The sequence below is a fragment of the Crinia signifera genome, chromosome 9 (genome assembly GCF_055691185.1).
Source record: "Crinia signifera chromosome 9, ASM5569118v1, whole genome shotgun sequence".
In the NCBI taxonomy this organism is placed as follows: Eukaryota; Metazoa; Chordata; class Amphibia; order Anura; family Myobatrachidae; genus Crinia; species Crinia signifera.
In genome coordinates, this window is record NC_139225.1 from 119,920,656 (window position 1) to 119,992,744 (window position 72,089).

General features: G+C 44.1%; 2 protein-coding genes across 2 annotated transcripts in view; both read left to right on the top strand.

Annotated features, from left to right (window-relative positions):
* Positions 1 to 12,450: 12,450 nt before the first annotated feature.
* On the top strand, positions 12,451 to 40,366 carry LOC146035901 (interleukin-13 receptor subunit alpha-2-like). Its single transcript, XM_083159604.1, has 10 exons — positions 12,451 to 12,598; positions 21,198 to 21,346; positions 23,247 to 23,398; positions 24,915 to 25,071; positions 26,872 to 26,989; positions 31,814 to 31,998; positions 33,446 to 33,591; positions 35,681 to 35,816; positions 37,062 to 37,173; positions 38,727 to 40,366. The coding sequence occupies exons 1-10, from the start codon at positions 12,576 to 12,578 to the stop codon at positions 38,803 to 38,805; spliced, it is 1,257 nt and encodes a 418-aa protein (XP_083015730.1). The 5' UTR covers positions 12,451 to 12,575; the 3' UTR covers positions 38,806 to 40,366.
* Positions 40,367 to 65,682: 25,316 nt separating this feature from the next.
* Positions 65,683 to 72,089, top strand: part of LOC146035902 (interleukin-13 receptor subunit alpha-2-like) — a 13,495-nt gene continuing 7,088 nt past the window's right edge. The window contains 3 exon segments of the mRNA XM_083159605.1: positions 65,683 to 65,962; positions 67,821 to 67,977; positions 69,794 to 69,911. Coding sequence (XP_083015731.1) covers positions 65,768 to 65,962; positions 67,821 to 67,977; positions 69,794 to 69,911 — 470 coding nt within the window. The 5' untranslated portion in view covers positions 65,683 to 65,767.

The window sequence follows — 72,089 nt, forward strand, 5'->3', positions numbered from 1 at the left end:
ATGAACATAAGAAGGGTCCTGTCGGTGGTATGCGACTCCCAGTGCGCCATGTCAAACGTATCAACAGCCATATTATCTTTAGACGCAGAAAAGGCCTTTGACATGGTGCACTGGGATCACCTATTTCACACATTGCGGAGTTTCGGGTTCCCAGACCTCTTCATAAAGTGGCTGGAGATATTGTACAAGGGGTCCTCGTCCAGGATTCTGTGCAATGGATCCATCTCAGATCCGTTCTTTATCCTCAGAGGAACCAGACGGGGTTGCCCCATGTCCCCACTCCTATTTGCACTGGCACTTGAACCCCTGGCGGGGTCGCTTCGCGAATCTCCGCTATACCAGGGTATAAACATAAGGGGAGTGGACATGAGGGTGGCCCTGTTCGCAGACGACATGTTGCTATTTTTATCGCACCCAGCCCACTCATTGCCGGCGGCAATGAAAATCATAAAAAACTTCGGGACCTTTTCTGGCTACAAGGTTAACGTTAGTAAGTCTGAACTCCTCCTTCTCAGAGGCCCAAAACCTATCTTTGAAACAGACCCAGACCTTAGCACAATCAAGCTGCAGCCCTCACACATTAAATATCTAGGGGTTCAAATACCTAACACCCCGCAACAGCTTTATAAATTAAATTTCACACCAGCTATCATTAAAGCAAAACAGGCCATGGAAAAATGGCATGATTTGCCACTATCAATGCTAGGTAGGATTGAGGTAATAAAAACTGTTATAATACCCAGATTACTTTACCTCCTGCAATTATTACCATTAAGCATTACAAAACAGGATGTTAAACAGCTAAGGAAGTTATATACTAAATTTATATGGAAATCCGGCAAACCACGTATCGCCTTGGCCAAAATACAACTCCCAAAAAATATGGGGGGACTGGGACTAACAGATTTAACTCGATATTCTACGGCACTATTGTCAAGATACGCCATGGATTGGTTGCTGGAATCCAATAGATTTACGATATATCCATTAGATTGTGCTACCTTATATCCATACTCACCTGGAGCCCTGTTGCACACCCCCAAAGCTCTTATCCCAAAAACTATACTTCAAAACCTAATGTTTAAAGACACATACACAGCTTGGGGGGCTTTATGCAAACAAGCACAGATCTCACCTCAAGGAACCAAATGGATACCCATATGGGGAAACCCCAAATTTACCCCGGGCATGGAAAATTCAAACTTTAAGCACCTATATTCAAGAGGCCTGAAACTCGCCTCCCAAACCTTTGACCCGGGGGGTCAGATGTTTTCGGTGAATCAGCTGAAAGCACAGTATAACCTAAATGATCTCTGTATATTCCCGTTGATACAACTGCTACACTTCACCTCATCCATTAAGGAAAACCTGATACCAACCCCTCAGATGCAGAAATTATACACACTAGTAGATAGCTTTGAAAAACCAAATTTTAAAATAAAAAAAATATACAATGAATTAATAACACATGTATCCAGTAAATTGACAGAACAAACAAAAACGAAATGGCTTGGAGACTTGCCTTTATTGACACCAGATGACACGCTATTCAAATATTACGATACAACATTGAAGATAGTAAGGTCATCTGTACTGCAGGAGACCCACATCAGAATATTACAGAGGGCATATCTCTCTCCGACACAAAGGAAACATTTTATATCAGACGAAACAGGATCTTGTAAAAAATGCGCCATGTCCTCAGCCTCCTTTTTCCATAATGTGTGGTCATGTGGACACATAAAAAGATTTTGGAACAAGGTGACTAACTACATCGCCACCACGTTGGGCATTACGGTTACGCTGCATCCGTTCCCTTTACTTTTTGCCAATTTTGATGCGTGGAACTTACCCATGCAGACTACACACCTTATCCCTTTCCTGACCATGGTGGTCACTGCAGCGAAAAAACTTATTATGAAACATTGGATTGTCAAGACATCACCTACCTTGAACGCTCTCATACAATATCTACAACGCCTAATGAGATATGAAATATATGACGCCCAGCTGCAGTCGATCTCATCCACAAAACTCAGTGAAAGATGGGGCCCACTTATGGAAGCCGCAAATAACGCCTGAGCTAATGTCCCTGAAACATGGGAAAACTCTAGAGTTGGGCGGAGGCTTGGAGGACATGTAGGGACACGGCATCGGTTGCATAAGCTAAAGTCAAATTACTAAGAGATTCAACTATTAAGGTGAAACGTGACTTAGAAAGCAAACAATAAATAAATAAATAAATAATGGTTACTCCCACTCCCCCCCCTTCCCCTCAGCCTTCCCCCCCCCCTCCACCCCCCCCCCTTTTTTCTTCTTCTTCTTTCTACCTATCTTTTTCTTTCTCATTCTTTCGTTATTTCGTATATATTTATTATTCAAAAATGTAAAAGTAGAATGTTAGTATATTGATTAGTAGTGTACTTTCTAAATGCACAGCAAATAGTGGCGAGGAAAACCATCTTAAAGCCTTAATGCAACAAATGACCCATACAGGGGCAGAAGCCCACTACCTGACACTGGCTCTCCGGTCCAACTCTCAAGGACAGAGGGTGGCAACACCTCAATCTCATCTCACTAATCGTGACATCCATTCCCTGGGAGTTATGATGATGTGAGAGCAAATAAGCTGATATGTCTTTCCGCAAAATGAAGGAGAGAAGTTGGACAACGAATCGATTGAGTTTTATCGTCCTCCTACGCTTTTGCTGGCATACAAAATACAAAATAGTGTTTATTAAATATTGTTTATTATGTATTGTCTCGGCATATACCACATAACGGTATATCCAAATGTACACTGTTAAATGTGTGATTTTCAAATGTTATTGGAAAGAATATGTTGTAAAAATCCAATAAATATATATTACAAAAAAAAATATGCAAGTGATTGATATATATATAATACGAATAACCTTTACTAAAACAACAAATAATCAGTATACAATAATATATAAATATAATAACATATAGGGCCTTATTTTGGTTCATTCTTTCTGACAAAATCCTTCTTAGATGGACAAAACCATGTGCACTGCAGGGGGGGGCAGATGTAACATGTGCAGAGAGAATTAGATTTGGGTGAGTAATTTTGTTTCTGTGCAGGGAAAATACTGACTGCTTTATTTTTACACTGCAATATAGATCTCACTTTGAAGTAAAACCCCACCCAAATCTAATTCTCTCTGCACAAGTAACACCTGCCCCACCTGCAGTGCACATGGTTTTGCCCATCTAAGAAGGATTTTGTCAGAAAGAATGAACCAAAATAAGGCCCATAATGACAATATTAAAAATAGTTATACAAAACTGAATCTTTCACTCTCTCAGGTTTGGTATTGGGAATTTTTAGATAGGCCTATGTGGAAGAAATGTCACAGGTAAGTGCACTTTACCAAAAGTAGGTTAGTCCACCGCTAGCAGGTGAGTTCCAATCCCCGAATGAGCTCAGCCCTCACTAGTTATACAGAGAATTTTAACAGCCGCTGGAGGAGGGTAAGTAAAGTGGCCCGATGTACTGAATTTAAGCGTCCTCTCACACAGGTGGCCAAAGAGGGAGTAAGCCACCGGAGGAGTCCACAATATTGGAGGCAAGTTGTTACTTGTAATAATGTTCCCCACAGTGCTACATAGGAAGTATGAAAACGGGTCTCCTGCACGTGGCTGGCGTGTGGTTCCAAAAATGTGGTGTGGTCTTGACAAAGGGGTGTGGCTTCACATCAATACTGCAAATGCAAGCCCCACCATTTGTTGTCACTATGGGGGCATGCCCAGCAATCTGTATATATTTTATTTATTTTAGTTATTTACAGTTTCTTATATAGCGCAGCATATTTCGTTGCGCTTTACAATTGGAAACAACAGTGATTAAACAAACTGGGTAGATACAAACCGACACGGAGGTAGGAGGGCCCTGCTCGCAAGTTTACAATCTATAGGGATAATAGGAGGGATACATAAGGAAACTAGTGAGGATTGAGCTCATTCGGGGGACTTCGGAAACAACTCCCCTGTAAAAAGTTTGCACCGGTGACAGCTGAAATTTTGGGATGTCCTCTGTCCCTCTCTCCTCAGCCAGGGCAGTCGAGAGGGGGGGGGATGGTTTGGAGCAGTGGGAGTAGAGGGCAGCACAGTCTCTCTCCCCAGCTTAGCACACGCTGCTCAATGCAATGTGCTGAGTGGAGGAGAGAAGCAGATACAGCACCAAACTGTCTTCTCTCTCCCAGAACTGGTGTCCCACCAGCACCCCTGTAAAAGGAAAAAAAAACTGTAATTGCTCTATTTCATGGCAAAGGAGGTGTGAGTGCTACATCATGCTTCCTGCACTGCTTGGCTTCACCATGTCCGACTCTTCCCCTGCATCATTGACCTACCTGCCTAAAAGCCAGCAACTACTGTATAAAGTACTGTAAAGCATAACTTTCACACTAGCATAATAATATTTTGTCATGAGAGCATTTGGGATAAAAAAAATATATATATTTTTTTCACATTGCAGTCCATTAGCATGTTTCTGTGAGGTGGGGTTAAAAGTTGTCTCTGGTGGCCACCTCCTGAAACCAGCCCAAACCACACACACCCCCCACCACACACATACTTGAACTTCCATTTCCATTTTGCCCCTGCCTCCTTCCGGTCTTCCTAGGTACCAGTGGAAGGGACTGAAGCATCATACCAAGTGATAAGAGTAGGCCAAGTCTAGAGGGAGTCACAGGGAAGAAATGACTGGTTGCCCTGGCTGGCTCAAGCTTTTTGTTTGCTAGCTGCATAGTGAGGAGAGCGAAGGAGAGGTCAGGGGAGGAAAGATTTGAGTATCATCAATATAGAGATAATATTGTACAAAAAAAGAGCTAATGAGATCACCTAAAGAGGTTGTAAAGAGAGAGAAAGGAAGAGGACCAAAAACAGAACCTTGGGAGACATGTACAGTTAGTGGGGGAGAGAGTGGAGTCCTGAGAGGAGACAAAGAAGGAATAGACAGAGAGGTAGGAAGACAGCCAGGAGAGTGCAGTATCACACAGAGCAAGGGAGTGAAGGATTTGCCAAAGTAGATGGTGGTCCACAGTGTCAAAAGCAGCAGAGATGTTAAAGAGTGTAGTTGCCTTTGGATTTAGCAGCCAGGAGTTCACTGCAAACTTTAGTGAGGGCAGATTCAGTGAAGTGGAGAGGGTGGAAGCGATCATAAATCTTGAATGTGCGGTTCTTTTAGGTTGTTGCAACCCTAAGTCCATCAAAATCAATGTTTTTTTCCCTGGTACAACACTCATGACATCATGATATTATGACTCTCTATGAGTAACTGCGAACAGGCAGCAGATGGTAAGTGAGGCTGGAGAGACATAGGGTGGGTACAGCTAGATAAACACAGGGGAGGGGGTGAGGGTGAAGAAATACAGATGACAAAACATCTTGAGAGACACAAGGGATAAGCTTGTACCTACTCGGAAGGGATAGGGGCCCCAATAACATGAGTGTGTCACAGCCCCCAAGATTTGTGTTACTAGCCCTGATTAATGGTTTAATAAATCCAAATGTACAGGAAATTTCAATGGATTTAAAATACATGTAAGTTAGATATTTGACGAACAACATGTGGTAACAACTGTATACAGTTAAACAAAAATCTAAGGCCAGACATCATTTTAAAGGATGTGTAATACAATAATGTAACTATTATTTTTATTATTATAATTTTATTTATAATCCGCCACAAGTGTTTTGCAGCGCCGTACAAATTAACAGTACAGGGAGACAAAACTTAAATTACTTATTGAATAAATAACAAAAATAGAGTACAGGTAAAGAGCGCCACAGTTCAATACACATTACAGCTTAAATGTAAGTAGTTAGGACTCAATTAACATACTACTAGAGGCTTGTGGCCAATGATGGAGATGAGTATGTGGACGAAGATGGTTACTGAGTGTTTGCTCAGCACCTGTCCCCCCTTCTGCCCAGTATCTGCCCCCCTATCCCTGCCCAGTATCTGCCTTCCTCTCCCTGCTCAGCACCTGTCCCTCCTCCTGCCCAGTATCTGCACCCGCTCCCTGCCCACATATGCCCCCCTCCTGCCCAGCATCTGTCTCCCCCTCCCTGCCCAGCATCTGTCCCCCCAATCCCTGCCCAGTATCTGCCTTCCTCTCCTTGCTCAGAACCTGTCCCTCCTCCTGCCCAGTATCTGCTCCCCCTCTTCCTGCCCAGTATCTGCTCCCCCTCTCCCTGCCCAGTATCTGCCCCAATCTCCCTGCCCAGCATCTGTCCCCCCTCCCTGCCCAGTATCTGCCCCCCTCTCCCTGCTAAGCATCTGTCCCCCTCTCCCTGCCCAGCATCTGTCCCCCTCTCCCTGCCCAGTATCTGCCCCCTCTCCCTACCCAGAATCTGCCCCCTCTGCCTGACCAGCATCTGTCACTCATCTCCCTTCCCAGTATCTGCTCTCCTATCCCTGCCCAACATCTGTCCCCATCTCCCTTTCCAAAATCTCTCTTCCCTCTCCCTGCTAATCATCTGTCCTCCTTCTCCCTCTTCCCCCTCTCCCCAGTATCTGCCCCCTCTCTCTGCACATAATCTCTCCCCCTCTCCCTGTCCAGCATCTGTCCCCCCTATTTCTGTCCATCATTTTCCCCCTCTTCCTGCCCATTACCTTCCCCCTATCCATCTCTGCCCAGCCTCTGTCCCCATCTCCCCAGCATCTGCCCAGCAACTGCCCCGCCTCTCTCTACCCAGCCTCTACCCCCCTCTCCCCAGTATCTGCTCCTCCCTTTCCACATCTGCCCCCCCTCTTTATGCCAGCATATGGCTATCCCACCCTTTATTTGCCAAGCATGTTTGAAAATGGTGGAATATGGATGGAGTGTAGATATAAAAGATGGGGTACAAGGGATAAAAAGATAGGAGACATCTGCCCAGGATCTGTCTGTCTCCTATCTTTTTATCCCTTGTACCCCATCTTTTATATCTACACTCCATCCATATTCCACCATTTTCAAACAACACCCACTTCTCCCTTGTTCCCCTTCACAACTCACTGTTTCTCTCACATACCCCTTCTCATGTCACTACTACTGTGGGCATTATGTGTAAGTTACATTACTGTTGTTTATTTTGTGTAAAGGGCATTACTATGGGCGTTATGTCTAAGGGCATCATGTTTTTAAGTAACACTACTGGGAGTTATGTATAAGGAGCAATACTACTGTGGGCGTTTTAAGTGGCCGCGTTGTTGGCATTATGTTTAAGGGGCACTACTTATGTGGGCATTGTGTATAAGGGACACTTCTATGTGGTGTATTGTGAATCAGAGGCACCAGATGCTCTAACATCCGCACCCCAGCTCCGCCCCCTATAGCCGCACTTCGCATTCATAATTATCGCATATGTACTAGCATATACGATAATTATGGCAAAGGACAGCTCTTGCGTTAAGAGCTGTCCTTTGCGATAGAGTCAGCGGGTCCCATAGGGACCCGGCGGCTCTCCCCTCCCTCCCTGCTGCTGCGCTGGGCTCTCCTCCTCCCTGCACCCGGAAGAGGATCAGTGCAGGGAGGAGGAGGTCACAGGTCTGGGCAGCACAGCTCGCATTTTTAGCTTAGAGAATCTCCCCCCATGTGTGATGTAAATAAAATTGTGCTACTTTATGGTGTAATTACATTGGTGGTACTATAGTGCGTCTATGCCCCTTCCTTATGATACTGGGTACCACACCCTTTATTTGTGTGCACTGTCCCTTTAATGAATATTGGTTTATATAGTTTGCAGGAGGGTGCCTGACACCCTAGTACTGGCCCTGGCAATGGCTATCTGTTCGCAATCCTATGCAAATTCTCACAGCAGGGATCACCTATGATTCACTTGATTGCCTCTGGTTAATCTTTTACAAGCAAATGTTTTGTTTTGCAGCAGTATATTTCCTATTTGGTAATTTATATACATGCAATTTTCAATTGCTGTGCAGCATTCTATGGAAGTTAATCATAATAATTTTAAGCAAAATGAAGCAACCTATTGTGTCTATTGAGTATAATGGCTTGAGTGATTAAGCAATCTCTAATGTTTTGCTATTTTGGAAAAAACTTTGACAGATGTACAGTAAGAGTGATCATGAAGATTTAAGGTGAATAGTTGTGCAAAAGTAGCACAGTATTTTCTTTGTGACTCAACGAAAATTAATCTACCACTTTTATTATGACATATTTGAAATTCCCAGATTTCTTACAAAAATAAGGGTGATACCCTTAATGCTGGGGTAGCCAACCCTAGTCCTCGAGAGCTACCAACAGTGCATGTTTTGCAGGTCTCCTCACAGAATCACAAGTGAGCTAATTAGCTCCATCTGTGGATCTTTTAAAATGTATCAGTGATTTATGAGTGCAGCTGTGCAGCAGCTAGGTTGTCTGGAAATGTGAACTGTTGGTAGCTCTCGAGGGCTAGGGTTGGCTACCACTAATAGAACTCAGTTAACATGGTTATGCTGCAGGCTACCACCAGGTGGAGCTGCAGAGCATTGAAAAGTAACAAGCTAATAAAAAAATGGGGACTTGCTTGGTGCACATGTGCATTACAGCAGTGGAGATGCTAAGGAGTAAAGCGTTGAGGTAGCACAGGTCTGTAAGCTGAGATTGGGCAAGTGATGATGCAATTCATGGCATACCCCCTCCCGCGATTCGCGGCCCCCGCTCCCCTCCCGCGATTCATGGACCCCCACAACCCCACCTCCCGCAATTCACTGACCCCCACAACCCCCCTCCCACAATTTGCGGACCCCCTTCCCACGATTTAAGGCCCCCCCGTGCTCCCTCCTGCGATTTGCGGACCCCCGCCCCCTCCCGCTAATCGCAGATCCCCGCACCCCCCTCCCGCAATTTGCACACCCCCCTAACCCCTTTCCGGCAATTCCCCCCCCCCCCCCAGCAGACCCCACGACCCCGCTCCTGCATTTCACATACCCCCCTGAGAATGGGGGATCCTGTACCGCCACAAGCAGGTGCCGCCCCTAGGTGGGAAATCCGGCCCTGGCTGCTGCGCTGCAGGTTTCCCCACTGCCAGAAGTTTCCCCACGGTCCTCTGCACCAGCGCCACAACTTTTATCAAAGTCTTGTCCACATACCACTATTATACAGCCTCCTGCTCTCATGCACCCTCACTCCCTCCCAGTGGGAGGAGATGCTCACCCACTGCCGGGAGCTGCATACTGTCCCCCACCCTCCTCCAGTTATAGGGATGCCCATCGAGCATCAATGATTTCAAATCATTGATGGTTTATGGCCGCTGTTGAAGACTTTTGCCATCGATGTTGACTACATCAATGGCAAAGGAGAACCAATCAAGTTTCAAAAATGTTTAATGTGCCGGGACACGGAGCATAGCTCCACCCCCCCACACTGGAAGTCCCGCCACCGAGTTCTGATTGACCCACGGCCTATTCAGTCAGATATAATGGATGATAATCGATAGCTACAATCAATGGTTATCCAAGTAATATGTTACTACTATTGATGGCAGGGTGCAAAATCGCCATCAATGCCAACCATCGATGGCGTCTGCACCAAAACCCATCCCTACTCTGCGACAGCCAAAAACCTTTACTACCCCTCATGCCCACACACCTCTATCACTGCCCTGCCTCCTGTTCTCCTGCCCTGTAACTTCAGCCAGTGGGGACCCGCTCACCCTGTGTTGCCCACATTCCCCTATCATGATTTACCACCCAGCCTCCTGCTCTCATGCACCCTATCTCCCACCCAGTAGGAGGAGACACTGACTCAGGGGCACCGTCCTGTACTCCTGTGCTGCCACGCTGGACCCTCACCCACTGGCAGAAGCTGCACAGTGTCCCCCACCCTCCTCTTTAGTCCCCCACCCTCCTCTTTAGTCCCCCGTATGCCCACACACCCCTATCACTACCCAGCCTCCTGTTTTCCTGTGTCGTGACCTCCACCAGTGGGGAGCCGCTGACTCAAAAACACCCTACTATACTATTGCACACACACACCTAAACAACATGCACACACAGCCCCCCCCACACCCACAAATGTTACTGTTCCCTCCACAGTATCAATGTACATCTTACTCTGTAACCGCTTTTTAATTAAACAAAACAATACACCCCCCTTCCAAATCATATGCTCTCTATGTAACACATTTCACCTATAACTCAATTTACAATCTTTCATACAATTCTAACCATATTTCTCACAATACAAACGTTCACAAATTAAGGGGGCGCAGCCCCTTCCGACGGTGTGAAGAAAGCCTGTAGGGCGCAATGAATCACCTAGTATATCATACTTGCCTACCCTCCCAGAATGGCCGGGAAGGTAGGCAAGTCTCCCATTCCCCCAAAGCAGCCCCTTACACATGGCACTAAGTCCGTGATTTTGCGGGTCTGCAGCAAAGGAGCGGGGCTAAAATTACATGAATTCTCATAATTTTAGCCCCACCCCCAATCCGTGGACCTGCGAATTGCCACGTTTTAGTGGCATGGGGGCGGGATTTGCTGATATCAGCCAAGTCCTGCTCCTCCTGGCAGCGGCATCTGGTTTCCTACCAGGGCTTCTCCCGAAGAGGAGAGAAAAAAGTAAGCAAGTATGGAATATATCTCCGCCACTGTTATAATTGCCCGCTGCTGCAACTGTCTTTTATTTACCATGTACTTTTCCTAATTTGCATTTGTAAATCACTATTTTCCTATTTTGTTCTTTTGATCATCTATGTATTGTCATAAATAATTGATAATAATAATACTAATAATAGAGGGAGGGATGGAGCCTCAGCAGTCTATTGGTATGGCCAATGGGAAAAGTTACAGGCTTGTTGTGGACATGAGATCAGCATTAATACGTAATATCGCTGATCATCTGGCCGTTCTTTCTTCTACCACCATACTTATTTAAAGTGTTGTAAAATAAATAATGGTTGACCAATTTTAATAACATTTCCTTGTCATTATTTCTAGTTAAATTAGACCAGGCATGTCCAAAGTCCGGCCTGGGGGCCAATTGCGGCCCGTGATGTCACTTCAAGCGGCCTGCAGCCTCCAGCCAGAAGCGGGCGGCTGGAGGCTGACGTGGGACGCACAGCACAGGACTCTAGAGGTGGGACCTCAGCGAGTGCGCTTTTACCTTTCTGGCTTGCTGTCTGCATTGGTGAGGAGGTGTCGGCTGCCACTGTGAGACGTGTTTGCCATCTTTCAGATGAGTATGTGTCCAACTCCTACTGCTGCAATTATTTATCACCCTCCACCGCGATCACAGTGACAGCAGTGTGCGGGGAGGGGGGAGCAGAAAAGGGGAAGCTTGCTCCCGTAAAATGCGGAGCAGAGAAGGGCGGCGGCGGGAGCCCAAGCATCTGTCTCCTGCAGGGGAATATGCAGTGAAGGGAGGCAGTATGTGGTACATTCAGAGAAGGGTGGGCAGAGTGCGGGGCATACAGTGAATGGGTTACATACAGCGAAGGAGGGGCAGTTTATGGGAATATACAGTGAAAGGGGCAGAATGGGGGACATACAGTGAAATTGAGCAGGCTGGTTGGACATACAGTGATCGGGGGCGGGCTGAGGGACATACAGTGAATGGGGGCACGCTGGGGGACATACAGTGAAGGAGGGACACGCTGGGGGACATACAGTGAATGGGGGCACGCTGGGGGACATACAGTGAATGGGGGCATGCTGGGGGGACATACAATGAATGGGGGCAGGCTGGGGGAAATACAGAGAAAGGGGGTCAGGCGGTGGAATATGCAGTGAATGAGGGGCATGCTGGGGGACATACAGTGAATGGGGGCAGAGTGGGGGGCATACAGTGAATGGGGGCAGAGTGGGGGCATACAGTGAATGGGGGAAGAGTGGGGGGCATACAGTGAATGGGGGCAGAGTGGGGGAAAAACAGAGAAGGGGGGTCAGGCGTGGAAAATACAGTGAAGGGGCACGCTGGGGGACATACAGTGAGTGGGGGCACGCTGGGGGACATACAGTGAGTGGGGGCACGCTGGAGGACATACAGTGAATGGAGGCAGAGTGGGGGACCATTCTGTTGTGATTAAATGTTCAAAGAATGTCAGGCTGAATGGTCGGCCCCCACACATTTTCAAGTCACCATATATGGCCCTCTTTGCAAAAAGTTTGGACACCCCTGAGTTAGACCTTAAACCAGGGCTGGGCAACACCGGCCCTCCAGATGTTAATGAACTACACATCCCAGGATGCTTTGCATTAGTTTTGCTATGTGGCCATGCTGAAACTGATGCAAGGCATGCTGGGATGTGTAGTTCATCAACATCTGGAGGGCCGGTGTTGCCCAGCCCTGCCTTAAAAACATTAGCAAAAAAAAAAGTTAGTGTGTGGGGATGTAAGAGGTCAAACAACAACAACATTCAATCATAGCTTAAAATAATATACAATACACTAGATTAGAGTATTCTCATGGTTCCTGATTATGACTCATGATGTTAACTCATTTGGAATATTTACATTTTTGTGTGTCAATCATTGGCTGCTCTCCTCTGACCACGCCTCTCCTATACTCAATATTTAATCTGGTCCTGTGCTGCAGTTGGACAGCAATAAGGACATTGAGTGGATGCCGATTCAGACTGCCTCTGGGTAAGTGCAGAACTGCAAACTACTTCATAGAAAACAAAACAATCTTATGCTATCTCACTGTCTTTTAGAATGGTAACATAAATAGGCAATATGACTGTATTTCATTGAGGTACTACTTATTTAGATAAGATGTGCAATACTATACGTTTCTCTTCTAGCAATTTTCAGAGTTTTCCAAATTACAATAAGAGTTTTGATATTAGCACATTTCATGATAAATACAGATCGAGGTAACCTCTACATCTTCAGAGCTTTCTGGTTTATCAAATATTGAAGGATTACATGTGTATATTTACTATTATTGCTTGGAAAGCAGCAACAATTAAACAATTAGCTTGTCAGTTACTTTGCAATAACCAGAAAACTTTATCCCCTCAATATGTTCTAGAATGTATATTACAGTACATTTAGAAAATTAAAAAGTTAACATCTTACTCTAATTATCCACTTGGACTGGTTCCAGAAAATGCCATTCAGTGCTGTACTGAATAATATCTGTCTTAACAATTAACATTTTTAATACTGTTAATCTCCTTTATTTGATTAATGTCTTATAGCACTGGTTACAAGCCCTGTGCCCTAGATCATCACTTTTTTTTTTTTCTTTTACAGTGGCCCTTAGTTATGGGGGACATTTAATAAGTGGAAGGCGTCTGTTGGAGCCTGCTCTAGACTGTAAGCTCCTTGGAGCAGGGTTCTTGCATCTCAGTTACACCTCACTTACCCACCCACCATCTATAATCGCATCTCTTCTCACCTGTGTTTATTCATCTCTACCAATGACAGCCTGCCCCTGGTAACATGCAGACAACTCCTCTGCTTCCCTACATCTCAGCTGTATTGTGTACTAAGAATTCTGTTGCTAATTGAAACCTGTGCTCTGTTTTAGTTCTTCAGTTACTGTTATGTTTAATTCTGCATACCCTGTACTGTTCTAATGTGTGGGATACAGGGCCATGCACACAAAGGGTGAACCAAGAGACACATACTGGGCGAGATGTACTAAGTCTTGAAACGTGATAAATGGAGAGTGATAAACCACCAACCAATCAGCTCCTACCTGTCAATTTTTAAACAAAGCTTGCGACATGGTAGTTATGAGCTGATTGGTTGTTGGTTTATCTCTCTCCATTTGATCACTTTTCAAGCTTAGTACAGCTGGCCCATGGTGAGACTGATATACAAACACATTTAAATGTAGAAACAGCCAGGGTCAAATCAAGGTCTGTGGGGGACCTGGACAACAAACCCCATATCAATAAGTGACACACTGTGCAAGCTACAGACCCCAAAGACACACTGTGCCGGGATTATGCGCACCGTAATGCCCGTTACATATTATGCCACACACACTGTAATGCCCATTATGCATTATGCCACACACACCGTAATCCCATTGCACATTATGCCACACACTGCAATGCCTATTATACATTATGCCACACATGGTAATGCCCATTACAAATATTTGACCACGCACCATAATGCCCATTACATACGATACAGCACAGCACAATACCCATTACATATGATACCACATAATGAATTGCCCATTACATATGATACTACACACCATAATGCCTATTACATATTATGCCACATTAGTGCTGCTTACCTGCATGCTCAATGCCAGGGGTTATATGCTCATTGCCACGGGTTACCTGCTCGTTGCCACTGGGTTACATGCTCATTACCAGGGAGTTACATGCTTCTTGTGAGAGGTTACGTGCTCGTTGCGGGGTGATTATATGCAGGCGTGAATGCAGGCGGCGTGTGGCCGGGCATGAGTGTGGGCGCACGGCCGGGCATGAGTGCAGGCAGGGCATGTGATGGAGGAGATAATGGAAGGTATAGTTGCAATGTACTGTAGTTTCCTGCAGCACCCGCTGAGATCATCCTGGTTTGGGCATGCAGGCAGCCAGCAGTGGTCAGGACTGTATTATTTGCCAGCCGGCCACTGGCATGCCCGTCCAATTTGATCACAGATGTGGCATTGGGCTGATAAGCAGCGGGTATCATGTGCCTAAGCAGCACTACTGAGGGCATTATGTGTAAGTGGCACTTCTTGAGGCATTATGTGTAAGTGGCACTTCTGGGGACATTATGTGTATAAGCAGCAGTACTGGGTGAATTATGTGTAATTGGCACTAAAATATCTTATATAAATATATGTTATGTATATTATGTTTAAAATAAAGAGAGTGTGACGTCAATGGTCCTGCTATGAGGGGGAGAACCATAGTCAACGGCTTTCAATTATGTTGTTCAAACTTGTAAGGGAGGAGAAATGCCCCCTTGGGAGCAGGAGCCCAGCCACACATGACTCCATTATTTCAATTAGGTGAGTCCAGCCGCGTGTAATATCCCCCTTGGCAACAAGCATGTATTCCCACATGGCATAGAGCAAGAACCCCCTAGCAATGAGCACGTAGGTAAGCGGCACTTATGTGTCAAATATGTAATTTGCATAACATTTTGTTATATAGTATGTAATGGGCATTATGGTGTGTGGCCTTATGTGTAATTGGCATTACGCCATGTTGATTTATGTGTAATGGGTATTATGGAGTGTGGTCTCAAGTGTAATACCACGCCCCCATTTTGTTATGCCACGCCTCTGTCCCATGAGGCCACGCCCCTTTTTTGCACCGTCCCCCCTGCTTGTACATTTGGATTTGGGACCACCCATTACCGTAATTCTAGATTTGCCTATGGGGTTGCCTATGTGCTGTAATATTATCTGAGTGGGGGGACCTATGTAATGTACTGTATGGGGTGCCTATGTGCCTATATGGGGTGCCTAAGTGCTGTACTATTATCTGAGTGGGGGACCTATGTAATGTGTAATGTACTGTATGGGGTGCCTATGTGCTGTACTATTAGAGTGGGGGACCTATGTAATGTACTATATAGGGTGTCCTATGTGCTGTATTATTATCTGGGTGGGGAGGACCGATGTGCTGTATTATGTGTGGGGGGACCTACGTGCTGTACTATTATCTGTGTGTGGAGAACCTATGTGCTGTAATATCTGGGGGGGGGGGGGGGGCTATTTGCTGTATTATCTGTGGGACCTATGTGCTTTATTATCAGGGTGGGCGATTTACGGATCAGATGTCACACACCTGCGATTTTGCCCCGATTTTGCCCGATTATCGTCCCAAAGTGCCGAAACCGGATGAAATTGGCCCAAAATTGCATAGTGTATAGCCACTCCTCTGGTCAGATGGCCACACCCCTTCAAAAAGACCACGCCCCTTGGTGGGCCCCTGTGAGTGCATTTCCCTGGTGGGCCCTTCATGCCCCAGTCCGACACTGGCTGCACATATGTTTTACCTTATGTGCATCACATCCGACCTCTGGTCACGTATGCATAGGGTCGATTCAGATGTCAAACACATGCGATTTGGCCCAATTTCACCAGGTTCCCTGGCCCTATTCATCAGAATCGGGTGCAAACAGGCCAAATCGCGCTAGTGTATGGGGGCCTTATGTGCTTATACTGACTGCCTGTAGAGCAAGTAGGTCTGGAAACTGTTTAGTGTCGGTTATGATCCGGTTGCTCTTTGAAATTTGATCACAGTTATTGAAGACTTCACAGAGGTCAGTGTAGGAATATTACGTTTGCATGGTTTTGTTTCATTGCATAGTCTTCATAAACAAAAACCTACATGAATGACGCACAGCATAGAATTAAAGTAACAGCCATTTGTCTATAGGGCTAATAAAAATTGCAGGTTTTAACTTAAGTAGACAGTTATGTACTGAATACAGTTCTGCTCATAACTGGAATTAGAACGGTTACACTGTGTTCTTGGAAATGATGGAAGGGAGAATTCTCTGCAAACAATAACCAGAACACCCAGTGAACCCTCTGCCGGCCCATCATACTGAACTTGCCTCCTAGGGCTAGATTTCTCTTTCCAACAAAATGTGGAATGAGTTTATCTCCTGCTTCCTTTCATGTTTTTATATTGAAATTGTCTACATGTGTTTATTGGAATGCTGTAATTAGGATGACGTTACAATTACAGTGTTACAGGCTGTGTTTGAAAAATGCTGATTAGGAGCTGATTGGTCAATACCGTATCTCTTTCCACTTTACCTCAATGAAAGATTTGACATCTCTCCTATGTAGTCTTGTATCTTTTCTGTAGCTGATTTGATCTCCTATAGGCATCGTATAAAGTTTGAACATAAAAACTGGTAGGTCTGTCTTTTACTATACAGTAAGTGGCATACCTTTCAGTATCTTTTCTTAAAACATTGGTTTGCAAATGCATATTATTTATGGGAATTATATATCATTTGCAGAAATAATAAATATGTTTCAGAAAAAAAAGACAATTCGCATGGTTTAAAACCCCCATACACACTAGGCGACCCTGGCCGACACCGATATAGTTAATAATATCGGCTGCGGGTGGCCGATATTGAGTTTACACACTGAACGATATCGGGAAATTATACTGTTCAATGATGTCATCAGGTCCCACTGAACATACGGTTTGTTGTTACAATATAACCAAATTAACCTGCAGGTTCTGCCAACAGCAAGAGTTGTTAATGATGTGCGGGAGTGGGCACACACAAGAGTATATAGTAAAAGATATATCTCCCAAAGTCCTTGAAGAGCAATATCTTTTACTATATCCTCTAGTGTGTATGGGGCTAAATAGTCATCTTTTATGTACTGTACAATGATAAATTGTAACTCTTTGTGTTTCCATACCAGTTTACCGTTGTACAAATGATACATGTTAAATAAATTAACCTTTTGAGTGACAACATCTCTGGGCAGTATTCAATGACCAAGTTCTCCGTGCATGGAGAGCGTTTTATTTCGCTCTCCATGCACTCTCCGTGTTCCGGAGGGCTCACTGCCACTCCTGCTCCCTCTATTCAATGTGGTTAAGACTCGCCGCCACTCGCAGCGAGTCTTAACCCCTGCAGGGAGCAGGGAGCTTTCAGGGAGCCGGAAGCAGCCAGAGAGATTAAAGTCTCCCTGGCTGCTCCAGAGGAATGTGGAGAGGAGGGGGGCTCTCCGGGACCCAGGCAGCACAGCCTGCCCCCCCCCCTATAGCCAGCGGGGGACCCAGTATTCACTGCACCAGTTCGTGCATACTAACGATCGGGTGCAGTGAATATATGAATATGTAATGAGCGGATCGAGCGCTCCGGCCCCCTGCTGGCTGCACTGTGTAAAAAAAAAAAAAAAAAAAAAATTTTAAAATATTTTTTTCAAAATTAAATATATATTCATGTGCTATAAACACATGAATAAAAATAACATGCCCCTTCACAGAAAAAAAAAAACAGATTTTTTGACACCAAAATTTCTTAAAAAAACCTTTTAGTTTAAAAGTTCAAATTCCAGCTCCCCATCAAAAGATGGAGAATTGCTACACGGAGAGACACGGAGAAAATCACTTAGAAAGACGGAGAATATTTCACATTGAATAGGGTTGCTCGCTTTTGGAGAGCAAAATGCTCCGTCCAAGGCGAACAAAGCACAAGTTCTCCATAAAACACGGAGAACTTTTCTCATTGAATACTGCCCTCTGTGAGAGATGTGAAAATATATCCGCTAAAAAGGCCAACATCTTAGATATGTGCACGATATCGGCTAAAATGCCAGCATCGCTCACATTTGTTATATAAATTCAAATAAAAATGTTGTGTAAAAAAAAGATTATATTTCCTAAGGTAAACATTACAGGTCATTATGATGAATAAAACTGTTTGCTTGGCAATTTTGACACCGAGTTCGACAAACTCACTTGACACTCAAAGCGTTAAGCATGTACAATGGTAAAATTGGGCATTGTGATGATAAATAAAAAGATACATGGTACTTGGTTATATATGGATGACCACCCGATAGGATGTTGCCAGATAGAATATTGATGCTGGCATCCTTGTCTCTCCCCCTAACTCCTTCCACACGCAACCTATAGTTGTGAAAATTGTTATCACCTTGCGCTGCTAAGTAGATATGATGCTCTGAGAGAATATCCCTGAACAAAATATATACCGGACACACCATAAGAAAACTGTATTTATATAGTTTGCATAGGGTTAATTATTTAATAATTACAATATAATAAAAATATATATAAAATATAACAAATAGAAAATCTATACATGAAAAGCTACATGAAGCACCAATAATGTATGACAATCACGTGTAGCATAGAAATCTCCATGAATTTAGCAGGTAAATAGGGGGTTAATAGCAGCCCAGTGAGCAGTTAGTGAAGGCAGACTTGTTAAGCCAAGCAGGTTAATAGGAATCAATAGCCAAAGCCAAAAGGTATGCACAAAGCCGATTAGCATGTAAGCTGAACACGCATATAATAGTCAATTAGGCAGTAGTACAGTCTTGTGGCATGAATAATCTCACCCTTTATGGAGATGGTTGTAGATTTGTTTAGGAACTGGGGAGCCAGGTGGTCCGATGGCTCGACCCTTTAAGTGGTACAATGGAAAGAAATATGTCCAAGATAGGACATATAGAAGTCTCCCTGGGTGGGGCACAAGCCTTTGATATTAAAATTTAACTTTTATTAGATATGTGTTAAGAAATCCCTCGAATAAATAAGGAATTTAATACAATCAACATAGAACATGCAGCTGGACAAACGTAACGATAACAACAAATATTTACAAATGTAGTAAGAAAGCAGTTTCATCCAGAGAGGTCATGGACCTTGCTTAAACTACAGACATCATCTGCTGCATTGTAGAACTCTCTCTTTCCTCTTCTTGATACAGAGGGAAGTACAATTTGAAAAGCACACAATGGCCCTTATTCTGGTTGGTGCGGTAATATCCGCGTGCGTTCGTGCCGCCGATGTTTTGTGTCTGCGCATGTGCAGAGGCGTCTCTGCGCTTGTGCGAGCGGGGCGTTCGGCCAAATCCCGCATGAAATGTGAACACTCCGAACAGGGGGTGGAGAGGGGCGTGAAGGGCTATTTGGGCTCATTACCATATGCATACGCCCCGCGTTTCATGGGCGTTCCCATGCAAACGCTGGGCGTACGTATGGTAATGCAGTCGTGACGCACGTGTAGGGGGCGGACATATGACATCGCCGGATGTCAGCTGCCCGCCCAGATCCCTGCTTTTGCACGGAAAAATGTGTGGTCTGAGGTTGCGGGAGCTGGTGGACCACTCGGTCCTGCATTCGATGGTCTGCGACCATCGAATGATGGGGAGGTTCCCTGAGATGGAGGAGGCGTATTCCATGAAAAATACACGTGCGGTCCGTTCGGCCAGCTTCTTACCGCATACGGACGGAGTTGGCGATCCGTATGGAAGGCGGGGTTTCGCACGCACGGTCCTGGACGCATATTCGGATCCGGCCGCACCGATCAGAATAAGGCCCATTGTTTGCCACATTTTTTACATGATATTTCTGTTTGCCGAAAAGAAAAAAGTAAAAAAGATAAAGACGCAGACAAACGCTTTAATTGAGTGTGTTATGCTCATGTACTTAAGGGAAATGGCTATTGTAGCAATTATTAGTGATATATCTCCCAGTGCATGAGCCTATTCTCACACCAACATCATATTTTGATTCCAGACTGTTAGAATTGTATCGATACCAGGATAACATCTAATATTTATTACAATTACATCCGGATATCCTGGGATACTAGATATTTAGAAAGCCCTAATATTTCACTGCTTTCTTACTAAATTGTAAATATTTGTTGTTATCGTTACATTTGTCCAGCTGCATGTTCTATGTTGATTGCATTATATTCCTCACTTATTCGAGGGATTTCTTAACACATATCTAATAAAAGTTAAATTTTAATATCAAAGGCTTGTGCCCCACCCAGGGAGACTTCTATATGTCCTAGCTTGGACATATTCCTTTCCATTGTACTTACCCTACTCCCAGGGAGCATCTCCTCAACCATATTATATATAAACTTGTTGTTTGGAGTTAGCCTTTTCTCATTGTGGTCAGACTGTCCAGTGCCCTAGAACCTATCCCTTATCCCCTCATTTCCCTTTGTCTTCCCTTTAAGTGGTAGCAATGTCCCAAATGAATGGCTCAGGTAAGCAGAATGGATGCGGCGGAAGGCTTGGCAGCCCGCCGGGTTGGTGTGTCTGCTGGAGCAGATGCAGGGCTGGTGGTATGCCGGGCTCACTGAATGGAGTGTAAGAGGCGAGCGGGTTGCTGCGTCTGGGAGACTGGGAAATGCAGCCAACAGCGGATTGAACGGCAGCTGGAATCACGGAGATTGTGGACGTGATGTCGTAAGACGGAAGTGACGAGTGTCAACGTGTTTTGTTTCCAAGGTAACAAGAAACTTTTTCAAGACTCGTCTTGAAAAAAAGATTCTTGTTACCTTGGAAACTAAACTGCATGTTTTTATCGCACGTGTGTTACAATCTGTATGCATGTGCAATCTATAAATCTATCTATAGACGCCTGGCCTGTGGATTCGCAGTCGTGTGGTCAGGTCTGAATAAATCCCTATATTTGTTTATAATATAACCAACCAATGTGCTTAATTGACATATAATGAGATATTGTACTCTTTTACTTTCCCTGCTTTTATACGTGTTTTGTATCATTTAATAGTTCTAAAGAACAGTTTAAAGAGAAAATGTGGGACCATAAGTGCATTACTGGATGTAATATTATGCAAAGTATAAGCTTTCAGTGGATGATGACCACTGTTATATATTCCACCCTTTGTGTTCCATGGGCTGCAGCGGTACAGATGTATGGTGAGTATTTTATGTATTCCTATATTTGTGTTTCATTGCTTTGCAAAAGACACATCAATGGTTCATTAATATTGTCAGGATCCGGTTTATAAGAAAAACAGTGTTTCTCCAGGCTTGCTTTTCAGTCACGTTGCGGGTATCCGGGTGTTCGGCCGGCGACGTCCGCGAGTGACTATCAGTGCTCTCGCCCCATCACTCACGCTGAAGTTACCTGCGGCCTCTCTGACGGCCCTAAATTGTACGCTACCACTACCATGCATGCAGGCCTCAGGCCTATTCCCATGCACGCTGACTTTCCCTCCAGGTACCAGTCAGTGGCGTAACTACCTAACTGTCGCCTCCCCGCAGCATATTTTTCGGCGCCCCCCCCCCTCCCCTCGGCGTACCTGCCCGTCCGCATCTGCCTGTCACGGTCCCGTCTCTCCCGGTGCCGGCTCCTGCTGCTATAATGAAAACGGACTCTTAGAAAATGGCTGCCCCCATACTGCAGACAGAAAACTGTCTGCAGTATGGGGGCAGCCATTTTCTAAGAGTCTGTTTTCATAATAGCAGCAGGAGCCGGCGCCGGGAGATACGGGACCGTGATGGCAGGACAGCAGTGGGTAAGTGGTAACTATAGCCCTTCAGACCCCCGGCGCCCACATGTTCTCTGCACCTCCCCGCCACTACGGGGGCTGCGGAGCTATAGCTACGCCACTGGTACCAGTGTGGAATAAAACCTATGATACATTACTGAATCTGAGCCATATTTTGTTCGTGCCATAGTTTACCAATCTCGGGCTTTTTTTGGAGACCTAGGAGGAAATTTAATAAGATGGGAGTTCTATTTCAGATGGGAAGTTTCTATGGGCAACCAATCAGATACTACTGTATAATTTATCTTTTAGAAAGCGCTAAATAAGTAGATTGTGATTGGTTGCCTATAGCAACATCTCATCTGAAATAGAACTCACATCTTAGTAAATTTCCCCCCTAGTGAACACGCCACACTCAGTTGAGGAGACAAAATTTATTTTTTTTCTAGAGAAAACGCAAGTAAAAGGCTGTTATGAGCTGAATAAATAGTCTCCTAAGTCAGGGCCATCTTAACATTGGTGAGGGCACCTGGGCAGAACCCCCGGGGCCCCCCTCAACATAACTAGGTGCAGCGGGGTCTGAGCAGCAGGGTCCGGGCAGCAGTGGCTGGGAGCTTGTATTGCTGCGCTACTTGCCAGATGGGAAGTGCTGCTGATATTTAAAAGACTGTCAGGACACTGATTGGCTGAGAGAATTCAGCCAATCAGCATCCAGACTGCCTTTTCAAAATCAGCAGCGCTTCCCACCGCCCGACAAATAGCGCTACAAGCTTCAAGACGCCGCTGCCCGGACCCCACAATCGCTCAAGATTTTCGCCAGATAGACACATTTTTGGGGAGTCTATCACCAAGTTGGGAGCAACTGCCCATTAAGCCCAATGGGAAAGATGGCACTGCCCTAAGTCTATTACTATTTTACTTCTTCCTGGCCTTTGCTATGACTGTTGGCAGAAGACTGTTTAGTCTCATGGGCTCACTGGTCTGTTTTTGCAATCTGGTGGATTCAGCTTTCATATACACCAGGCATGTCCAATGTTGGCCCTCCAGATGTTGTGAAACTACACATCCCATCATGCTTTGCCACAGTTTCGCTATTAAAGAATGCTAAAACTGTTGCAAAGCATGCTGGGCTGTGTAGTTTCAAAACATCTGGAGGGCCAACGTTGGACATGCCTGATATACACCTTCTTCAAGTGGTGACTTTTCTTTAAAATAAACAATTCCACAATATTAATGTAAAAGTAACCTTAACCTTAAGAAAAGTAAATAATGGCTAAATGTTATGAATAATAATCTTTTTATGTTATACTTGCTCTTGCTTTCAGTTGCTCCCCCTTCCCATTTACAGATTGATGATCTGGGGTATTTGGGGCTGCTGGACATAAGCTGGCGGCCATCGGCATCTATGACTAATATAAGTCAGTGCACTGTGCACTATGAATTACATTACTATGACAGTAATGAGAAAAGATGGAGGGTAAGCTATTGTACCAATAAGAAATACATAGAGTAATGTTCATTTCCATAACTAGTAATGTTCTTTCACTAAACTTTGTATGTTTATTCTAAAGGTGCCCATACACTAGGGCGATCCACAGTGATTTGGTCACTTTTCATCTTATTCCATAGAGAAATTTGATGAAAAGTGTCAAAATGTGCTCAGGTCACAGTCCAGGGAGCATCGCATCGGAGCCGGAAGATTGCATGGCTTGGCTATGATTGCACATAATACTGTACACCATATGCAAGAGGACTGCATACAGGGTCTAATTCAGTTTGGCTCACAAAAGCAAACTATCTCTCTAATGGGCAAAACCATGTGCACTGCAGGTGGGGCAGATGTAACGTGTGCAGAGAGAGTTAGATTTGGGTGGGGTGTGTTCAAACTGAAATCTAAATGGCAGTGTAAGAATAAAGCAGCTGGTATGTACTCTGCACAGAAACAAAATAACTCACCCAAATCTAACTCTACCTGCACATGTTACATCAGCCCCACCTGCAGTGCACATGGTTGTGTCCATGCTTTTGCAAACCAACCTGAATCACCCCCATGGTGTATAGTATGCACATGGTATGCTCATTTGTTTAGGAAACTACTGTAGAGGTTCTACACATTTGCTGAGGTGTAGGAAGCGGTAAATCAACGCTATTTAAAAGGATCTGAAGAAGAGATTAAGAAAAGGTATAGAGTGTGGCAAATTGTCAGTGATTGTTTTCTCTAAACTAAATCAAAGGACTTTGTGGCTGATTCAGAGTTGATTACAAATGCAACATCTTTCTCTAACGGACAAAACCATGTTGCACTGCAGATGGGCAGATGGAACATGTGCAGAGAGAACTAGATTTGGGTGAAGTGTGTTCAAACTGAAATTTCAATTGCAGCGTAAAAATAAAGCAGACAATATTTACCCTGCACAGAAACAAACTCTAATCTAAAGTTGGGTGCAAACTGAAAGGATTTATCTCTCTGGTGGGAGCAAAAATCTGGTAATGTATAGGAGTATACCTCCCACCATCGGTGGCAGCGGAGGAGGGACATTTCAGTGTGCCAAATATGAGAGTCCAAAAACAGAGATGGGGCCAATTTGATTTCCAGCATGTGGGAGCAAATGGTTGATTGTCTTATGCTTCCATACATTACCAGTTTTCATGTTCTCACCAGACAGAATGGACAGATGAATCTTTAGGTGTGTACTCAGTTTAACTGTCTCTGAACATGTTACATCTGCCCCACCTGCAGTGTACATGGTGTTGCCCATTTAAGAAAGATTTTGCATTTGCGATCAGCTCTAAATCACCCACAATCATCTGTCATTTTGTGGACAGTTTTTAAGGGACAGGGACAAATACTGTAGCTGCATTTTCATTATCCGTACTGCAAAATATGTATCTTACTCTACATGTGAATAAATGGCTTACTAACATTCACAGTGGACAATAACTAATGTATGGTAATAAATTGTGCATTTTTTTCTATATTTTATTTTAAAAAGGCAATTAGGACAATGAAACAAACGCACAGAGCCGCATTCAATCTTGGGGAAAATATAGTCCTAAAATTAAGAACATATTTGAAAGGAAATTGTACAGAAGGAAGAGAAGTATTTAGTGAATGGGTGGAGAGAAATGACACGTTACTGCCTGTACAAGGTAAGAAGACACGGAGACTACTAATCATACATTTCTTTGACTTTTACACACTATGGGACAGATGTATCAAGCTTCAAAAGTGATAAAATGGAGAGTGATAACCATTCAGCCAATCAGATGTTGAGATTTTCCGAACCCAGTCTGTGAAATGGCATTCGGGAGCCAATTGGCTGGTTGTTTATCACTTTCAATTTTATCACGTTTTGAAGCTTGAGACATCTGGGCCTCTATCATATATGTGGACAACGATTGGGAATAGTAAAGTGTGCAGAGTACAGCAGTAGTGGAGCAAGACACTTGGCCAATAGCAAGGCAAGCAAAGGGTACAATAATTGCAAAGCAGTACAATAATTGGGGGTCCATGTGCTCAGATCTTAAAATTGAAACTTTAGAAATGTGAAAACTCATGTTGACCATTTTATGTGTCGACCATTTGTGTCCCCCCCCCCATGCCAACCTTGTGCAAATTGACCTTCTGGGGACAAATTAAATACTGTCAATCCTGCTCTTCTGTATGATGAGCTAGGCATATCTATGGGGGTGCATTCACTATGTTAACAGAATGATGGGACCAGAATGTCAGCGTGGTTAAAATGTAACATACAGTATCAATATCTGCAAGATGTCTGCAGGGAGAAAATGTCAACATACTGTATACCATGTTGACATACTGAAAATAATAAAGTTAGCATTAAGTTAAAAACTGCTTATTGCCATTGTCACCGTGTCAACATTTTATCAGCGTTAACATTGGTATGTCAACATGTTGATATGTTGACCATATGGATATCTTCATGCTGACATTATGAATGTTGACAAGCAGTGAAGCCAAGAGAGGGGAGGATTGGTACTACTTTGATTGAGGGGTCCATTGGGGCCCCTGTAACCAGGCCGCAGCAGCTGCATTAGCACTTCTAAACCTCGCACATGCTGCTGTGTGTTGGACTGCAGTGTGGCCAGGGAGTTTTGTATTTTATCCTAAGGGTGCATGACCATGCCCCCATGATTAGGCTATGCCCACTGAATAGTACCTGGGCCTGGCCAGGCTCTCTACTGCCCAGCCAACAAGATATACAGGACAACATCCAGGCAAACATGTGATTATCAACACAAACCTTAATGAAAGAGATCCATCACAGAACAGGCAAATAATAACATGTTTGCAACTCTTAATAGCCACAATGTCTGAAAAACACCATCCACAAATCCTTGCAGTCCATTACATCCAAGTTGTTGTGCCAAGCGTCATTTACACACTGTTGTAAAGATGTGGTAGTCGCTTCAGGCACGAGTAATGGAGCTAGGAGCTAACACTTTACTCATAGAAGTACAGCAGAATGAGAGTGTAAAGCAGGATTGCCGACCCTCCCGGAATTTGCGGGAGTCTCCCGAAAATCGGGTCCTTCCTTCCGGCCCCCGGAAGGGTGGGCAACCCTCCCGGAATCAGGGGGACCCCCACTGAGCCCCCCGATCGCGGCATTTATATGCCGCAATCCACGGGTCTCAGGGGAGGGGGCGGAGCTAAAACGGCACAATTGTGTCGTTTTTTAGCCCCGCCCCCTCCATGGATAACAGTTATTTCGGCTATTTGCCGTAATGGGGGCGGGGCTTAATGATGTCACAGTTAAGCCTCGCCCCCCAAAACGCGTAATGCAAGATTCCTCTCCGGGCTTCTCCCGGAGAGGATTTTTTTTAAAGTCGGCAACCCTGGTGTAAAGTAGTGTAATGTATTCTTAAAATTCTGTGGTCCTTTTAAACTGATAAACTCACAGTATGACTCATGTTTATTCACATATGCAGGCACACGGGAATCTAAAATTAAAGACTTTCAGTGTATTAACTCCAAATTTGAGATCCTGACATGTAAGTGGAGCGCTGGAGCACTTGGAAACAACAGCAACTATGAATTACAGTACTGGTATGTATGTTCAATGTCATTGGCTAAAGCCTAATATGATTTTTCATCTCATTGGTGCTTTATACTGTGTACTCTGTGCTTTAGGCATCTGCCCTGTTGGCTGATCATATAGGAGGTTATTCTGGTTGGTGTGTAAATTTCCGAATTCTTTCGGAGCGGTCCGCACGCCACGCTGTGCGGACATCGTACGAAGAAACGCCCACCGGTCCTCCGCATTCGGACGGACTCACACTTTAAGAAAAGGTCGTGTTTACGGACAACATCCAAACCTTGCGTGTGCGGTGGACACACACACATTCTGCACGGTCTTACAGCGTCTGCACAGTCTTACTGCGTCAGAACGGACGGGAACCTTCCCGTACGCACCGATGCGGTGTATTATCGCAAAACTCACCACTATTATCTGAACTCACAAATTGGTCACATGACCCACTTATGCAAAATTTTATGTTTTCCCTAACTGTAATAATTTTTTCTTTTTATCCCTAAATGTGTGCTGTTATTAGTGAATGTAAAAGTGACATGTATATTTATATTAGTGATAGCAAGTTCTGTCCATTGCTTGCAATGTAAATGTGTGTAAAAAATGCAGCCGTGCTTTCAGCATAGATTTGTGTGTTTTGTAATGGCCCATTTAAGCTGCAATGGTTCCAATTGAAGCAATGACAAGAGTGTAATTAATGAGTAATGAGTAGAGGAGTGTATTGTATTGTGTACAGCTGACATTGGTTCAGGTGCGGCCGTAATAATTGGGCGTTCCGAATGCCTAGCGCATGACCGAGTGGTGTCCGCAAAGCAATACTTGCTTATGGAGACCGCATATTTTCTGCCTTTTGGTTCGTTTGAAGTCGATGTTCTGTCCGAATGCACGCCTACCAGAATTAGTGCACTCCCTCATGTACGCCCATGTTTACGCCCAGTTTAGCCCACTTTGAAACTACGCCCCTGTGTACTTATGAATGACGCCCATATTACGCCCATATTTCCGAGTGAATGCGGTGCACTTTTCTGTACGGTATTAATGAGAACGAGTACGGAGACCTTGTGTGGCACATGCGCATAGCTTTGCCCACGCATGCGCAGACGGCTAAAAACCGCCATCCGAAAGAATTCGGAAATTTACACATCAACCAGAATAAGGCCCATAGAGATTCAAGCCTGGAGACAATGAGCTGGGCTTTAAAGAGGGTCTATAACAGGGGTAGGCAAGTCAATTTTAATGGAGTCCGGATCTGTCTAATTATTTTGATGGAGGTCTACGAAATCAAATATCTGTAATGTTGTTATTAACAATTTTTTATTTTGGTGCTAAAACTTGTAAAGCGAATATGCAGCACTATATAAGAAAATGTTGATAAATAAAATTCACATTGTGCCACACAGTTTGAGCCAAATTCACATTATGCCCCAAATATGAGCCAAATTCACAGTATGCCACAGGGTATGATTCCAAATCCACATTATGCACAGCAGTATGAGCCAAAATTCACAGTATGACAAAAACTTACAAATAGACAAACTTCCATCCTATTCACCTGAGATGAACTACAGTACTACTTTGAAGAGACCCCCTCCCCCTTCCCCTCCCAATGCTCATCAGCCATTTAAAAAAATGTATTTTCCCATCATATATTATATCTTACAGGGAGTTGGCTGTCCCGATCCCTGCTGCTCCCCCCTGCCACCACTGCTCCCATTAAGTCCTCATGCCGTCACTGCTCCCTCCTCCCGCCACTTCCCCTGCTGGGCCATCCTGCTGACACTGCGTGTTCCTGCCACCGCACAGACCTCACCAGCACTGAAGCAGACTGAGCTCCTCAGTAGCGGCGTGCGGGTGCGCAGTGACATCACCTGCACACCAGCCGCAATGCATCCCTGGGACTGCTACTGCCACTAGTTTCAGGAGTTAGACGGTCCGCATTTCTGTCCTTTGCAGTCCACTGCAAGCAGCTACAATTGGGCAGCCTGCATATGCAAAATGTAGTGAAAAATTCTATGGTTTTCGGAATATATTTGGCAAAGCAACTCATCTAGCAGGACTGGCTTTGACAAAATAATGCACTAAATACAAGGATCTTGTCTATATAATATACCGTATTAGCATGCAATAACTGGGTGTCCCATGTTTGCATGCTAACTAATGATTGGATGTTCACATCCAATCATGCTACATCTTCCACAGTCAGATATGTTCTACTTAGAGATGGAAATTGATGGTTTAACCTTTAATGCTACCATCAGTGGTTTGCATTAATGGCAGGAAACCATTGATGCTTTACAACATTGATGACCATCATTACGGAGGTTACGATTATCTTGGCTCAGAACACAACTGCTGTATTGCGTTGCAATTAAAATATGTATACTAATAAAAATTATGGGTTGTGTGCCCTCCTACCAACTCATCAATCTGCCCTGGTGCTTGACAGTGTGTTAGGCTGAAAGACCACAAGTGTGTAGTGTAGGACACTTCTGCAAACCATCTAGAGAGAATACAATTTTAAAGTATTTTGCCATCTCCAGTTCTTCAATACCCTAATAATGATTTTAAAGACCTATGGTAACTTGTAAGAGAAGAGACACATATAAAATATTTTTTTCTTTCAGATATACTGTACGTACCCTCACAGATCTCACCTCATAACTGATTGTTTTCATTCAACATTATGAAGATAGAGTAGTTTGGTTTTCTTTACTGTCAGCATTGTTGGGCACATTTGATATGGCTTATTATGAATATGTTGTTATGAATATATTTATTTAAATAGACCATTGGAGTAAAAAAGATGCCAAGCCAAAGAGCCAAAAAAAAAAAAAAGCCAAGCCAAGGATACCATTTACCAAGGGTCAGGTAATTAACCATTATACTGGAATTACCCAACCACGCAACCCAGATGTATCTTGAAGAACATCCAAATTTGTCATAATGAGCCACAGATTATCCATCCCCCACTACACAGGGTTGACATGAAAAACCCAAGTAGAGTTCCCATTATTGATAATTACACAAGCCTCCAGTAGTATAATGAGCACCCCCAGACCAGTGTTCCCTCTAAGCTGTGCGCACGTGCACAACTCGACGAGCGTGCGCACAGACATTACAACAGAGCGCACAAAGCAACAGTGGTCCCTTTTTGCAGTTGTGGACACAATTAATGTGTGTTTCACCCATTAACTACATTTTGTGCTGTGTTTTAAATGTTTGAATGTTTAATATCAATTTTGAAGTAAAGTTAACACAAATGCTGAACGTCATTTTCCAGTTATATATAAGTGACGCACAAAAATTTAAATTTCCTTCCAGAGTTGCACAGCCAAAATTTTTTGCCGCACACAGCCTTCGTAAAATTAGAGGGAACATTGCCCCAGACTCTCAGTCAGTGAGTGTGAGAAATCTGTTGAATATAATATTACTTCAGACTCCTTGCATCAATGGCTTAGAGATTCAAGGAGTCATCAAAATGTAAAAAATAAACAAGACTCAGCAATTAGTCAAGTTTCAAACACAAAATAATGGAAAATTCCAGAGGAAAGTAGTAGTCCAAATGGCAGATATCAAATTACACAGTTCAATGAACTTTGGCAATCCACTTTATATGTTTTCATAAATGAAATAAAGGAAACAATTCATGATGTAGTATATATAGATGTAAATGATACAAGATGAAAGGACTGGTAATTCTTCGAAGCGAAAGATGATAGTGTACCATACTCAAACTAAGGTGAGGCAACCAGTGCATATAAAGGTTTCTTGAATTGTCAATTTGCATCATCATGTGTAATACAGTCCGTATTCACTGGAAATGATGCTTACTCACAGGTATAGTCAGCATACAATACTCACAATCAGTGAGGCAGCCAGTACATAGAAAGGTTTCTTTAACACATGTAATAATACAACCAGTATTCACGCTAAACAATGCCTAGTCACTAGTATAGCCAGTGTACTATACCAGGGGCGAATTGGCAATAGAAGCCACAGGGAAGATTCCCATTGGGCCAGCAAACCTGTGGTACTGCCTGTGGCTGGGAGAGGTAGAGAGTGACCAACTGGTATTGTGGGTGTGATAGGTGGTAGAGGGTACCATGATGCTGCCATTGTGTTTGGGGGTAGAAGGTGGCAGGCTGGCGATGTAGGCATGTAAGGGGATCACTTTGGAAATTTTCCAGGGACACTTTAAATTCCCAACCCACCCATGACAACTGCAGTAAAAGACTCAAGAAGAGTTGCAACTGTGTCCAACTCAGAATCAAGCTCTATGAGGAGTGATTTTGCCACCCTTCAATAGACCTCCACCCCTAAACAGACCCCACCTCCATGAGGGCTGCTTCCAGAAATTAGCTGGGCTGGTTTTCCATCCCAATCCGCACCTGCACCATACTCACAATCAGTGAGGCTGTTTTGCTCCTATAACAGTTTATTTGAGGAACACACAGATATCCCTATGTGACACCTCTCTGTTATAGCCAATATGCGGATAAAAGGGATACATAGAAGAACAACTTGGTTTCTTAGTGAAAACAACAATGTGCTTCTTTGTACTGTCCTAAATGTAATAGTAATTTAAGTGTAATTCTCATCTAAAGTACTTTTAACGATAAACACATTACCAGTTGACAATTACATTTCGTAGAAACTCTTGGCTAACTTTTTGTGTTCTTGGAATTAGTAATACAACACAGGCATTTGTAAATGAGATTACATTGGGACTGATGCAGACAAAGAAATTTGTAGACAGATTTCCTTTCATTGATTTAAGATTAAATCTAAGCAGGAGTGGATTGTATAGATAATGTTCTGTTCTGTAATGTTTACTCTACTAGGCAGGATGGCATGTCTAAGAAAAAGACTTGTGGCAGTTACCTTCATTCAAATGGAATAAATGTTGGGTGTGTTTTTGGAAGTGATGAGTTTCAGCTTTTCTCCGACTTGTCTTTTTGTGTTACTGGAATTCCTGATATGGATCCGATAAGACCGTCATACTTTGTCTTCCAGCTTCAAAATCTAGGTAAGTCATCGACGTATCAAAACTAGAAGCACAGAAAGATACATATATAGATATCTCAGTATAGTAGTAGACAACGGGGGGTATTCAGTCTGGGATTCTGGCTTTCGGGACTTCACGTATCTTTGAAGCGCCAAGTTTGGTTTTGCTGTGTAAATGATTTCTACTATAATATAAATGAGAACTCCCACTTTCTGGTTCTCTATTACATTCCTGCCATCATTAGAATTAAACTTGTTCCACTTAAAGAATAGGAGAAGTGAAAGTGATTAAATAAAAGAGATGAGCAGTCCGGTTTTAACTGTGTTCTTTTCACCAATTTAGTGCAAGTACAGATTGGAAAACGTCATCTTATTGGCTATCCCAATCACATGAGAGAATCCAATGCAATTACATTTTCAGACTCTAACGTAACTAAGTATAAAGCAAATGACTCAGTAAGTAACAAGACATTGGTTCCCCGGCACACTGAATAGTTTTAGCAACCAATCTTGAACACTACATGATAATAGAATTCAGAGATATTGGTTACATATAACTGCGCAGGTGTATGATATGCCCCCAAGCCGCGTCAAGGCTTCTCTGTATATTGGGGGAAGCCAATATACAGAGAAGCCTTGACGCGGCTTGGGGGCATATCATACACCTGCGCAGGTATATGTAACCAATATCTCTGAATTCTATTATCATATAGTGTTCAAGATTGGTTGCTAAAACTATTCAGTGTGCCGGGGGAACCAATGTCTTGTTACTTACTAAGTATTAACCCCTCCCTTGCATGCACCTGAAAAGTTTTACTGAACTAATTTGAGCATCTACCACTATCTGTATGTAAAGTGAATGACTCACAATAAACAAAAGGCACATTTACATAATTGCTTCCTCATTTATCGGCCAAAGTAAGAACAAAATAATTATTAAACTATCTCCATCAATTCCTCCAACAAAGGAATGTTCTTTTCCTCTAGAAATGGCCCACTACAGTATGTTGCTACACATTTAATAGAAATGTGGGTACTTATGTAATATCTGGACTCCCGTTTTTCTTATGAGACCACCTCCCCTCGCGGGGCTCGCTGCGCTCACCACACTTCGGGCACGGTGGCTCGCTGCGCTCGCCACACTATATAAAATCAACTCCATGCGTAGTTGGATAGTAGGGGTATGAAAAAATGGGTGCATTTAACATGGGAGTCCAGATAATACATGAGTACCGAAATGTGACATATTCAAAATACACCGTAAACAAAATATCAAATTCTTGCCTGGCAGTTTAAATAAATGTATTTGTATGATAACTTTTTTGTGTTGTACTTAATTTGTGTTTATGGACTAGATTCAATTTCCGGGTATATTCCAAGACTTATGTGGTCTAATGGAATGTTTTAGTAACATTAAGCTGTTTAAACAAAACGACTAACATGAAGTTCTTCCCCTATTAATCTAATAGGTAAACCTGGAATTCCCGAAGATCTAAACATCAACAAGACCTTGAATAATGAATTAATCATGCACTGGAAGCCACCCAAGGGAAAAATCCCATCACAATGTTTGAAATATGAGATTCAGTATAAAGACCAAGCAGAAACATGGAAGGTTTGTATTATATATTTTTTTGTTTCAGAATTGTACACATTTTAAAATCTACTGCATGATTTTAAAACTCTATTGTTAATCAATATGAAATATGTTCTTTATAAAATATACAGATGGAGTGGGAGACATCTTTGCAGGGGATGGTGGAAGAGTCGCCATCCACCATCCCCCGCCAGCTGCCGTAAGGGGACGCGCGCGCATGAGATGCGCCTGCGTCCCCTTACAACAGGGCTCCCCCCGGGTCCCCGCAGCCTCACCGACTGTCGCCCCGGGTGCTCTCCGCCTTGCCGCACCCCCCCCTAACCCTGTCCGTCTCCCTGAAGTGGAGACGGACAGGGTTCCCGTCCCCCCGCCGACGGGAAACTGGGACACACGTGCGTGTGAGACGCACATGCGTCCCAGTCTCTATCGCCGGTGCTCGCCAGTGCAAGGGATCTGGCGAGCGCCGGCCAAAGATGTCTCCCGCTCCATCTGTATGTTCTAGGTCTGTATATTACAGGTTCAGTATCCCTTATCCAAAATGTTTGGGACCACAAGCATTTTGGATAAGGGATTATTCTGGATTTTGGAATATTTTGTTTTTTAATACTCACCTGGTCTCTGGCGGTCCCTGGACATCTACGGCATCCAAGGCGGCCATCTGGTTCGCCTTGAGAGGTATTGCCGGATCCCTAGAATGCATGGCGTGGTTGACTTCGTGATGTCACCAATGCACCCAACAAATGCATCATTGGGATTTCCCTCTAACGACGAACACGATGGCTGGCGTGGATGCCATGGATGTTGGGGGACAGCCCTCCTACGGTTTTGTGAATATTTCGGTTTTCGGATATACAGATACTCAACCTGTAATTAATTATTGACAGGTACATATTTGTCCTCATACTGTATATGATTGTTAATAAATAATGTAATGGATGATATCACATTTTGGGTTTAATAATTATTTACACAAATTTTAATAAATGAGCCACTATAGGTTATGTAGCAAACAAAGCAACTATTCCTTTTGAATTATATTGTATGACAATTGTATGATAATTCTTCTATTCAAACGGCAACACTTTTAAAATTCCCAACTAAACCAGCAGATCTGACATGAAATCTCTGTGACAGTTAACAGTTGTCTGTACATTATAGAGCATCACTATGTCTGTCACTAAGTTAAATCGTTCAGCTTCCAGAATGTAAAGTTTGCATTTTAAAACCTTTTTATTTTTCATTTGAAGATTTTGTGAATTTTTTGTATTGCTCATTTCTGTACATTTTTATATTGAAACTCCTGTGACCTTACTTTTCTATAAAACAGTTTTTTCAGTATTTCCTTCTTCCAATGATTTGAATTTTAGTTAATTTATCTCCATGGATTAACTGTGTAAAATTAACCGGTGCGTTCTCTTCCAGTGAATAGACGCTGCCATTTTCTAGACAGTGACAGTGGTATTTTTAAAATGCCCTAGGAACATACAGTGACACTGTCCCATATATAGGAAGGGAGAGCACTTCAATATGTAATGATGAGACGGTCATTGCAACCATTCTTTTCCATAAAAGCCAAAGCTGAAAAAAGAGGGATGTTCCAGCTATACTAAACACAAAAACACAATTCTATTTCAACTACAACAAGCCTAACCAATTGACTAAACAGCCACACTCATCATTGCTGCAATCCTGGCCGGTCGTGCCTGTTTGTTACGTCAATATTGCACCTGCTGCAAAATCATTGCTCAATGAGTTTTTATAAGTGGTGATGGGTTTGAACCAATCACCACGTGACACTAGGCAGCGATGATCTGTACTAAACCAACCAATCAGCTTCTAACTGCCATGTTACAGGCTGTGTTTGACAAATGAAAGGTAGGAGCTGATTGATTAGGCTTAGTACATCTTCACCTACACTTTCTTTCCAGTGTCTGCTCACTCACCAACTAGACATATTCAATGCCTTCTGTCACTCATATATTCTATGTTTGTATCGCTCATATTCAGTATTTGGAGTATTCACGTCATCTTGGTTATACAGTATTTTGATTAGGTAATTTAAGTTTATCTAATGTTTTCTCTCACGCCCCTTCTCACTTTTTTCTAGACCCTCACAGAGCAGAGAGAAACCACATGTATCATTAACAAGTCTAATATTTGTTTACGTGTCCGGGGAAAAACCAACAGATACTGTGCAGATGATGGATATTGGGGTGACTGGAGCTCCGACATATGTCATAAAGGTAAAGTACAAAGTGAATTAATTTACAGGCCACTATCAAAAATGCTGGGAAAACGTTATATTCATGGGTACAGAGCTCTTTAAAATATTCATGCCATCTATTTTGTGTTAAATATATATTACAGAATTATCTACATTTTTACTAAATTACGGTCTCATGGACAGTTTGAAGTAAACATATTTTTCAACTCTTTGTGCAAAATGTATCTTATTGCACTGCGAGTATTTACCAAAATTCAGTGCAGATGCCAAAAGGCTGCATCTGATTGGCTTAAAGCATGTAAAATGCCTCCCAAATAATGAGCCTTCAATTCGCAGTAAGAAAACATGTTCTCTAGTCAACTTGTAAAGGGGAAGCCTGCTTATCTAGTTATCATTCTCTACTTACAAAGGGTCCTTTCCTGATACCGCATTTCAGGACTCCTCACCTAGCACCTATCTCCCAGCACAGCACCCATAACCTCTCACCCAGCTCCCCAACTATCAGTCCTCACCCAGCAACACAGAAAACAGCAGCATAATCAGCAGAAGCTAGAGATTTCATTGCTGGGATCTCCTCAGCTTAGCTGACAACAGCACTGTGAATGTCTGAAAGGACTTGTTGGTCTCCTTTGTCTGGGAGAACTTTAAACACATTACACATTCTGTATAGAAGAACGTGCAACAAAATGCCTCTTGACATTAAAACATGTTTGTCCCATCATTAAAATAAAATACAATACTGAATGCTAATGGTAATGGTAAACGTCTTGCTCCTATATGGCTGGTGTTTAAAACGATCTAACAACTGAAGCTGATTTTAACCATTGGCTAATGGGCCCCATACATCAGTAATCACAATTTATGGATTTCCAGATATTGGGATTTTTGGGCCAGATAAATGGATTTTACAATCTATCTGACTTTGCCCACACATTACAGATTTATTTCAGTGATCGGCAGATTTTTCCATCTAAAGATTGCATCCTAATATCTGGAAATTGCCCAATCGATTGCTGTTCATAATGTAAATAGATGAAGAAGACGAATTGGAAATGCCCACACATATAAAAAAGATCTGCAGATAATATCAGATTATTAAACATGTTTAAAAACCTGATTAAGCAATCGATTGCCGATTTTGACTGGGATTGCCAAAAGGGGGAGCCCACATATGTAAAATTAATTGTGGCAATCATCTCCATATCTGAAAATTGTCACAATTAATTGCTGATGTATGGGGCCCTTAACTGTATTTCTCTTGCAGAGCCTCCTTCCAGGCCCAGGGACATGTGGCTATACTCTGTTGGAGCCATCATTGTTATGGTGCTATGCTGTCTATGTGTAGCTGTCACTATAGTGGTAGCCAGAAAGAGAAAGTAAGTGTCTAGAAAGCCAATTTTCATCATTCACAGCTCTTTAAAAATACACTTGTGTAAATTCTGTAATGCTGCTTTGGTACCAATGGTGGAGAATGTTAATTTCATCCTGTTGTTAAAATTAAATTCTTATTAGATATATAACTTTTAACTTTATTTAGCAATTTGCTAGTGAGTGTGAGAAAAATGCTAAATACCAACTGATAAGTGAGTTTACATTTAGGAAATAACATGTTCTAGTCCCTGGTTCCTTCTAGATTTGAGACTGTTATTTTTGAAGAGCATTCCCAGATCTCATGAAATGAGCAGCGGCAGCTTTCACTGTAATGGTGGAAATGTATCAAACCTTCTAAAGATTGGAGGAGTTGCTTCCTGCAGCCAATTAGCTTCTAGATAGCATTTACAAAGAACCTTCAATAAAATGATAAGCAAAAGCTGATAGATTCATCTCCCCTAAACAGGGCTGTCTTACAGCACTGTAGGCTTTGGACAAATCAATGCACTGGACACCCTACTCATCCATTCAAGGGAACCAATGAAAAACATTGTAACATGCCCCTCCTGCAGACCTGCACCGTCTCCCCACATGCTTATAGACAGTGAATAGCTGTCAGTACTCTGATTGGTGAATTGGTAGCTAGATTCAGCCAATACCAATCAGCATGTTGACAGCAATTCACTGTCTGGCTGCAGCAGTGACCACTGACCACCCCCTGCTTAAGTGCCACTAGAATTGTGGGGCCCTGAGTATCTACACTGTGTGCCTAAATGTTAAGATGCCCCTATCCCTAAGGCATTTAACTATAGCAGTTCAGGTGGCAGGAAACGCTGCTTAAGATGCTCTAAGACTTTGTTTTTTATCCGAGTACACTTTGATAGTCACATGTATGTCTGCCGTTACAGTCTGAAAACTAACATATGGGGCTTCTGTGAATTTTTCCATGTTGGCAGTTAAAGATAAAAATAGTCCATTTGTCAATATATTCTACCCGGGGCAAACTCCCCTTGTGGCACCTGTTACCTTCTGCTCCAACCATTTACAGGTAGAGTTAAACTCCATCATTTTTTAGACTGAGAAGTTGATTTACTTTATTTGGTTCTATTGAAGATGCGATGTTGCCAGTAGCAACCAAGCAGAATCGAATTCTTATTTATTTACCACTTTTTAGAAGATAAAAGATATAATCTGATTGGTTGCCTATAGCAACATCCAATATTCAATAGAACTCCCAACTTAATACATAAACCCCAGAGTATCCCAGCTATCAATAGCATATAAAATAGGGAACTGATGCAGAACCTTGAATGCCAACACTCTAATAGACAGTTTTGGTCTGAAAATGACAATATGATGACAATATATAACAAAGTTACTGTCCTGATGCCTTCCAAAACACAGGTCCATACAATCTATTATTTATGTCTGTGTGCCAGCTTATACAGTATGTATGTATGTATGTATGTATGTATGTATGTGTGTGTGTCATTGCTTAAGATTTTATATTGGTTTGAACATGGAATGTTTTCTAAATGAAGCTCTTTTGTTATTTCAGATACTGGTCAATGCGTTTCCAACACAAGGCAAAAGAGCTGGTCTATGAAATTGATCATGGGTCTGGTCTTAAATACTGATACTGAATAAATAACTTCAACAAGGCATCAAACAAGGAAGAGTCCGTAGATGAGTGATTACATACTGCACAGATAATGACAACTTTGGTATAAAATGGACAAACTGCTGTACCGCGTTTTGTGTATCAAGAACTACCGTCACTGCAAAATAGCACAATAGATCTCAGTTCTAGAAGTGGTCAATTCTTGGGTTATCACTGCTGACTATCATCACTTTTTGCTGGAAGCCTGCTATTTTATCGACTGCTGTACATTTGCTGGAGGTGGACAATGAGTGATGATACAAAACAAAGCAAGCTTAGTTATACAGATGCCGGATAATCCTGAATCAGATATCTCTACTGACCTATTGTAGAAAATTCAAGAGACCTCCTCTGGAAATGTTGTGGGTTATCTTAGACTCCTAGGACAGTAGGCCACCCTTCGGAAACCCAACGCACTTCTTAAGCTAGTGTCCATGATGAAGCGTTTTGCATTGCCCCCCACACAAGCCACCTGCTTGTTCCTCTTCTGTGAAACCTCGGGGATGCACACACAATAAAAATTTAGCAGCAGCTACTGCCTACTTGTAGGAAGGGCTGGTGCTAGCCTTGTCTGGACTGGAAGAGGAGGAGAGGAGACGTGTCCAGACACCTGCACAATGGATATCTGTCATTCACCAGGACTAACACATATTGTAATGGGACGCATATATGCAAATTAGTAGCTTCTATGGACTGAACTAGCTGCAGCCCATAGAAGCTGGGTGGGGCTGTCCGAAAGGAAGGGAGTGGCATCCTCCTGTGAGCACGCACTCTGTGAATCACAGCCTGGCTTGGCAGTCTTACTCCCAATGGATCTGTCAGAAAGTCACTGGCATTAACAGAAATCTAACTCTGCATGTTACATTTGCACCACCTGTAATGCACATGGTTTTGCCCATTTTAAGAACAAATTTGTCCTGTGATGAGATCTGAACTACGCCTATGTGTAAAATATATAATGGGGGAAATTTACTAAGATTTGGGGCAATATTTCAGTCCTTTAATTAGACTGTTTTCAAGCTCAAAGAAGCAAACAAACAACTGTACATGAATACCTTTTACCAGCACCGTGGCCGTCAGCTTCCCCGCCGCATGTCCGGGTCCGATACGTCACTGTCCAGCGACTCACAACCTCCAGTGTGCACGAACAGGGCTAGGGTTGCTAGGCGACCAGTGACAACAAAAACAAAACAGCGTGTTAAATTAAAAAATAACATGCAGCAATACTTCAACCAAGAAAAAAATCATACTGCCTAAAGCATGGAGACAGTAGTAATGTATACATGCAATCAACATGGTAATGTAATTCAAAAGAACAAAATAGCGATGTCAATATAACGATAAACAGTTAGATAATACATTTAAAACAGGTAAGTGGCTCTGAGCCCCTGGGTATCAGCATATCTCATAGAAAATGTGAAATCTATTGATGGGGATCCAACTAGTCTGAATCATGATTCATGATATGTAAATATCCCTGACGACGGGAGTATCTGTCCCGAAACATGTAGGAATAAAAATCTTTTGATTGCATCTTATGAAGTCTGACGAGTGCCTCTTCAATTCGAACTTTATTTGGGAGTCTGACATCCAAAGTAGGCACCGGAGCATTCCACTACATGACCCAGACGAGTGCCGGATCTACCGTTTGTTATATATATATATATATATATATATATATATATATATATATATAATTTTAACGTAAATATGTAATATGATTTTCCATGCAACAATTTTGTATTTTTAAATAAAGACAACATGTTAAAATACAAATCCTGCTATTTCATTTATATGGTCATATTCTTATTTCTTAAGCAGCAATGCATGTGGGGGCATAATTTCTAAAAAAGCGAGTACTATACATATTGTACAGGAACATTTGTGCATAGGCACCAATAGAAAAAATGTATGAAAAGACATACAGTAAAATTCCCCTCATATCTCTCTGTACACTTAGTTGCATTTCCCTTTGCCAGGGGCAGATTTAGACCACATGTGTTCCTAAGCAAGACATCAATATGGGGCCCCCTTTCCTTCCTCATTGTGTGCTGCCCCCCTCCCAGCCACCCCCCCACTAAGTGTATGGCCCCAAATCTGCCCCCCACCCCAGTGGCAAACGCAGGATTTTCAGAAGGGGGTTTCCAGATGGGCAAAGCAAAGCACGGAGATGGACACTTAGGTGACCCAGTATATGCCGGGTCAGTTAACCCCTTCCCGACAATTGACGTACATTTACGTCATGGTCGGGAAGTACTTCCCGACACATGGCGTAAATGTACGTCATGGCATTTAACTGTCACCGCGTCTATAGACGCGATGACAGTTTCAACATGTCTGCTGTCCCTGACAGCAGACATGTCCGTGCATGCCCAGGGGGGGCTGCGATGCCGCCCCCCCGTCGGCGATCGCTGTAATTGGCTGTTCAGTGTGAACAGCCAATTACAGCGTTTTCCTGTGTCACCGGCGAATAACGTTCACCGGTGACACGGGATCGGAGGTGATTGGTGCTGTAAAGTACAGCACCAATCACCGCGGGGTGTAAGGGTGACACTGGTGTCACCCCACCTCACCCCGCCCGCCCCCAAAGGCCGTGATTGGTCCGTCGGACCGACGGACCAATCACAGCCATGGAGGGGGGTTTAAACTAACGGTGACTGCACTGCAGACGCCATTCCGGTCTGGAATAGCGTGCAGTGCGGTCACCGTGCCGAGCTGTCGCCATTTACTGACCAGAACCTTCCAAAATACTTACCTGATCACTGCAAATATCTTGCCTGCTTCATCACTGCTTGTGTGTGCTGGATGCTTCCTGGATCCTGTTACTTGTGACTTCCTGTGCTGCAGTGTAATAGCGTTAGTTAAATAGAGAGAGATAGAGAGAGAGATAGAGAGAGATAGTGTCAGAGAGTGCTATATTTTGTGCTGCTGCAGTGTGATATAGTTATAGAGAGAGAGATAGAGAGAGATAGAGAGAGATAGAGAGAGATAGAGAGAGATAAAGAGAGATAGAGAGAGATAGAGAGAGAGAGATAGAGAGGCCTAGTGACTGAGAGTGCTATATTTTGTGCTGCTGCAGTGTAATAGTTATAGATAGAGAGATAGAGAGAGATAGAGAGAGAGAGATAGAGATAGTGACAGATTGTGCTATATCTTTTTTATATAACTGACTGCTGCCCCCCCTTTTGTGCTGATCAGTATAAATTAACTGATCAGCAACTTTTTGGGTGCGCAGGTTTTTTTTATATATATATATATACCTGTCACTGCTGCTGCTGCAGTGTCATAGAGTGTTAGATAGTGAGAGATAGAGAGATAGAGAGAGATAGTGACAGAGAGTGATAGAGAGTGCTAAATTTTGTGTCTGCTGCCCCCGCCTTTTGTGCTGATCACTATATCTGAGGTGATCAGCAACTTTTTGGGGGTGCAGAGGTTTTTTTTTTTTTATATATATACCTGCCAGTTGCACTGTCAGTTGCACCAAAGGTTGTGCACCTGCTGCCCCTCACTGGTAATCAGTGTCGCATCACTGATCACCTTTTTTTTTTGTGTGTGTGCTGTGGGGTCTTTTTTTAATTTTTTTTTTACACACACTGTGATTTTGTGGGTGTCCTGTGGCCGCTGTGCGCTGATCAGTGACGTACATCACTGATCATCTTTTTCGGCACAGGGTTGATCTATTTTTTTTTTTTTTTGATCAAATTCCTGTTGCCTTTGAGCGCTGTTCAGTGACGGACGTTACTGACCAACATCTGTGCTCAATTTTTGGCGCAGGACCTTTTTTTTTTTTTTTTGTTTAACCCCTTCCATTTTTTTTTTTAACCCCTTCAATTTTTTTTTTTAACCCCTTGAATTTTTTTTTTTTTTGTATAAAGTATTTTTTTTTCTGCACTACATACACACTACACACTACATACCCCCCGGGTTGAAATAAAGTTTGTACCCCCCCCTACACTATACACGTGTTGAAACATTTCACTACCAGTAACACAAAAATAAAAATGGCATCCCAAATGTCATCCCAAATGTCATCCCAAATGTCATCCCAGTCATCCAGGAGAATGTATTCAGTGGAGGAGGCATATGCCATGCTTGCCTCTGACTCTGACACAGCCAGTGAGGCAAGCGGGGAATTTGAAGGATTCGTCTTAAGCTCCTCTTCCTCCTCTGATGATGAGGGACCCCCTCAAAGACGCCCCCGTAGAGCAGCTGAGACCCCCCCCCCCAATAATTGATCTCGTATGGACCCCACCACCAGACAATTTTGAGCCCCAGGTTCCTGAGTTTTTGGCCATGCCAGGAATCCAATTTGATTCCACCGGTCTCAGAGAAATTGACTTTTTCAAATTATTTTTCTCTGATGATTTTATAAATTTAATGGTGGACCAAACTAATTTATATGCCCAGCAGTTTATTGCTCAAAACCTCACGTCATCATTTGCTAGGTGGACCCCTGTAGATGCAGTAGAGATGATGATGTTTTGGGGTCTGGTGTTTCATATGGGCATAGTAAAAAAGCCAGAAATTAGGCAATATTGGAGTACAGATGTTCTGTACAGCACCCCATTTTACCGTATGGCCATGCCCCGGGCTCGATTTGAGACGATTCTTAAATTTATACATTACACCGATAATGCACAGTGCCCACCCAGAGATGATCCCACCTTTGACCGGCTATTCAAAGTCAGGCCGGTCATTGATCATTTCAGTGCCAAATTTGAAGAGGTGTACATCCCTGAAAAATGTATTTGTATCGACGAGTCCCTTATACATTTTAAAGGAAGGGTTAAATTCCGCCAGTACCTTCCCAGTAAGAGGGCAAGGTATGGCATAAAAATGTATAAACTGTGTGAAAGCACCTCAGGGTACACCCACAGGTTTAGGGTTTATGAAGGGAAGGATTCAAGAATTGAACCGCCAGAATGCCCCCCCTCCCTCGTAGGTGTTAGTGGGAAAATTGTCTGGGATTTAGTGCACCCCTTCCTGGATAAAGGTTATCACCTCTATGTGGATAACTTTTACACCAGCATCCCCCTGTTTAAGGCCCTTGGTTCAAGAGGTACAGCAGCTTGCGGTACTGTGCGCAAGAACCAAAGAGGCCTCCCAAAAACGCACATTGCCCAAGTAATGAGAAGGGGTGAAAGCAGGGGAATATGCAACGAAAATATGTTGTTGGTCAAATATAAGGACAAGAGGGATGTCCTTATACTGACAACAATTCACGGAGACAGTACCACCTCCGTCCCTGTACGAGGTACCAGTACCCACACCTCAAAACCTAATTGTATCCTGGATTACAATAGGTACATGGGCGGAGTGGATCTTTCAGATCAGGTACTGAAGCCGTACAGTGCCCTGCGGAAAACAAAAATCTGGTACAAGAAGGTGGCCGTGTATATCATCCAGATGGCACTGTATAACGCTTACGTGCTATTCCGTTCTACCGGCCAGAGGGGGACATTTATGCACTTTCAAGAGGAAGTCATAAAGGGCCTAATATTTGGGAACCAGCAGGCAGAGGGCCCCAGTACTTCTAGTACTGGCCCCCGTATTGTACCAGGGCAGCATTTTCCTGATGAAATCCCCTCCACTGGAAAAAAGGGCAGGACACAAAAAAGGTGCAAAGTTTGCTATAAAAAGGGAATAAGAAAGCAAACTATTTTCCAGTGTGACACTTGCCCCGACAAACCCGGCCTATGTATAAAGGAGTGTTTTAAAATATACCACACATCTATGGAATACTAGGTTCATAATTTCACCGTGCTTCGGGGGTCTTGCTAATGCCACATAGCACCCACCATTCATTCCACCAGAATCTGAGCCGCAAAATCCAAAAATCACTCCTTCCCTTCTGAGTCCTGCCATGCACCCAACTGGTATTTTTTTGGTCACATGTGAGGCATTGCCGTACTTGGGAGAAATTGGGGCACAGATTTTGGGGTGCTTTGTCTCCTTCATACCTTCTGAAAATGAAAAATTTTGAGCCAGAACTGCATTTTTGTGTAAAAAAATGTAATTTTTCATTTTCACTGCCCACTTGTATCAAAATTGGTGAAACCCCTGGGGGTTTGAAATGTACACTATACCCCTAGATGAATTCCCTGAGGGGTGTAGTTTGCAAAATGGGGTCACTTGTGAGGGGGTTCCACTGTATTGGTGCAACATAGCACCCACCATTCATTCCACCAAAATCTGTGCTGCAAAATCCAAAAATCACTCCTTCCCTTCTGAGTCCTGCCATGCACCCAACTGGTATTTTTTGTTCACATGTGAGGCATTGCCGTACTCGGGAGAAATTGGGGCACAGATTTTGGGGTGCTTTTTCTCCTTCATACCTTCTGAAAATGAAAAATTTTGAGCCAGAACTGCATTTTTGTGTAAAAAAATGTATTTTTTCATTTTCACTGCCCACTTGTATCAAAATTGGTGAAACCCCTGGGGGTTTGAAATGTACACTATACCCCTAGATGAATTCCCTGAGGGGTGTACTTTGCAAAATGGGGTGACTTGTGGGGGGGTTCCACTGTATTGGTGCTTGGGGGGTCTTGCTAATGCGACATAGCACCCACCAAAATTCCACCAGAATCTGAGCTGCAAAATCCAAAAATCACTCCTTCCCTTCTGAGTCCTGCCATGCACCCAACTGGTATTTTTTGGTCACATGTGAGGCATTGCCGTACTCGGGAGAAATTGGGGCACAGATTTTGGGGTGCTTTGTCTCCTTCATACCTTCTGAAAATGAAAGATTTTGAGCCAGAACTGCATTTTTGTGTAAAAAAATGTAATTTTTCATGTTCACTGCCCACTTGTATCAAAATTGGTGAAACCCCTGGGGGTTTGAAATGTACACTATACCCCTAGATGAATTCCCTGAGGGGTGTAGTTTGCAAAATGGGGTCACTTGTGGGGGGTTTCCACTGTATTGGTGCTTGGGGGGTCTTGCTAATGCGACATAGCACCCACCAAAATTCCACCAGAATCTGAGCTGCAAAATCCAAAAATCACTCCTTCCCTTCTGAGTCCTGCCATGCACCCAACTGGTATTTTTTGTTCACATGTGAGGCATTGCCGTACTCGGGAGAAATTGGGGCACAGATTTTGGGGTGCTTTTTCTCCTTCATACCTTCTGAAAATGAAAAATTTTGAGCCAGAACTGCATTTTTGTGTAAAAAAATGTAATTTTTCATTTTCACTGCCCACTTGTATCAAAATTGGTGAAACCCCTGGGGGTTTGAAATGTACACTATACCCCTAGATGAATTCCCTGAGGGGTGTAGTTTGCAAAATGGGGTCACTTGTGGGGGGGTTCCACTGTATTGGTGCTTGGGGGGTCTTGCTAATGCGACATAGCACCCACCAAAATTCCACCAGAATCTGAGCTGCAAAATCCAAAAATCACTCCTTCCCTTCTGAGTCCTGCCATGCACCCAACTGGTATTTTTTGGTCACATGTGAGGCATTGCCGTACTCGGGAGAAATTGGGGCACAGATTTTGGGGTGCTTTGTCTCCTTCATACCTTCTGAAAATGAAAAATTTTGAGCCAGAACTGCATTTTTGTGTAAAAAAATGTAATTTTTCATTTTCACTGCCCACTTGTATCAAAATTGGTGAAACCCCTGGGGGTTTGAAATGTACACTATACCCCTAGATGAATTCCCTGAGGGGTGTAGTTTGCAAAATGGGGTCACTTGTGGGGGGGTTCTACTGTATTGGTGCTTGGGGGGTCTTGCTAATGCGACATAGCACCCACCAAAATTCCACCAGAATCTGAGCTGCAAAATCCAAAAATCACTCCTTCCCTTCTGAGTCCTGCCATGCACCCAAATGGTATTTTTTGGTCACATGTGAGGCATTGCCGTACTCGGGAGAAATTGGGGCACAGATTTTGGGGTGCTTTGTCTCCTTCATACCTTCTGAAAATGACAAATTTGGAGCCAGAACAGCATTTTTGTGTAAAAAAAAATAATTTTTCATTTTCACTGCCCAGTTGTACCACAATTGGTGAAACCCCGGGGGGTTTGAAATGTACACTATAGCCCTAGATGAATTCCCTGAGGGGTGTAGTTTGCAAAATGGGGTCACTTGTGGGGGGGTTCCTAACTTTTAGCATCTTATGGTGCCTAGAAACCTACATGGTGCCTAAAAAATAATCTCATAAAAAGGAGGCTCCAAAATCAAGTAGGTGCTCCTTCTATTATGAAGCCTGTGGTTTGGTCAACGTGCACACTAGGGCCACATATAGGATATTTATGAAAACAAAAGAATTGGGGGGAATCAATTTTTAGTCACATTTCTCTAGTAAAATGTACTGTGTTCCTTAGAAAAATGTATTAAAATTGCAAATCTGCAAAAAAAATGAAATTTTGAAATTTCACCTACACTTTGTTTTAATTCCTGTGAAACACCTAAAGGGTTAACAAACTTCCAAAATGCTGTTTTGAATACTGTGAGGGGTGCAGTTTTTGAAATGGTATCATTTATGGGGGTGTCTCACATACAAGTCCCTCAAAGTCACATCAGAACTGAACTGGTCCCTAAAAAAATCAGTGTTTGAAATTTTCTTGAAAATTTGAGAATTTGCTATTCATATTGTAAGCCTCCTAGTGTCCAAAAAAATGAAAAGGAAGTTGAAATAATGATGTCAACATAAAGTAGACATATGGTCTATGTTAGTTATTAACTATTTTGAGTGGTATGATTATTTGTCTCACAAGCAGAAAATTTAACATTTTGCAAATTGCTAAATTTTCCATTTTTTTACGACATTTTGGTATTTTTCACAAAAAAACACAGACTGTATCGACCCAAATTTACCACTAATTTGAAGTACAATGTGTCACGAAAAAACAATCTCAAAATCACTGGGATAAGTAAAAGCAAAAAAAAGTTATCCCCACTTAAGTGAGACATGTCAGATTTGAAAAAAATGGCTCTGTCAGGAACGCAAAAACTAGCTCTGTCAGGAAGGGGTTAAAGTATTATAGATAGACCAAATGTATATTAATAACACACACACATACATACATACATATATATATATATATATATATATATATATATACACACACACATACATACATACATACATACATATATATACATACAGGAGCATCAACAGCCGTGTAGACCCCTGGGCATAGCAATGTATTGAGGCACCTACCGATCCTCCAGCGGTAGGGGTGGGGGAAGCTTTGATGTCCCGTGGGTGGTAGGGGGTATTATATCAACCGCTCAGCATGTAGGGCCTGGATCAGTAATTTCCACTAATTACCCCTTTACTGCACATATGGTGGGAGATGAGGTGGGAGAAGGGGGCATTGGGCTGAATGAAGGGGCCCTGATACATAACTTCCAGGGTGGTAGAGGATGTTTAATACACAGAATTTTCTGGTGGGAGGACAGCTTGCTTGACTGCAGATATCTCCAGTTTCCAGAAATAGATTTCTTAGATTTTAATGGAATTAAAAACGAGAAAATCCCACCTACCAAATGGTATTGGGTACTAGGGGACCAGAGTTCAGGAGACAGAGCAATCTGCCAACGAATATATAAAACTACATACCAGGTGTGTGGAGTTGGAGCAGTAACCAGCTGCTGGAAGGCTGATATCTCTGGTTCTAGGAAAAGTAGAGACAAGCTACTCATGTCCATCAAAGGGGGAGAGTCCCAGCTTTTGGAATCTACCCTCAGAAAAACTGTAAGTCAGACAGAACCTGAAATATCTGACTTGGAAGAGCAATTAACAGGCTTGGATGGGGACCACTGCTTTGAAGTCAGATATCTCCGGTTCCCAAGGGCCGATTTTTAAAATTCTTGTACCCATGGAAAGAGGGGACCCTCCGCTTTCAGCCTAGAGCCCTTAGACTACTGGGGGGGTTTCTGGGTACTCAGAAACCCCCCCTGCGTGCGCTAGTGCACCCAATCCAATAGTAGCAGGCAGAGGGTAGTTGTGCTAGTGTAATTAAAATCACCACTAGGCATTAGCAGGCAAAGTCATTTGGAACCCGGTAGCTTTCTAATCAATGATAGGCTGCCAGCAGTATATTACCAGCCCCATGCTCTGACTTTCCAGCAGAGCTCAATGTTCATCAGAATTACTGCCCAGGTCCATGATTCATCTCTATTGATGGGCCCTCAGGAACTGATGTGCTCTATGCAGATGCTTTGGATGCCTAGAGGTAAACCTGTTACTGTCCTGTACACATCCTCAGTTCTGTCTGTCTCTGGCAATCAGAAATGCTCACAAGATGGTCTGTTTGAGCACGTGTCACAATTAACGATTCTAAAGACATTATCAAAGTTTAAATAATATTTTTGAGGAAACTGCAGTAGATTTTGCGGTACTTGTGTATTATCAGGGCGCCCATCGCATCGCATAACACTAATTAAGGTATGCGATGGGACCCGATTTCCAGGCGCTCAGACCCACACTGTGCGATAAAATATCGCATACCATTAGAAATGGCATGCGATGCGATATTAAATTGTACAGGCACCCTGATGGGTGATTACTATGTTAAATGCACCCCCATTGTTAACGCCACCCCCACTATCAACGGCCACAAGAAGCGTGGCGAGCGCAGCGAGCCCGTGAGGGGCGGCGGTAAGCATCCTCCGACCTTTTCATACCCCCACTATCCACGTCGGCGTGGAGTTGATCTTAGATAGTGTGGCGAGCGCAGCGAACCACCGAGCCCGAAGCGTGGTGAGCACAGCTCGCCCCGCGACGGGACGCGGATTACATGTGTAGTAATCCGCGTCCCCTCTAGGGGCTCGCTGCGCTCGCCACGCTTCTAACAATGGGGGTGCATTTAAGTATTAATCACCAATCAGGGTGCCTTTACAATTAAAAATCGGGTCCAATCGCATGCGATTGAATGCGATCGCATGCAATCGGATCGCATGCGATACAACCAAAACTATGTTGTACGATGGAAATCTTGTCTGCTTTGATAATACACAAGTACCGATTTTGTCAGTTATGTGTAGACCCAATGTTTTAGTTTTGATTTTAATGAATAATAGTGTCCTGGTTTTGACAAACCCCATTTTGGTTCCAAATTTGTATTACTGGACTGGTTTAAAATCTTTAAAATAAAATGGATAATCATTGATAAAATGTGATTAAATAAAAGCTAATATCAACATGTCATTTTTGCAACCCAAAATCTGAAATTTGAATTCCAAATCATGGGGAAAAAAAGGGTCTCAGTTGACTTGGATTTCCTCTGGATTTAGTTTGAAACTACAAAATCTGGGTGGATCGCGATTTCTGGATAACCGAATAACATATCTCTTTGTAGGTAGAAATCATGTGTAGTGCACATACAGTATAACATTAGATTGGGCTCATGACGTCATCATTTTAGGAATATGTGTTTTATATACTGCTCATGTGATTTATAAATTTGGATTTGAGAATGAGTAAGCTGGATAATGGGCCTGGTTTAGTGTAGAGCGCATATAGATGATTCAGCATATGCGATCCATAGCAATGTAAATGAAGGAGGAGGCGCACACAGGGCCGGAGCTACCATTAGGCAGCTCTAGGCATTTGCCTAGGGCGGTGCCCTCTGGAGGGCGGCACCGCACGCTGCCGATGAATATTTATTTTGCTACTGTATGTACTTTTGCTACTGTGCCTACCTCTCCTGCACATCCGCCCCCTCTGATTATCCTCACTCCCGGCACCAGAAGAGTCCCGCGATTCGCCGGTACTCACATGCCGGCTGCAGCAACCATCTCCTCCAGACTTCCTCCCCCGCCCCATACACCATCCCTCTCACATTAACTGGCGCAGCTGCATGAGGTGTCGCGCCGCTCATACCGCTGACCGGCTCTTTCCTGTGTCCTGCTGCTAAAGCCGCCGGTGCAGAGGAGGAGTAGTAGAAGCCTGCTCGGCGCCCATCAAGGTGGCTGTGAGACTACAGTCTCCCGTCAGCGCTGGGCTCAGGTTTTTCCCAAGCGCAGAGAAGCCGCCTGCAGCCCGGCCACGGTACGGACCCTCCAGGAAGCATATACTTCATGGGTGTGGTGAGTCCCATCCTTCGTGGCACCGGAGCCAGTTATTTCATATAGTGCTGCCGGCTGACTTGGACATATACTCTAGATAGAGATGTCCAAGTATATATCTAAGTATCTATATGTGTGTATAATATAACACTAACGGGGGGGGGGGTTTGGGGACAATTTGCCCAGGGTGCCAAGAAACCTTGCACCGGCCCTGGGCGCACACCACCCACTGCCTGCATTTGCTAACAAAAAGACTGTGATGCTATTGTAGAGGAACATTGCCACTGATGTGTAAACAGGTGACCCCGGTCATCTGACCCATAAAATCCTAGGGTGAGTCAGCTCACTGGTGCTTGGAGATGACAGCATGCTCAAGTACCAGCAGAGGGAAGACACAGCACTAACCCAGGAGCAGCATGTGGTGTGACTGGAGTTTTAATCCTTTGTGACATGGCTGTGAATATGGCTTGAAACCATGTTCATTTATACACATACACTTTGGTGGTTATTCAGGTTTCGTTTGCATGCGAATTTGCACTTTTTTAGCTCTGTACGAATGCATTTCGTCCGAAGTGCACATGTACACGCTCCTACCCTTGGGAACGGAAATACGCTGGTGAACAAGCACTACCAATGTAGGCGAGATGTGGGTGTTCCTGTGGGCGTGACCTGAAAAGTGGGCAAAAATGGGTGGAAACTGGGGCGTACACAAGGTTGTTTCCCACAAGTGCTGGGTGGTGGCTTCGCAGCACTGTGCTCAAAATCATTCTTAAGAAAAAAGTGACTCTCAGGTCTCGCAGGACTGGAGCTTAATGGACCAACGTTTACAACACCCATCAGCACGCACAATAGTTAAAATACATGGTCTCATAGTTGGTAGCAAACACAAACATGATGGTGTGCTGACATTACACACATCTGTGATCTCATGTATTTAGTAGAGATGTGCAGACTCGGATTCTAGAGATCCGAGCCCCCATGGACGTCATCATTCCTAGCCCGATTCCGAGCAGCGCTCGGAGATTCCTGCCTGACTCGGGTCCGTCCGCGTGATTAGAACGTCATCTCCCGGCGCCAGATTTCGCGAGGCTTTAAAAGCGGCTGCCGCACCCGCCATCTTCACTCCAGTCAAGTAGTGGGTTGGGAGAGGGTGTGTTGGTGCTGCTGCTGGGGCTTAAACTTGACCTTGAGCGCAATATTTTTCAATCGCTGGTGCTGTCTCTCAGTGCTGCTGTGTAGTCTAACTGTGTACTTGTAGTACTACTGTCTCCTCTGTGCGGTCTACCTCTGGTGTGCTGTGCTGTAATTAATTATTTTATTCGCTGGGGATGTCTCCCTCAGTGCTGCTGTGTACTCTGTTCTCCTCTCTGCTTAGGAGAACAGTCTAACTGTGTACCTGTAGTACTACTGTCTACTCTGTGCTGGGGCCTACCTCTGGTGCTGTGCTGTGCCTGTAATATTATATTATATATTAATAATTAATTAATTAATTATATTAGATAGATATATTAGATATATAGTCCACTGGTGCTGCCTGCACTGAATCTGCCAGTATTATTTAGTTACTCAGTCCACTGTTGCCACTGGCAGTGCTACTGCCTACCTAGTGTACCTACCTAGTACATACTAGGCTGCTACAGGTATATCTAATTTAATTCAAAAATAATACTTGTGCTGTGTGGGACTGTCAAAAATAATTCCATGCTGCTGGTGCACTGACGTGTGCCACTGAGTGCCACTGCCAAGCAGTACCGTCCTAATAATAAAATTAATTATTATATAAATTCTGCTGGTGCACTGCCTAAAGCTACTGGTGGTGTGTAATATTAATAACTACCTTTTGTGGTGACCACTGGCAGTGCTACTGCCTGCCTGCCTACCTACCTAGTACCTATTAGTTTATTTTCTCTACCTACTAGGCTGCTATATTATTCATAATTAATTTAATTGAATTATATATAGTCCACTGGTGCTGCCTGCCTGCACTGAATACTGTGAATAGAGGTTGCCAGTATTATTTTCTCAGTCCACTGTTGCCACTGGCAGTGTTACTGCCTAAGTGTACCTACCTAGTAGTACACGTACACTACATACTAGGCTGCTATATCTAATTTAATAAAAACAAAAATAATACTTGTGCTGTGTGTGACTGTAAAAAATAATTCCATGCTGCTTGTGCACTGACGTGTGCCACCGAGTGCCACTGCCAAGCAGTACCTAATAATAAAATTAATTATTATAAATTCTGCTGGTGCACAATACTAGTATTGCTGACGTATCTACCTGTCTTGTGCCTAGTACTACTGTCTTATCTACCTGTCTGGTGCCTAGTACTGCCATATCTACCGTCTGGTCTGGGGCTCACTGCCTAATACTGGCATACCTGTGTGGTCTGGGGCTCACTGCCTTATAAATACTGCCGTATATCTACCTGTGTGGTCTGGGGCTCACTGCCTAATACTGCTGTACCTGTGTGGTCTGGGGCTCTCTGCCTAATACTGCCGTATCTACCTGTCTGGTCCGGGGCTCACTGCCTAATACTGCCGTATCTACCGTCTGGTCTGGGGCTCACTGCCTAATACTGCCGTACCTGTGTGGTCTGGGGCTTACTGCCTAATACTGCCGTACCTGTGTGGTCTGGGGCTCCCTGCCTAATACTGCCATACCTGTCTGGTCTGGGGATCACTGCCTAATACTGCCGTACCTGTCTGGTCTGGGGCTCACTGCCTAATACTGCCGTATCTACCGTCTGGTCTGGGGCTCACTGCCTAATACTGCCGTACCTGTGTGGTCTGGGGCTTACTGCCTAATACTGCCGTACCTGTGTGGTCTGGGGCTCCCTGCCTAATACTGCCATACCTGTCTGGTCTGGGGATCACTGCCTAATACTGCCGTACCTGTCTGGTCTGGGGCTCACTGTCTAATACTGCCGTATCTACCGCTTGGTCTGGGGCTCACTGCCTAATACTGCCGTACCTGTGTGGTCTTGGGCTCACTGCCTAATACTGCCGTACCTGTCTGGTCTGGGGCTCACTGCCTAATACTGCCGTATCTACCGTCTAGTCTGGGGCTCACTGCCTAATACTGCTGTACCTGTGTGGTCTGGGGCTCACTGCCTAATACTGCCGTATCTACCGTCTGGTCTGGGGCTCACTGCCTAATACTGCCATACCTGTGTGGTCTGGGGCTTACTGCCTAATACTGCCGTACCTGTGTGGTCTGGGGCTCTCTGCCTAATACTGCCGTACCTGTCTGGTCTGGGGCTCACTGCCTAATACTGCCGTACCTGTCTGGTCTGGGGCTCACTGCCTAATACTGCCGTGTCTACCGCCTGGTCTGGGGCTCACTGCCTAATACTGCCGTACCTGTGTGGTCTTGGGCTCACTGCCTAATACTGCCGTACCTGTCTGGTCCTCACTGCCTAATACTGCCGTATCTACCGTCTGGTCTGGGGCTCACTGCCTAATACTGCTGTACCTGTGTGGTCTGGGGCTCACTGCCTAATACTGCCGTACCTGTGTGGTCTGGGGCTCACTGCCTAATACTGCCGTATCTACCATCTGGTCTGGGTCTCATTGCCTAATACTGCTGTACCTGTCTGGTCTGGGGCTCACTGCCTAATACTGCCGTACCTGTGTGGTCTGGGGCTCACTGCCTAATACTGCTGTATCTGTATAACTGCCTGCTGGTGCATACTCATTGACATATTAATTGCACTCCAGTGGTGCTGTCCTGTGTCATAACTCCACAAAAATAACGGAGATCCAAAATATGGAGGTTAACAAACAAAGGAAAGATGAAGATCCACTTCCTCATAGTTCTGAAGTTGCTGCCACTAGTCATGACATAGACGATGAAATGCCAACAACGTCGTCTGCCACGGCCGATGCCCTGTGTGAAAGCAGAGGGCATGTACAATCGAAACCAAAGTTCCGTATAAGGAATAAAAATATGAAATGTAAATCGTTGGAAGAGAAACTTAAACTTGGCAATATGCCATTTCCGACACGGAGTGGCAAGGAACGGCTAAGGCCATGGCCTAACTTCATGACTAGTGGTGCAGCTTCAGATGACGAGGAAAGTCCTCCTCCTCCTCTCTCCCCGCCCAATAGCAAATTAAAGAGAGTTAGGCTGACACCGACTCAAAAAAGTCTGAAAAAATTTCAGAAAAAAAACCTGATAAAAATTCAGAAAATATAACTGAAAAAAACTCAGCCTTCTAAGGACATATCCAAAATCCCCACGGAGAGTCCTAGGGTGGCGGTGAAGAGGTGGTTCCTTCCACCATTTGCAGTACGCCCTCTGCATATGCTGGAAGGATCACCCACAGTCTAGTTCCAGATTTTATTAGTGAAGGTGATGTTGTACACCAGGAGGAGGATATTGATGTAGCTGGCACGGAGGAGGAAGTTGTCGAGGAGGATGGAGAGATGGTTTGCTTAAATGAAGCACCAGGGGGGAATGAGGCACCTGTGGGGGGAAAAAGTTGTTGTCCATGGGATGAAAAAGCCCATCGTCATGTCTGGACAAAGGACCAATCCGGACAACAACAAAAGTATTGCCATTTGTAGCTTATGTAAAACTCCAATAAGCAGGGGTAAGGATCTTGCCCACCTAGGGACAACCTCCCTTCAACGTCACCTAAAGAAGCATCCTGGTTCAGTGTTTAGTCCAGAAAGTGCGGTTAACAGTCCAGCGACACCTAAATCACTTGGTCCTCCTTTTGGAGCCAAGTGCCTGAAAAGCACACGAACGAACGAACTCCCTCCTCGACAAATTCCTCCTCGATCCGGATAGGGGGGAGTCCTGCAGTCCATCTCACCTGCATGAATGACTCCATAGATTCCTCCAGAGGATCCTGCATCGCTACGCCTACTACTACTGCTGCTGCTCCTGGAAGTCAGTCATCATCCCAGAGGGGAAGTCGTAAGACCGCTGCGTCTTTCACTAAGCAATTGACCGTCCAACAGTCGTTTTCCATTAGGATGAAATACGACAGCAGTCATCCTATGGCAAAGCGGATAACTGCGGCCTTGACAGCTATGTTGGTGTTAGACGTGCGTCCGGTGTCCGCCATCAATTTAAACGGTTGATGCAGGTATTGTGTCCCCGGTACCAAATCCTGTCTAGATTCCACTTCACTAGGCAGGCGATACCCGCGATGTACAGGGACGTCAGAAAAAGTGTCCTCAGTGCCCTGAAAAATGCGTCTGTACCCACTGTACACTTAACTATAGACATGTGGACAAGTGGATCAGGGCAAACTAAGGACTATATGACTGTGACAGCCCACTGGGTAGATGCATCGCCTTCCGCAGCAGCAGCAGCATCTCCTGCACGCCAGCTCCTTCCAAGGCAGGCTACGCTGTGTATCACCGGTTTCAAGAAGAGGCACAACGCTGACAACCTCTTAGAGAAACTGAGGGAAATCATCTCCCTGTGGTTTACCCCCCTTAGACTCTCCTGGGGATTTGTGGTGTCGGACAACGCCAGTAACATTGTGCGGGCATTAAACATGGGCAATTTCCAGCACGTGCCATGTTTTGCCCACACAATAAATTTAGTGGTGCAGCATTTCTTAAAAAATGACAGGAGTGTACAGGAGATGCTTGCAGTGGCACGCAAAATTTGCGGACACTTTCGGCATTCTGCCACTGCCTACCGAAGGCTGGAGCGGGAGCAAAACCTGCCCTGCCATCAGCTGAAACAAGAGGTGGTGACGCCCTGGAACTCCACCCTCTATATGCTGCAGAGGATGGAGGAGCAGCAAAAGGCCATTCAAGCCTACACCGCCACCTACGACATAGGCAGAGGAGCGGGGCTGCACCTGACTCAAGCGCAGTGGAGGCTGATTTCTGTGTTGTGCAAGGTTCTCCAACCATTTGAACTAGCCACACGTGAAATCAGTTACGACACTGCCTGCATTAGTCAGGTGATTACCCTGATCAGGCTGTTACAAAAGCAGCTGGAGAAAGTGAAGGAGGAGCTAAAGCGTAGCGATTCCGCAAAGCATGTCGCTATTGTGGATGAAGCCCTCCATACGCTGTGCCAGGATACGAGGGTGGTCAGTCTGTTAAAGTCAGAGGAATACATTTTGGCCACAGTGCTCGATCCTCGGTTTAAAGCGTATGTTGTGTCTCTGTTTCCGGCGGACACAAGTCTACAAAGGTGCAAAGACCTGCTGGTCAGGAGATTGACATCTGAAGGGGACCGTGACACGGCCCCAGCTCCTCCTTCATTTTCTCCCCCACCTGTGCCTGTGAGGAAACAGCTGCGATTTCCCGCACAACCCGCTGGCGGGGATGCAGGGCAGGCAGGAGGGAGTTTGGACATCTGGTCCAGACTCAAGGACCTGACAACGATTGCTGACATGTCTACTGTCGGTGCATTGGATGCTGTCAACATTGAAAAAATGGTGGATGATTACTTTGGTGACAGCATCCAAGTAGACATGTCAGACAGTCCTTACCTGTACTGGCAGGAAAAAAAAGGCAGTTTGGAAACCCCTGTACAAACTGGCTCTATTTTACCTGAGTTGTCCCCCCTCCAGTGTGTATTCCGAAAGAGTATTCAGTGCAGCGGGGAACCTGGTCAGTGAGCGGCGAAGGAGGTTGCTTCCGAAAAATGTTGAGAAAATGATGTTTAGAAAAATGAATTATCAATTATTCAATGAAGACCAGGAATTGCCCCCAGAGATTATAACGGGACCTGTGATTGTGGAGTCCAGCGGGGACGAATTGATAATCTCTGGGAATGAGGAAGTACACACTGAAGGGGGCAAGGAATCAGAGGAGGAGGAGGATGATGATGAGTGACGATGACATCTTGTTGCTGTAGAGCCAGTTTATACAGGGAGATATTATGAATTGTTTTTTTGGTGTGGGGGCCCAAACAAACAAATCATTTCAGCCACAGTTTTTTAGCCCTGTCGCTGAAATGTTTGGTTTGTTAAAGTGTGCATGTCCTATTTTCGTAACATAAGGGTGGGTGGGAGGGCCCAAGGACAATTCCATCTTGCATTCCATCTTGCATCACCATTCATTATTCCTACTGCTGAGAGTCATTCATATGTGGGACTTGTCTTTTCAATGCATACAACTGTTTGCATTCCACTAACGAGAGTAATTGATTGCTGCACCAATCGCCCACTGCTGGTTGCAGCTCTCACCCTGCATTAATTTGGGAGTCTGCCACTGCAACCTTTTTTTTGGAGCCTTGAGACTTTTAGGGATGCTGTACTAGCCGACACCTTTAGGTGGACTCTGGTCTGTCTTGTATCAAGCACAGTGGTCTCGTGTGCATGAGATTGTTCTCTGTCCTCTTTTAGAATTGTGTCACCATCACCATCTTCATGGGTGAGAATGTGATCTCCCTGACCTGGGGGAGTCAGGGCTGGGGCAGGAAGGGTACAGGCTGAGTGGGGGTAGGGCACCCTTGTACTCTGCTGCTGTTGCCGTCTCCGGCCGGTAGCGTCTCCCTGGTGTCACGGCTGGCACTCTGCAGGGCCTCCCTCTTGCCTTCCTCATGATGCTGGCTGCTGGCTCTCTCTGTGTGCGCCGCTGTCCATCACCGCTGGGTCTCCTGCTTGGAAAGGCTGCCCGGCTCTCTCCTCTCTAGCGGGTCTCACTTCTGCACGCTTCCAGGCTGCGCACTCTGCTGCTCTCCTCTCTGTGGATCTTTAGGGTGCCCAGCGTGTCTTCTCTCTCTAAGCACGTGTCATCCTCTCTCACGCTGCTGCAAACCCTCCTCCGTCACGCTGCACAGTTTCAGGTCACCTCTGACCTCTCCTTTCGCACTCCCTGGGCAGCCAATCAGGGGGTGTCAGGCTCCCTACACGTGGACTGAGCTGGGGCTGTTTAACCCCTCACATTCCTGCAGTTTTCCTCTGAGCAGCATTGGCTGCAATTAAACTTCTTTGGGGGCACAGGGGCACTCCAGGGGCACAGGGGGTATCCTGTAGTGGGCTGCCACACAAGACCATTCACATTTTTAGAAATATGGCTATCCACAGGTTTTTCAGTGTGCCATTTGAGATCGGGATCTTTCAGCACAGAGACAAACTGCACATCAGGGTCAGGATCAGGCAAGTTGTTAAACGGGGTTTCGACCATGAATCAATCACATCATTAAATTAATTAATAATCAATCAATCAATCAATCACAATCAAGACAGATTGGGGTCTTATGAAATATTAAACTGACCAAAACAGATACACACTCTGTACCATAGAGCAGGTGATCGCTGAAATGCCAGGTGCAACGGTCTTTAGCACCCTGAATGCCAAGTGTGGGTTTTGGCAGATCCCTCTGGACAGAGCCTCTTCCATGCTTACTGCCTTCATGACCCCTAATGGGTGCTACGTCTTCCTACGCATGCCCTATGGCATCACCACGGGCAGCAAAGTTTTCCAGCGCTGCATGGAGCAACAGTTCGCTGGCTCTCCCTTTGACATCATCGCTGTCAGCATCCTCCTTATCTGCACAGCCGGGTCCATCAGTTACTGCCACTGCTGCAACCAATGCTAGTGATGGTTTACATTACATTACATCTTCCATCTGCCACCTTAAAATTGATTAGCCCCCTCCCCTACACCCATTAGGCAATGATTTAAGAGATGACTGGTAATAAATGAATAATAATCACAAAATTAAACAATCAGATTACATTAATTAATCATAATCACACAATCAAGCCAGATAGGGGTCTTGTTGGATGTTAAAGTGATCAAAACAGTTACACACTTGCAGACAAACTCTGTGCTGCACAAAATGCCCACCGCTCCATGGCTGCACATGGTAAACAGTGCATGATCAAGCCAGATAGGGGTCTTTTTTGGGCCTATTTTTTTAAACTGCCATCCTGTCTGCCGCTGCAGTGCCACTCTTACATGAGCCACGTGTTTGTGCCGCACACTTGTGTGGCTTAGCATAGTTATCCAGCTACCTCGGTGCAAACTTTTGCCCTAAAAACAATATTGTGAGGTGTGAGGTGTTCAGAATAGACTGGAAATGAGTGTAAATGAATGTTATTGAGGTTAATATAGTGTAGGAGCAAAGAAAACCACCCTAATTCTGCAATTTTAGCAGTTTTTATGCTTTTTTAACAAAAAAATCAGAACCGAAAACCCCAAAAATCCAAACACAAAACACTTAGGAGGTGTTTTGCCAAAACCCATTAGAACCCAAAACCTCAAGGTAAACAGAACCCAAAACCCAAAACCCGAAAAGTGGCCGGTGTACATCTCTAGTATTTATACACCAGTGTTGTGTTTAAAATCATGTGACTGTTTAATACAGTAACATGTTGGTTTTATTTGAAGACATTATTTGACTATGCAACTCAATGTCGAAATCCATCAATGTCGACATCCATCAATGTCGACATCCATCAATGTTGATTGTTTCAATCCTACACATGTGTTTACTGATCTAAAAAATGATAACAGCATTATTTCATTAGCCTACAAAGCTCACCATTACTACATATTTGTAATTGTTAGTCGACAGTGCGGTCACGTCCTCTTGTGTGCTAACATATCCCCTAGGTTTTGCAATTGTAAAATGCTGTAGTGTGACAACTGTAGGGCCTGATAGAGGAGGAAGATTATACGGATTATAATTTACGGATTATAGAGTGTCCACTGGATGTGGTTGGATGTGATTGACCAATACCTTGTCTACAGTATGTCGACATGTACTGGTCTGTGTGGAAATTTGTTCTAAAAAAAATCCTCACATGATTATTCGGGATTTGTATACAAATTTTTTATTGGTTAATTTCTTAATGGGTCATAATTTGTCCCAAAAAATGTGGATGCAGTGTTAAAATGTTAAATACAAAAATGACACATTTCCTTAATACAAACACACTATTCCATATCATTTAAAATCTGTTGTGAAAACATTGGACATTGCACATATTTTTAAACAATACCACACATTTTATTGATTGGTGATGACGACCACACCATTGTGACATATTAAATAAGAAATGTAGTTTTTAACTGGATTTCTCAACAAGCGGGTTATCTAGTAAGAGTCACATTTGACCTAAATGTATACTTCTAGTTAATTGGACATTATTTGACATGTATTTCGTTTAAATTGCAATATCATTCAGTGTGGTTTTTCATTGCATCATAATATCTGAGGCATATCCTGTACTGTGTAAATGTACACATAACATAAAGTATGTGTGCACACTGTATATAGACATGCAGAAACATGCATGTAGCTAGGCACTTATATACATGCATATATATATATATGTGTGATGTTGTCAGACTGCGTGCAGGTGTGTGCCCGTTACCTGGTGTTCCTCTTCTGACATGCCTGCCTGCTTCACTCGCCTGCAATTCAGAGGGCGGAGGGACAAAGGCACCCCAGGGAAACAATACCCCAAACAACCCCACAGAGTGGTCACCACACGTTAGGACGGTGTTCAAAGGTTTTATTTATCCACAAAGAGGTTCGTGGATCACCGCTATGAAAAACAATGCAGCAATTCAATGACAAAGAAACATAATTGTGATCAAAAGAGACAGGTACAGTTGGTAGTCTATGAACAAAGATTCTAAAGAAAGCTTCACCTGTGTGATATTGTGCGCAATGGGGTCACTGTGGCACCATAGGCCGCACCTCGCACAATACCCTGCCGTAGGGCAATACACTGTTTCAACAAATAAATTCACGTGCAGATGTAAAGGTAATCAAAGATCTTATAAGGGGAATATCGTGCGCGATGGGGCCGCCCGTGACACTGACAGGCCGCAATTCGCACGATACACTATATCAACAGTATCACTATGCAGTTAGGCTACTCTGCAAATAATTCCAACCTTAAAATCAACAGACTTGCAATTACATTTGAATGAATGTCAGAAATATGCAATAGGTCAAACCTCATATTAATAACATTAAGTATCCAGGCACTAAAGCCTGAGTCCCTGAACTGCAGTTCAATTGTTAGTCCTAGGTACCTTTTGGCCTAGGTGCACCGTACTTGCAATAAATCTAATGCGAGATTTGTAATCCAGGGTACTGGTGTCCTGCGCTCTCTGACACTATGCTGGTACTTAAGATAGATCACAAAAGGGAAGGTCCCCTTAGGCAATACTGGCTGAACTGTGGTCCAATACAACAAATAGGGGTTCAGTGTTTTCTGCTCCAAGTCACTGGGGCCGACAGGGGGGGGTAGTGGCAGCTGGCGGTTTAGCTAGAGAGCCCTCTCCCTAGGGCTACTGTCACGGGGGAGAACTGTCAATATGGTGGAGGTGATGGCAGCCTGGCACAAACGGCTGGTAATATGGCCTAAGATGGCGCCTGAGTGCGGTGGTGTCAATGGGGTTAATAAGCCTGTAGCAAGCGGGAGTGGGGCAGTGACAGGGTACCTGAGCCTCTGGTTCTGTTGCTGGCTCCTGCCAGTCACCGATCACTGATGCTGGCCTTAGTTCTGGGGTCACTGGTGCTTCTCTCCTTCTCGCTTGGTGTGGCGTTCTTACGCCATGGTCATGCTGCTGTTCCGGTCCTCTCTCCCTTCCTCTCGAGCGGCTCCTGTCACTCACCGCCGGGGCTCTGGTATATGGTGCAGCGTCTGAGTCATGCGCTTCTGCGCACCCGGGACCTGTCCGTGGCTCCCTCTCTGTGACGGCGCCATCCCACTGCTGCGCTGCTGCAATATAGAGACTTACAGCTCTAGTGCTCAGACTAAACAACACTGCACTGCTACCGGCAGCAGCAGTGATACAAACACTCTAACACTCCTCGGAGACAGCATTGACTAAATTGGTGAATGATCTGGTAACTGCTAAGTCTAAAGGCCATTACTCATTACTAATTCTTCTAGATCTTTCTGCTGCGCTTGACACTGTGGATCACACTCTTCTCTGACAAACACTGCACTCCCTAGGTCTTAATAATACAGCCCTTTCCTGGTTCTCATCTTACCTATCTGATCGCTTTTTCAGTGTTGGCTTCTCTGACTCTACCTCCTCTTCCGTACCTCTGTCAGTTGGAGTTCCACAAGGCTCAGTCTTAGGTCCTCTGCTTTTCTCAATCTATACCTCATCTCTTGCAGTGGCGTAACTATAGTCCGCAGCCCCTGCGGTGGCGGGGATGCGCTGAGAGGGTGTGCGTGCCGGGGGGCTGTGGGATTATAGTTACGCCACTTCCGCCTCTGCCGTTGGCGCTTCTGTCTGTGCCGGGTCCCGGCTCTCCCGGCTACTTCTGCTAATGAGAAGTGACACTTGGAAAATGGCTGCCCCCATACAGCAGACCGTTTTTAAGGTTGCTAGAGGAGGCAGCAGCCGGACAGATGCGGCAGGACTCGGAGGTAACAGCAGCATGGGGGAGGGGCGGGTTGTCACCAGTGGTCTTGAGCCGAGTGTCAGAATGCCTCTCTGCCATATCATCCTGGATGTCTTCTCGCCACCTCAAACTCAATATTTCCAAAACTGAATTACCTATATTTCCACCAAATAGGAATATTTGTGAATATGATAGATAGCGCTCAAAGGTAGCTATATTAGAGATTAATTAAACCTCTAACAGTTATACCAAACCAAAATCAGCTTGATTCTGGTCGACAGCTGGATGGTCATATAATTTGACACAATGGGTCCTTTTTTCTGCCCTATTGGATGAGCAGGGGAGACACAATAGAAAAGGACATAGTGCAGATCAATAAAGTTAAAATAAATGTAATAGATACTGTGAGCAGGGGCGGATTTAGGGATGAGGGTGCCCCTAGGCACAACAATAATGTTTACTAAGTAGGACAGTTTATAGGGGCAGTATCTGCATGTCCTATCCATTTACACTCTATTTAAGATGGAATATAGTACAGTACAGTGGATATTTTGCAGTTATTGGTACATTTTGGGCCGACAGTACTATCACAGGCATCCAAGTGCTGCTCCCAAACATGTGCCGCCCCTAGGCCGGTGCCTCACGTGCCTAATGGGAAATTCGGCTCTGACTGTGAGATGCACTTACAATAAAGTGACTCATATAAAAGCAGGAGACAAGTACTCCATAAGGCAAAGTAGCATGTAGGTGATGTCACAAGAGTCCTCTAGTCTGGGTTCCCCGATCCGGAACAGAGAGCCACAGTCCAGGGTCCAACTTCTCCAAGATGTGCCTTTTTAGGATGTACCGGTCCAGAGGTAAAATAAAGCGTTACTTTCAAGCGTTCCCTGATTATTCCGTATTTCAGAATATTTTTATATTTCAATGATGTATCTTGAGGTACAGTATCTTGCATTTATGTTGTACAAACACATCAAATACATGAAATGTACACAGATTTTTTTGACCAGTTACAGTAGTGCTGTTACAGATGTCCCCAGTAGTGCCAGTTACATATCATGTCCTCAGTAGTGCTGTTACAGATGTCCCCAGTAGTGCCAGTTACATATCATGTCCTCAGCAGTGCTGTTACAGATGTCCCCAGTAGTGCCAGTTACATATCATGTCTTCAGCAGTGCTGTTACAGATGTCCCCAGTAGTGCCAGTTACATATCATGTCCTCAGTAGTGCTGTTACAGATGTCCCCAGTAGTGCCAGTTACATATCATGTCCTCAGTAGTGCTGTTACAGATGTCCCCAGTAGTGCCAGTTACATATCATGTCCTCAGTAGTGCTGTTACAGATGTCCCCAGTAGTGCCAGTTACATATCATGTCCTCAGTAGTGCTGTTACAGATGTCCCCAGTAGTGCCAGTTACATATCATGTCCTTAGCAGCAGGGGCAAACGCAGGATTTTCAGAAGGGGGTTTCCAGAGGGGCGGAGCAAAGTACGGAGATGGACACTTAGGTGACCCAGTATATGTTTTGATGTCCCACGGGTGGTAGGGGGTATTATATCAACCGCTCAGCATGTAGGGCCTGAATCAGTAATTTCCACTAATTACCCCTTTACTGCACAGATGGTGGGAGATGAGGTGGGAGAAGGGGGAATTGGGCTGAATGAAGGGGCCCTGATACATAACTTCCAGGGTGGTAGGGGATGTTTATTATGCAGAGGAGGGGTGTATAGTGGAGTGGGCTTATTATTCATAATTTTCTGGTGGGAGGACAACTTGCTTGACTGCAGATATCTCCAGTTCCCGGAAATAGATTTCTTAGATTTTAATGGAATTAAAAACTAAATCCCACCTACCAAATGCTACTGGGGACGAGGGGATCAGAGTTCAGGAGGCAGAGTAATCTGCCAAGGAGTATATAAAACTACATACCAGGTGTGTGGAGCTGGAGCAGTAACCAGCTGCTTGAAGGTTGATATCTCTGGTTCTGGGAACAGTAGAGACAAGCTTCTAATGTTTTTCAAAGGGGGTTAGTCACAGATTTTGGAATATGTCCTCAGAAAAACTCTACGTCAGACAGAACCTGAAATATCTGACTGGGAACAGCAATTAACAGGCTTGGATGGGGACCACTGCTTTGAAGTCAGATATCTCCGGTTTCCAAGGTCCATAGACACAGTTTTGGGTAGTCTATCACCAAGTTGGGAGCAACCGCCCATTAAGCCCAATGGGAAAGATGGCACTGCCCTAAGTCTATTACTATTTTACTTCTTCCTGGCCTTTACTATGACTGTTGGCAGAAGACTGTTTAGTCTCATGGGCTCACTGGTCTGTTTTTGCAATCTGGTGGATTCAGCTTTCATATACACCAGGCATGTCCAACGTTGCCCTCCAGATGTTGTGAAACTACACATCCCATCATGCTTTGCCACAGTTTTGCTATTAAAGAATGCTAAAACTATTGCAAAGCATGCTGGGCTGTGTAGTTTCAAAACATGTGGAGGGCCAACGTTGGACATGCCTGATATACACCTTCTTCAAGTGGTGACTTTTCTGTAAAATAAACAATTCCACAATATTAATGTAAAAGTAACCTTAATAAAAGTAAATAATGACTAAATGTTATGAATAATAACATTTTTATGTTGTACTTGCTCTTGCTTTCAGTTGCTCCCCCTTCCCATTTACAGATTGATGATCTGGGGTATTTGGGGCTGCTGGACATAAGCTGGCGGCCATCGGTATCTATGACTAATATAAGTCAGTGCACTGTGCACTATGAATTACATTACTATGACAGTAATGAGAAAAGATGGAGGGTAAGCTATTGTACCAATAAGAAATACATAGAGTAATGTTAATTTCCATAACTAGTAATGTTATTTCACTATACTTTGCATGTTTATTCTAAAGGTGCCCATACACTAGGATGATCCACGGTGATTTGGTCACTTTTCATCTTATTCCATCGAGAAATTTGATGAAAAGTGTCAAAATGTGCTCAGGTCACAGTCCAGGGAGCATCGCATCGGAGCCGGAAGATTGCATGGCTTGGCTATGATTGCATATAATACTGTACACCATATGCAAGAGGACTGCATACAGGGTCTAATTCAGTTTGGCTCACAAAAGCAAAATATCTCTCTAATGGGCAAAACCACGTGCACTGCAGGTGGTGCAGATGTAACGTGTGCAGAGAGAGTTAGATTTGGGTGGGGTGTGTTCAAACTGAAATCTAAATGGCACTGTAAGAATAAAGCAGCTGGTATGTACTCTGCACAGAAACAAAATAACTCACCCAAATCTAACTCTACCTGCACATGTTACATCAGCCCCACCTGCAGTGCCCATGGTTGTGTCCATGCTTTTGCAAACCAACCTGAATCACCCCCATGGAATATAGTATGCACATCAGGGTTGCCGACCCTCCCGGAATTTCTCCCGGAAATCGGGTCCCCCTCCCGCCCCCCCCGGAAGGGTGGGCAACCCTCCCGGATTCAGGGGGGACCCCCGCTGACCCCCGGATCGCGGCATTAAAATGCCGCAATCCTCGGGTCTCAGAGGAGGGGGCGGAGCTAAAATGACACAATTGCGTCATTTTAGCCCCACCCCCTCCACGGAGATCCCTGAATTCGCTGGTTTACCAGCATGGGGCGGTGCTTAGTGATGTCACGCTTAATCCCCGCCCCCTGACCGGCTAATGAATCTCTCCTCTCCGGGCTTCTCCCAGAGAGGAGAATAAGAAAGTCGGCAACCCTGATGCACATGGTATGCTCATTTGTTTAGGAAACTACTGTAGAGGTTCTACACATTTGCTGAGGTGTAGTAAGCGGTAAATCAACGCTATTTAAAAGGATCTGAAGAAGAGATTAAGAAAAGGTATAGAGTGTGGCAAATTGTCAGTGATTGTTTTCTCTAAACTAAATCAAAGGACTTTGTGGCTGATTCAGAGTTGATTACAAATGCAACATCTTTCTCTAACAGACAAAACCATGTTGCACTGCAGATGGGCAGATGTAACATGTGCAGAGAGAACTAGATTTGGGTGAAGTGTGTTCAAACTGAAATTTCAATTGCAGCGTAAAAATAAAGCAGACAATATTTACCCTGCACAGAAACAAACTCTAATCTAAAGTTGGGTGCAAACTGAAAGGATTTATCTCTCTGGTGGGAGCAAAAATCTGGTAATGTATAGGAGTATACCTCCCACCATCGGTGGCAGCGGAGGAGGGACATTTCAGTGTGCCAAATATGAGAGTCCAAAAATAGAGGTGGGGCCAATTTGATTTCCAGCATGTGGGAGCAAATGGTTGATTGTCCTATGCTTCCATCCATTACCAGTTTTCATGTTCTCACCAGACAGAATGGGCAGATGAATCTTTAGGTGTGTACTCAGTTTAACTGTCTCTGAACATGTTACATCTGCCCCACCTGCAGTGCACATTGTGTTGCCCATTTAAGAAAGATTTTTCCTTTGCAAATCTGCTCTAAATCGCCCACAATCATCTGTCATTTTGTGGACAGTTTTTAAGGGACAGGGACAAATACTGTAGGTACTGTAGCTGCATTTTCATTATCCGTACTGCAAAAAATGTATCTTACTCTACATGTGAATAAATGGCTTACTAACATTCACAGTGGACAATTACTAATGTATCTATATTTTATTTTAAAAAGGCAATTAGGACAATGAAACAAACACACAGAGCCGCATTCAATCTTGGGGAAAATATAGTCCTAAAATTAAGAACATATTTGAAAGGAAAATGTACAGAAGGAATAGAAGTATTTAGTGAATGGGTGGAGAGAAATGACACGTTACTGCCTGTACAAGGTAAGAAGACACGGAGACTACTAATCCTACATTTCTTTGACTTTTACACACTATGGGACAGATGTATCAAGCTTCAAAAGTGATAAAATGGAGAGTGATAAACATTCAGCCAATCAGATGTTGAGATTTTCCGAACCCAGTCTGTGAAATGGCATTCGGGAGCCAATTAGCTGGTTGTTTATCACTTTCAATTTTATCACGTTTTGAAGCTTGAGACATCTGGGCCTCTATCATATATGTGGACAACGATTGGGAATAATAAAGTGTGCAGAGTACAGCAGTAGTGGAGCAAGACCCTTGGCCAATAGCAAGGCAAGCAAAGGGTGTGCAGTACAATAATTGGGGGTCCATGTGCTCAGATCTTAAAATTGAAACTTTAGAAATGTGAAAACTCATGTTGACCATTTTATGTGTCGACCATTTGTGTCGTCCCCCCCCCCCCCCCCCCCATGCCAACCTTGTGCAAATTGACCTTCTGGGGACAAATTGAAATACTGTCAATCCTGCTCTTCTGTATGATGAGCTAGGCATATCTATGGGGATGCATTCACTATGTTAACAGAATGATGGGACCAGAATGTCAGCGTGGTTAAAATGTAACATACAGTATCAATATCTGCAAGATGTCTGCAGGGAGAAAATGTCAACATACTGTATACCATGTTGACATACTGAAAATAATAAAGTTAGCATTAAGCTAAAAACTGCTTATTGACAATGTCACCATGTCGACATTTTATCAGCGTTAACATTGGTATGTCAACATGTTGATATGTTGACCATATGGATATCTTCATGCTGACTTATTATTATTATGAATGTTGACAAGCAGTGAAGCCAAGAGAGAGGGGGGGATTGGTACTACTCTGATTGAGGGGTCTGGTGGGGCCCCTGTAACCAGGCAGCAGCAGCTGCATTAGCACTTCTAAACCTCGCACATGCTGCTGTGTGTTGGACTGCAGTGTGGCCAGGGAGGTGCTATTTGTTTTGTATTTTATCCTAAGGGTGCATGACCATGCCCCCATGATTAGGCTATGCCCGCTGAATAGTACCTGGGCCTGGCCAGGCTCTCTACTGCCCAGCCAACAAGATATACAGGACAACATCCAGGCAAACATGTGATTATCAACACAAACCTTAATGAAAGAGATCCATCACAGAACAGGCAAATAATAACATGTTTGCAACTCTTAATAGCCACATTGTCTGAAAAACACCATCCACAAATCCTTGCAGTCCATTACATCCAAGTTGTTGTGCCAAGCGTCATTTACACACTGTTGTAAAGATGTGGTAGTCGCTTCAGGCACGAGTAATGGAGCTAGGAGCTAACACTTTACTCATAGAAGTACAGCAGAATGAGAGTGTAAAGCAGGATTGCCGACCCTCCCGGAATTTGCGGGAGTCTCCCGAAAATCGGGTCCTTCCTCCCGGCCCCCGGAAGGGTGGGCAACCCTCCCGGAATCAGGGGGACCCCCACTGAGCCCCCCGATCGCGGCATTTATATGCCGCAATCCGCAGGTCTCAGGGGAGGGGGCGGAGCTAAAACGGCACAATCGTGTCATTTGAGCCCCGCCCCCTCCATGGATAACAGTTATTTCGGCTGTTTGCCATAATGGGGGCTGGGCTTAATGACGTCACAGTTAAGCCCCGCCCCAAAAACGCGTAATGCAAGATTCCTCTCCGGGCTTCTCCCGGAGAGGATTTTTTAAAGTCGGCAACCCTGGTGTAAAGTGGTCTAATGTATTCTTAAAATTCTGTGGTCCTTTTAAACTGATAAACTCACAGTATGACTCATGTTTATTCATATATGCAGGCACACGGGAATCTAAAATTAAAGACTTTCAGTGTATTAACTCCAAATTTGAGATCCTGACATGTAAGTGGAGCGCTGGAGCACTTGGAAACAACAGCAACTATGAATTACAGTACTAGTATGTATGTTCAATGTCAATGGCTAAAGCCTAATATGATTTTTCATCTCATTGGTGCTTTATACTGTGTACTCTGTGCTTTAGGCATCTGCCCTGTTGGCTGATCATATAGGAGGTTATTCTGGTTGGTGTGTAAATTTCCGAATTCTTTCGGAGCGGTCCACACGCCACGCTGTGCGGACATCGTACGAAGAAACGCCCACCGGTCCTCCGCATTCGGACGGACTCACACTTTAAGAAGAGGTCATGTTTACGGACAACATCCAAACCTTGCGTGTGCGGTGGACACACACATATTCTGCACGGTCTTACAGCGTCTGCACAGTCTTACTGCGTCAGAACGGACGGGAACCTTCCCATACGCACCGATGCGGTGTATTATCGCAAAACTCACCACTATTATCTGAACTCACAAATTGGTCACATGACCCACTGTAATAATTTTTTCTTTTTATCCCCAAATGTGTGCTGGTATTGGTGAATGTAAAAGTGACATGTATATTTATATTAGTGATAGCAAGTTCTATCCATTGCTTGCAGTGTAAATGTGTGTAAAAAAGGCAGCCGTGCTTTCAGCATAGATTTGTGTGTTTTGTAATGGCCCATTTAAGCTGCAATGGTTCCAATTGAAGCAATGACAAGAGTGTAATTAATGAGTAATGAGTAGAGGAGTGTATTGCATTGTGTACAGCTGACATTGGTTCAGGTGCGGCCGTAATAATTGGGCGTTCCGAATGCCTAGCGCATGACCGAGTGGTGTCCGCAAAGCAATACTTGCTTATGGAGACCGCATATTTTCTGCCTTTTGGTTCGTTTGCAGTCGATGTTCTGTCCGAATGCACGCCTACCAGAATTAGTGCACTCCCTCGTGTACGCCCATGTTTACGCCCAGTTTAGCCCACTTTGAAACTACGCCCCTGTGTACTTATGAATGACGCCCATATTACGCCCATATTTCCGAGTGAATGCGGTGCACTTTTCTGTACGGCACATGCGCATAGCTTTGCCTACGCATGCGCAGACGGCTAAAAACCGCCATCCGAAAGAATTCGGAAATTTACACATCGACCAGAATAAGGCCCATAGAGATTTAAGCCTGGAGACAATGAGCTGGGCTTTAAAGAGGGTCTATAACAGGGGTAGGCAAGTCAATTTTAATGGAGTCCGGATCTGTCTAATTATATTGATGGAGGTCTACGAAATCAAATATCTGTAATGTTGTTATTAACAATTTTTTATTTTGGTGCTAAAACTTGTAAAGCGAATATGCAGCGCTATATAAGAAAATGTTGATAAATAAAATTCACATTGTGCCACACAGTTTGAGCCAAAATTCACATTATGCCCCAAATATGAGCCAAATTCAAAGTATGCCACAGGGTATGATTCCAAATCCACATTATGCACAGCAGTATGAGCCAAAATTCACAGTATGACAAAAACTTACAAATAGACAAACTTCCATCCTATTCACCTGAGATGAACTACAGTACTACTTTGAAGAGACCCCCTCCCCCTTCCCCTCCCAATGCTCATCAGCCATTTAAAAAAAAGTATTTTCCCATCATATATTATATCTTGCAGGGAGTTGGCTGTCCCGATCCCTGCTGCTCCCCCCTGCCACCACTGCTCCCATTAAGTCCTCATGCCTTCACTGCTCCCTCCTCCCGCCACTTCCCCTGCTGGGCCATCCTGCTGACACTGCGTGTTCCTGCCACCGCACAGACCTCACCAGCACTGAAGCAGACTGAGCTCCTCAGTAGCGGCGTGCGGGTGCGCAGTGACATCACCTGCACACCAGCCACAATGCATCCCTGGGACTGCTACTACCACTAGTTTCAGGAGTTAGACGGTCCGCATTTCTGTCCTTTGCAGTCCACTGCAAGCAGCTACAATTGGGCAGCCTGCATATGCAAAATGTAGTGAAAAATTCTATGGTTTTCGGAATATATTTGGCAAAGCAACCCATCTAGCAGGACTGGCTTTGACAAAATAATGCACTAAATACAAGGATCTTGTCTATATAATATACCGTATTAGCATGCAATAACTGGGTGTCCCATGTTTGCATGCTAACTAATGATTGGATGTTCACATCCAATCATGCTACATCTTCCACAGTCAGATATGTTCTACTTAGAGATGGAAATTGATGGTTTAACCTTTAATGCTACCATC

What these genes read in the sequence shown, in the direction of transcription:
- LOC146035901 (XM_083159604.1), top strand. Translation starts at nt 12,576, where the DNA reads ATGCCGATTCAGACTGCCTCTGG. An exon ending in CTCCGACATATGTCATAAAG is followed by an intron (nt 35,817 to 37,061) that starts GTAAAGTACAAA and finishes TTTCTCTTGCAG; the next exon opens with AGCCTCCTTCCAGGCCCAGG. An exon ending in GTGGTAGCCAGAAAGAGAAA is followed by an intron (nt 37,174 to 38,726) that starts GTAAGTGTCTAG and finishes TTGTTATTTCAG; the next exon opens with ATACTGGTCAATGCGTTTCC.